Consider the following 72,089-nt stretch of genomic DNA (forward strand, 5'->3'; position numbering starts at 1 on the left):
GGAAGTTCAGAATCCTAGCCCAAGGAAAACCTCCATCTGTCAAGAGAGGCCTATTTATTTAGTACCGGGAAAGGCAAGGATTAACAGCCTACAGATAGCCTGCAACATTAACTCAACTTTTTTTTACAGCCTACTTTAAATTATTTATCAAAAGTTAATTTGATTCCTTTTTTTAACATTAGCAAAGTGATTTTTTTCCCCTTATATAAATCTATGAACTTGGCATAAATTGAAGTTTTGGAAGTTTTAAAGGTCTATTTTGCAGATTAAAACAACTATATTTGACAGGAAAAATAAAGGGGTCAAGGAATTTCCAACATGATTGATTTTTTTGTTTCACCATCTTTCTCTGGCATTTGAACATACGGTGATTGCGGTGTAACACAGAATCATAAATTCAGCGAAATATTGTTGATGAAACAGGAAAAATTGGGAGTGCAAAGAATATCCAACCCAGTTTAGAAGCCCAACCCAGAGTTCTATAATTGGTCAAGTCCAAGTGACTCTCCTACGAGGATGATTCTGATTCAATACCTCAAAAAAAATACTTCCATTTTCTCAGGGGTTGCTGAAGTTACTGAACTTTACAAGCTAGAAAGAACACAATGAAATCTGTAAATAAGCTAGATGTCAACTCTGCTAACACCGGATGTTTTTGCATCTCTAAAAGATAGAAATGTAGCCATTTTTTCCCTTTTTCACTTTTGGAGTTAGATGATGCTGGGAGGGGGGATGTGAATGAGAGTCCAGCTAGACATAACAATGCTGAAACTTAGTGTGAGAATCAAGGTTGTTGAACTCAGAGCTGATAAAGAATTGGCGGGCTGGAGAGCTGGAGAGGAAGCTCCAGCTTCAAGCTAATTGGGGAATGTGATTTATGATGTTAATTGGAGGAGGGAATTGTGCTTTGATACTATGTGCCCAGGGGAGGGGAATTCAGTTTTTGGCTACGATTATGTAAGTGCCGATATTCTGCTACTCAAATAAAGATCCTTTAAGGTAAGCAATGCCTCGAAATTCTTTTGAAGAGTTTCATCTGTCAGAACCATGACACTAGACTAGAGCTTTTACAAGGGACGAAGCATGCCAAGTCCATAGAAAGAAATACAGAGATTTTGAAACTACGTGACTTTAAAATACTCTTCTTAATGGAAGTAGAATCATTTTGGGAAAGACGGTGGATCTAGAGAGCCTTGTGTTCAATTGCTCTCCTGGCACCCTAAAAAGTATCTATTACTCTGGCAAATTTTCTTTGATTGACATAAACAGTATAAGATGTCTGTCTGTCTGTCTGTCTGTCTGTCTGTCTGTCTGTCTGTCTGTCTCTCTCTCTCTCTCTCTCTCATACACACACACACACACACACATACACACAAGTTACAGATGAATAACTGTTACCAACATGACTCAGCAGGACTGAGGAAATAATCAAAGATAACTACAGGTTCAGCCAGACCATGAGTAAGCTCCTTCACCGCCCCAGGATGCAATTAAAATGATCCTGGAGATTTAGAATATTTAGAGTAAGTAGATATTCCCTGACCATATTATATCCCAACCAAATTTTATTATTCTCAAGCTTAAAGCCTGCAATTTGCTCTTTTTTTCATAGTTACCATACCCTTTCCTCAAAGTAATTTGAACCAAAATAGAAATAAAGTAGCCCTGTCTTCTCTTCATTGCTTGCAGTGGCACCTGCAGCACACCACAAAGGAATATCATATACATAGGCACATAATGATGTCATCCTCCTATTGACTGATGCAAGTACATGTCATGGCATATGCATGATGTTGTCATTTATTTGTCATCGCTTCCCCCTCTTGCCTTACTCCAGGCACCCCAAAAACCTTTGGTCTCTTCTTTTTAAATATAAATTATCCGATTTCTTACTTGCCCATCTTTCTGCAACATGGAAAGCTATAAATCTAAACAACTTTACAGCACAGATATGAAAATCAGTGAGAAGACAGCTTTTTAAATAGTCATATTTATTCTCTCAGATGTGAAGCAGAAAACCAACATTTTTCTTCTTTTCATCCCATTTGAATCCATATTCGTGATGTATTAAAGGTCAAACAAATAGAATGCTGTAGTTCAGCCAGGATTTTAAAAATACTCTCTCATAATGATATTGTTGGGATGGCAGCAAAGCCAGAGCTTACAACAGTTCCAACACAGATAGCTTAGGGATTAGAATAGAATAGAATAGAATAGAATAGAATAGAATAGAATAGAATAGAATGGAATGGAATGGAATGGAATGGAATGGAATGGAATGGAATGGAATGGAACGGAACGGAACGGAACAGAACAGAACGGAACAGAACAGAACAGAATAGATGGGAGGGACCTTGGAGATCATCTAGTCCAACCCCCTGCTCAGGCAGGAAACCCTTTACTATTTCAGACAAATGTTCAATGTTCTTCTTAAAAACTTCCAGGGTTGGAGCATTCACAACTTCTGGAGGCAAGTTGTTCCACTGATTAACTGTACTCACTATTAGGAAATTTCTCCTTAGTTCTAGGTTGCTTCTCTCCTTGATCAGTTTCCATCCGTTGTTTCGTGTCCTGCCTCCAGGTGCTTTGGAGAATAGCTTGACTCCCTCTTCTTTGTGGCGGCCCCTGAGATATTGGAACACTGCTATCATGTCACCCCTCACCCTTCTCTTCATTAAACTAGACATACCCAATTCCAGCAACCGTTCTTTATATGTTTTAGCCTCCAATCCCCTGATCATCTTTGTTGCTCTTCTCTGCACTCTTTTCTCAACATCTTTTTTGTTTTACATCATGGTGACCAAAAGTAGGTACAGCCAATGTCATACCAGCTGTGTTTTTTGTTGACTTAAGAAGGGAGGACCGGAAAGGCCCTGCGGAGCGTAGCAGGAATGAAGACTGTTAATGACTGGCCCTTTTTCCCCCTAGTATTTTATTTCGTAAGGGTCACTTGGCAACACAGTAGGGCAGCCAACGCCTCCTTCCTGTCTTCTATTTTTCTATAGTTGCAGTAGGGAATCTTTTAACGGCCAAATGGCATGCTTTTTCTTTTTCAGCTTTGAGAGTTGCAGTACCTGGCAGTGACATAGTGATACTTCTGGAGAAGGAGGGGCCAATTGTATTTCATTCATTTGTCCGTTCGTTCATTTTTGTATTTTGGAGATGGTGAAGGCAAAATATATTTAGCAGAGCAAAAGCTAAACGGACCTACTACCTTAACTTTCTTCCATCTTGTTTTAAAAGACGGAAATGTAAAGCTGTCCAAAATCAATAGTTCATCTATCAGTGACAAGCAGGGTGGGCTCTGGAAGGCACCAAAATAGAGGGCCTGTGTCAGACAACAGAACTGCGGAATGGAATGGCTTTGGCTCTGATGCGGTGGGTGGACTTAATGACTCTTCAGTGCTAAACTGAATAGTGCATAATGAAGAAGAAGAAGAAGAAGAAGAAGAAGAAGAAGAAGAAGAAGAAGAAGAAGAAGAAGAAGAAGAAGAAGAAGAATCACAAACTGTACATTATGGGCACTCTTATCGTATCAAGAAAGGGACGCGGTGGCTCAGTGGGTTGGGACGCTGAGCTTGTCGATCAGAAGGTCGGCAGTTTGGCGGGTTGAATCCCGAGTGCCGCGTAACAGAGTGAGCGCCTGTTACTCGTCCCAGCTTCTGTCAACCTAGCAGTTCGAAAGCACATAAAAATGCAAGTAGAAAAATAGGGACCACTACGGTGGGAAGGTAACAGCGTTCCGTGCGCCTTTGGCGTCTAGTCATGCCGGCCACATGACCACGGAGACGTCCTCGGACAAACGGAGATGAAACGGAGATGAGCACCGGCCCCTAGAGTCGGAAACGACTAGCACGCATGTGCGGGGGAACCTTTAGCTTTACCTATCATATATCAAAAGGGACGCGGTGGCTCAGTGGGTTAGGACGCTGAGCTTGTCGATCAGAAGGTCGGCAGTTTGGTGGGTCGAATCCCGAGTGCCGCGTAACAGAGTGAGCGCCTGTTACTCGTCCCAGCTTCTGCCAACCTAGCAGTTCGAAAGCATGTAAAAATGCAAGTAGAAAAATAGGGACCACTACGGTGGGAAGGTAACAGCGTTCCGTGCGCCTTTGGTGTCTAGTCATGCCGGCCACATGACCACGGAGACGTCTTCGGACAAGCGCTGGCTCTTCGGCCTTGAAACGGATTCCCCTAGAGTCGGAAACGACTAGCACGCATGTGCGGGGGAACCTTTACCTTTACCTTTATCATATATCAAGAGGTCTCCAATCCATTCACCCTGACAGTGCAGCTGTAAATAAAAGGGAGGAGGAACAGCGCTTAGTCACGTCTTGACCATTCTAGCCTTCTCAGCTATCTACTTAAACTAAATACAACTGTTACCAAACATTAAGTCAGGCAGCATAGCAGGATAGCCAGCTATCCACTCCTTTCCTTGGCGTATGTTTCCACAGCAGCTAACCATGTAGGTTATGCTGCTTTCCATTCTGGATAAAAAGATAGCTGGCAATGTTTGTGTGGAATTCTGCTAAACAGAAACCACAACCTGAAGTCTCTTATTTAATTCGGAATTTCTCAACCTCAGCAACTTTAAGCGGTTTTTGGACTTCACGCTGGCTGAGGAATTCTGGGAGCTGAAGTCCACAACCGCTTAAAGTTGCTGAGTTTGAAAAGCACTTCTCTTACTTATGGAAGCGAACGTGCAGTTTTCATTCAATGAAAACTCTTCTACAGAATTCCTTCTACGGATTCCTTTCTGTTGTGTAAGTGTGCAGTGGGACAAGAAGGGATGCTGACCATCTGGTTGGTTGGCTCTTGGCCATGAACGGCTGAGATGCTTGCTCCCCAGCCTCCCGCCTCAGTACCCCACGAGCTTGAGCAGCCTCAGAATCTGAAACTGATACAGCCATGTGGCTATATCGGGTCGAAGCTCGAGATCCCGAATTTAAAAGCCACGGAATAACCCAAGAGGCAGACGGATGAATGGGAGAACCTCTCCTCTTTTGCCCGATTCCAGGAAATCATTCGTGGATTTTATTTTATTTATTTATTTTCCTCCCGCCCTTGCCTCCTCGCGCTTTCTTCTTCTTCTTCTTCTTCTTCTTCTTCTTCCCTTTTCCTCGTTTGGTTAGCAAGCTCCCCGCTGGAACCAGTTCAGCAGCTTCTGGTGACGCGCGTCCCGTTGCCGGTTACCTGAGCTGGCCACGTGAGCGCCACATCATCGGAGCTTTTTGCTACGGAAAGTCACCGAAAGTGGAACCAGGAAAAGAGCCTGGTCCGAAACGGCGGAGAGAGGGGGACCTCTGCTTCGGGGCTGAGAGCGCGGCGGGTCAGCAAGCCGCGACAGCCTGCGGGGCCACCCTCCGTGGGTTGCTTCCCAACCTCCCACCCACCCACCCATCCTCCTGCTGCTCCGGCGCGCCTCGAGGCTCCAGGCTCCTGCGCTGAGCCTCCCGGGTCACTCAGGGACACTCGGGTCTTCCGCGGGCTCCGGGCAACGCAGCAGCGGTGGCGGGCTGGCGCTCGGAAGGAGTGCGCGGCGCTGGCGGGGGAAGATGCTGCAGTCGCTGGCGGGCAGCTCGTGCGTGCGGCTGGTGGAGAGGCACCGCTCCGCCTGGTACTTCGGCTTGCTGGTGCTGGGCTACCTGCTCTACCTGCTCTTCGGCGCCGTGGTCTTCTCGTCGGTCGAGCTGCCCTACGAAGACCTCCTGCGCCAGGAGCTGCGCAAGCTGAAGCAGCGCTTCGTGGAGGAGCACCAGTGCCTCTCGGAGCAGCAGCTCGAGAGCTTCTTGGCGCGCGTCCTGCAGGCCAGCAACTACGGCGTCTCGGTGCTGAGCAACGCTTCGGGCAGCTGGAACTGGGACTTCACCTCGGCGCTTTTCTTCGCCAGCACCGTGCTCTCCACCACAGGTAAGCAGGTGGCGGAGGCGGCGGAGGCGGCGGCGGCGCGCGGGCCTTAGCCCGGGCCTGGCGTTTGCATTGGGAGCCTGCTTCCTTCCTCCTTCCTAGGCCAGCCACGGGCCTGCCAAGCCGCTACGGCGGGAGAAAGTGGCGGCTTCTCCCCTCCGCGCACCCCTTTCCAACCGGAAAAAAGCTGGTGGCTCCGTTGGGAAAATTTAGAAGGCAGAGGCCGAGCGAGGAGTGTTTCTTCTAGGGTTGCATTGCGGCTGTTTGGTTTGCAAAGAAAGCGTCCGCCTTCCCACAACGCGCTTAACACGGTTACTGAAATGATACCCGTCTGGAGTCGTTCGTCGCATTGAACCATAAAATAGCACGACGGGCTGTGTTAGCAAAATGTCCCACAAAGAAACCGTAACTAGGGCTGATGCTTTTGTTAGCCAAGAATAGCTGGCGGGGTGGGGTACACGTGCGAAATCTTGACTTGACTTGGTTAAGCGAGGTCTTGTGATCGCAGTCAGGGTCTTTCCCTCTTATAAAGGAGAATATTTGTAGCTCAGGGTTGAAACGAGGGGTCCTTGGTGCTCTCTGAGTTTGGTTGTTTTCTTGCAGACGTTTCATTACCCAAACTAGGTAACATGGCTAACAGTGATGATGTTACCTAGTTTGGGTAATGAAATGTCTGCAAGAAAACAACCAAGCTCAGAGAGCACCAAGGACCCCTTTCCCTCTTGTCCCTCTATCCCCTTCAGGCGTTTCCATTTTTGCCCCCAGTCCTCTGCTCCATCTTGGTTTCTGCGCATGGAGCTAACACTTTGAGAACAGGGCACTACAGAACAGAGGACTTGGAGACAAGGTACTCCTATCTTTTGTGAAGCGGTGATCAAACTGCAAAGTTTTATTTCTTTTTCCCATCATCATGTCATCCTGAGCTGCCATCCCTTCCCCCCAGTTAATAGGGCCAGTACCTCTTCTTTTAGTAATAAAATGCTGGGACAGGTTCCTGCTTGCAATATAAGAAAGAAGCCAGCACAAAAAGAAAGAATCCTAGCTGGGTTCATACATTACGTTTCAGTTGGATTTTATTTATTTATCAGTCTAAGTACTATGCCTGTCAAAATGGGCCATCTAGTTTTAAAAACAGTAAATGTATACAGGTGCACAGTTTGAGAACATGCCTTTTCGCCAATGCTATTACAATGGGTTTTTGCTTAACTGTGCTTGTAGGATCATAAACAGTCTTAAATATTCCCAGTGAGAACTTATTTCTAAATGAATATGCTTTCACTTTTAGACTGAAGTCACGTATGGCACTAAATCATGTAAATTGCTCAGCTTTCACTGCTTTAGTTTGTTGTTTGATTCCAAATACATATATACACGTGTGTGTGTGTGTGTGTGTGTGTGTGTATTTGTGTGTGTGTGTATTAGGTACACATTTATGTATTTATTAGATTTATATCCCACTTTTCATACAGGATACACAGCCTTCCTACTTTTTTCCACATCAACATTCTTGTGAAGTAGACTAGACCTGGCTGAAGATATATTAAAACCTGGGTGTCTCTGCTTCTGCTGAAAAATGTATTATATGTCAACCAAGTTTATGACTTTGGCCATAATAGTTTTTCTCAAGCCAGGCCATTCTGCCTTGTTTAACAGTCTGAGATTAAAACAAGCCATGGCTTAATGTATATGATATCTTTTTTGCATTCATGAAAATCTTGCACGGCCAGCATTGTAAATTATTACTCTATGCATGTCCTGCAATAGTTATTTTTTTTAAAAATGAAATCCTAATTAGTGAGAATGTCATTTTGTTGCTTTGATAATGAATCATATCTGTAATAGCATGTCTGGTAAATGTGACCTTATGGAATGCAGCCATCCATCATTAATATTATTATCATCGACCAGTTCAATAGCCATCAGATTTATCACTCATTATGGTTTGCCTAGAGAAATGTGGCAAACATTTCATGTAGCAACAGAGAAGCCATTGGGGTATCTCTAGCTATAACGCCCTTTTAAGCCAGTAGAACTTGAAAATGAAGATGTTGTTCATGTATTCTCAAATGCAAGAAGTACATCCCACTGATAAAGAGAAGCTTGAGAGGATGCAACTTTGTTACTGTGTTTCTCTTTCCTTTTTGAATAAGGTGACCTGGTGAGGACAAGATGGTATTGTATTTCCTGACGTAATGGAAAAACGATTGCTCATCGCATAAGTCTTAGGAAGGGAAAGCACACCCATAACTAATTCATCATTTAGCTTGTGTCTCTGCAGCTAATTTATTGTGTGCCCAAATGTATATTATCCTAAACCATCCAGTTAAGTATCAATCCTTTAATGCATTTTTTTCCTTAGTTCTAAATAAAGATCCTTTTATGGATAGGATATATTGCCCTTAAATTGTTTAGAGGTCTTGCTGATTCAGCAGTTAAAATTGCATAAAGGTGGTATGAGGTACTATCAATGTGATATTCAGTATCATGTGCCATTTTCTGATCAATTTGGATGACATGGATGGTAATGAAACTTTTGTATTAACCATTAATATTAATGGTTAATACAAAAGTTTCATTACCATCCATGTCATCCAAATTGATCAGAAAATGGCACATGATACTGAATATCACATTGACATTATATATATATATATATATATATATATATATATATATATATATATATATTAACAAACAAATGAACACTGGGATAGAATTAAAAACTAAAACAGTTTTTATTGCTGAAAAATCAAGCTTTCGTTGGCCAACTGCCAACGTCATCAGGATGGAGATGCTGGGGTGGGGAGATTCCGTTTATACTGTTGGTGTCTGCACTCTGCTCATGGAGCATGCTCAGATCTGTTTGTTGAGGTCTGCCGTATTTCTTTGAGTTGTCGCGCATCCGTTTTTGGGATGTATTTGTCTCTGGGTATCTGTTGTTAAAAGTGAATTGTTTATAGCTCCATGTGTTGTAGCCATAACCCTGGTCATTGTCCGTGTTCTCATGCCAGGGATCTTAAATGGTTGTTGCTCTTCTTCCTTGTGTTCGACATTGCAGAGTGGTTGTGTGCTGGTGCAACCTTGGATTTGATGCAATGAGATAATTTGTGAATTCTTGCGCTGTTTGTCTTCATGTCGCGCACGTCGTTGCTCTTCCCAATTTTTTAGTGCCTGGTATGCAGGGGGGAGGTCTATATGCCGGTTGATGGAGGAATGGTTTGAAAACCAGGCTTCCTTAAACAGGCGGCCGCCTTTAGTGTTGTCACTGGCAATAGCCTCAGTCCCTGCTAGATTAAAGGCATGGTTGTGTGTAGCCATGTGCGTCCACACCTGTGAACGTTGTTCTTGTCTTCTAATAGCAAGCTTGTGTTCATGCACCCTAGTCCTCAGTCGTTTTGCTGTCTCCCCAATGTAATTGCAATTGCAATTCTGGCATGATATCTTGTATACGACCGAGGCTTTTTCTTCATTGGGGAGTGGATCTTTAGGGCGCATGACGCAAGCTCGTAAGGTCCGATCAGGTCTGTGGGCAACACCGACTTTGTGAGGGGTTAGTATGCGCGCTGTGGCCTCGGATACACCGTGGATATAAGGCAGTGTTATCCGTGATGTTAAGGCGTTGTTACATTCATGGCGGGTAGGTTCACTTGGCCTGCTGTATTGTCTGATGAAGTTAGACGGGTACCCGTTGTTTTTGCAGACACGATAAAGGTGGCGTCTTTCTTCCCTTTTTGCCTTATTCGTGCTGCAATGCGTATCTATACGTCTAAAGAGGGTTCTGATACAGCTGGCCTTATGGGTTGTGGGGTGATTACTTTCGTAATGAAGTATCCTGTCCGTATGGGTGGATTTACGGTAGACCGATGTGTGTAACGAGCCATCAGGTTGACGCCTAACTAACACATCTAAGAAGGGCAAAGCCCCATTGGTCTCTTCTTCTATATATATATATATATATATATATATATATATATATATATATATATATGTGTGTGTGTGTGTGTGTGTGTGTGTGTGTGTGTGTGTGTGTGTGTGTGTGTGTGTTTGGGGCCTAGCAAGGTAATCTAAATAGTTAACAAGCACTTAACACATATCTCCCTTGCTTCTCAGCTAACAAAGTGAGATAGAGCTTGTGGCCTAGAGGTTAAAATAACTGCCTAATGTGCAATCAGCCCAGGTTCGAATCTCAGAAGGGTATGGCTGACTGATGAAAACAAATAAGTTTGAAATGCATATCAGTCTCCCTTTAATTCTTTGTTAGCAATCTAAAATTTACACAAATATGAGCTGTCACTGTTGTGACTACTGCCTGTCGATGGCCTTCGGTTAGGCTTGCTAACTTTTAATTCTGAAAATTGCCACGGTATTATGTGTCCTTTTGGAAGGTAATATTTTTGATGGACAGATTTTATGTTTTTATTAGGATTGTGTGTGCTCCAAAAAAGTCATAAGATGCAGACTTGGCATAAACCATTAAAGCAGCCACAAGCTTGAAAATATATATAAACAACGTATATCCTGAAAGATCTAATATGCTTTTTCCCAATCATTTTTGAATTTTAACTATGACAATCATAGCTAATAGTCATTGGTGAGATGCTTGAAGCACCAGGCTAGAAACTGGGAAACCCTAAGTTGTAGACCTGCCTTGGGCACAAAACCAACTGGGTGACCTTGGGTTAGGCACACAGCCCAAGAAACAGGCAATGGGACACTGCTTCTGAAACCTTGTCAAGATAACTACAGGGATTTGTCCAAGTGTTGAATTAATGTTGAGATAGTCAACACTAACTGGGCATTGAACACTAAAAAGGGCATTGAACCACCTGAATTTGCTATTGCTGTATGATGATGACAATGACAGAATAATTTGTTGAACTGTTCAGCAAACTCAAAATTGTGAATCAAGAGCATAGGCTTCTTGTAGTCCAAAATGATTTAAGTTAATCAAAGAACAAGTCCACATCAGTTTTTGATGGTTTCACATCATTGTGATGCTATATAGTCCATCAGCATCAGAGATTTGTGGCTGGATAGAACTATAAATTATTTGTGTAGAAAGCCTCTAAATCTTAAGTGAAGTGAGTGAACTTTTCTCATGCATCCCACCCCAGTCTCTGCTTTTGCCCTTCAGAGTCCCTCAACATTAAAAGACACATCACAGGGAAGTCTGCAAGGAATCTTATCTGCCTGCATTGGTACCCATCTTGTGATGGAGTCATCCTGATCTATACAACCCTGTCCATTGCTATTGGAAAGACAACCTTTATGCCATGGCAACAGCCCTCTGCTGAAGCAGTTTTTCATTAGGGGCTTTTCATGGCAGGGCATTTTAGTGGGACGTGAAACAGAACGGATTTCAGCATTAAGGATAAGAATCACCAAGCTATGATGATTTCCAGGTGGAATTAACATGTAACGTATACAACAGGGTTAGATTCTAACAAACTAAGTAAACAAGGAAATCAGTGGTTTTTCTTGAAGTAGACAAGTGAAGGATGATAGTTTTGTTCCATTTTGCCTACCTATGATGCTTTTTTTGTACATAGTTTTCCAACTATCATTGATTGGTAGTTTCACAGCTTTATGTTCTTTTAAATACTGTCTATTTAATATAGGTTTGGTGTAGTGGTTAAGGCATCAGGCTAGAAGCTGAGAGACAGTGAGTTCTAGTCCCACCTTGTCACAAAATCAGCCAGGTGATCTTGTGCCAATCACTTTCTCTCTGCCCTAGAAAGGAGGCAATGGCAAATCACTTCTGAGAAACCTTGACAAAAAAACTGCAGGACTTGTCCAGGCAGTCTCCTAGAATCAGACACAGTTAAACGGAAGGGGGAAAAAACAATAATAAAAATTGTCAAAGTTTAAAATGGTAAAAGAAAAACATGAAATTAAGAATCAACCTAGTAAAATTATTATATGGAACACCTTGATCAGTTATTTAAAAAGAAAAATGTTTGTACAAAACAGGAATGTTGGCAATACTGTTTAAAAAGAAGGAGTGAGGGAAGTTGTAATCAGAACATTAATTAAATGTGCAGAAAAGGGAGTCTTTGAAATATTGTAACAGGCTTTCTTTTCATGAACATGAGAGAGATTAAAAAAAGAAACCATGATACAACTGAGAATAATTGACTTTCAAATTGCACTTAGCAAGCCTTTTGATGTTCTAAAAGGAACAATCTTAAAAAGAAACTCCATTGCATTTCTACTGATAATAGGAATTATAGTTTATAAATGTGAGGATTAGAAATAATTCTTCAAATCCTATAATTAAATGTAATGAATAACTACTTTTTTATTACATTGGAATATAGTTGTACAGGCTGTAGTTGTAAGTAAATTCTAAAAGCAAAGCTTAGTCTGGTAGCTCTTTTTAATTAAAAATAATAAATATTCAGCAATGGACTAGATCATGGGTAGGCAACCTTGGTTCTTTTATGACTCATGGACTTCAATTTCCAGAATTCCTGAGCCAGATATGCTGGCTCAGGAATTCTGGGAGTTGAAGTCCATGAGTCATAAAAGAGCCAAGGTTGCCTACCCCTGGACTAGATAGAGGCTAATGAGCTGAAGTAATGTTATAGATAGGTAACTCCCAAGGAAGTTTCTTTGATGACTGTGAGAATCCATCCATCCATGGATGATTTTCCAACCATAACTTTTCTCTTACAAGAAAAGCTGAGCTATAATGATTTCCAGGTGGGATTAGCATCTGTAACGTGTCATATTACGGTATGCCAATAGAGGTGATCCAAAGTATTATATAGTGCTAAATCCACAGCTGGACTTCTGACTGGCATTGCCCATCAATTTACATCATATCACATTGAACTTGGAATGCACAAATTGTGATCCTTCAGGTTGTGAAGCGCTGTGTATTTCTCAAGGCATTCAGGTGAAGACACTTTGAAGAAAGCGGATTCTGCTTGTGCATTCCACACGGTACAGAAGCCACTTCTCCTGTTGAGACCATACAGTGTAGCTCGGTGATGGCGAACCTTTTAGAGACCGAGGGCCCAAACTGCAACCCAAAACCCACTTATGAATCGTCGGGTGCTGGGTGGGTGTGGCCCATTGGGTGGGTGTGGCCCATTGGGTGGGCGTGGCTGCAGTGGTAATGGCAGGCTGGGTGGGGCTAAAAAGTTCAATCAATCAATTCCAACTTTGCAAGATCTTTTTTTTTCCCCGCGAGAAGTTGAAATTGATTAATGGAATCTTCTTTTTTGCACACAGCGGCGGAGGCCTAAAGCGAAACAGTTTTATAAAACCCAGCTGAAGGCCTAGGACTGGGGCGACGGTGCGCGTGCCTACAGAGAGGGCTCTGCGTGCCACCTGTGGCACGCGTGGCATAAGTTCGCCACCATGGGTATAGCTATTCCATTCTGCTGCTCACTAAGGGGAGGCAAGGTTTTGAAGTTTTGCCTCTGTTTCATTCACATAAAGTGTCCCTTCAAAGCGGTGCACATCTCTCAGCCCAATTTAGGGAACTGCTGTTAGGTTTAAATCGCTTACTAGTTTGAGACTCAAATATAAGAAGGAGCGCCTCTTCCCATATTAGTGTAGCCATGAATTAGGTGAAGCATCAGAAGAAATTTGATAAGAAAGACATAGAGAACAGAATATTTTCAGCTCCAGAATGTCTAACAGAACTTGATCAACATTACATTCGTTTATTGCCAGACTAAAACATTTTATGCTTATGCATTTACAGCTTAATACTGTTTTTATGGATTCTGGCTAGTTGGTTTAGTTTAGTTCATTCACTTCATGGGCTGATATTCTGTAATGTCCAATTGTACTTGCAAATGTGTTTTCATTATTTTTTTATTACACTTATAGCCCTCTGCTGTTAAACAACTCTTGGCAATTACTGTTAAATAATATAAGAATTTAGAAATGTTTAAGGAAAAGACATACCCAATTCTTTCACTGTAGTCAAAAGAATCCACAGGGTCTTCTTTTGGGTGCTTGCATGTGCATTTTACAACTCTATGAAATATTCAGTGCCAGTGTGTTTAGAAAGGCTTTTCACATAACATAGTAAATATTTCACACGCAGGCAACTTACATTCATTTTTGACAGAGGCTAATTATTGTTTTTGTTTAAGGTTTCATTTGAAATGATAAAAGATAACTTGACTGATTGAGTGTGTTTAGCTTATTGTCCTCATGGAACTCCAAAAGTGGAAAAACCCTTTTGAGTCAATTGCTCTGTTCAAGGAATCCCAGGGCATGGCTGCCTAACCTCAGTTTCCCAATGAAAGAAACCCCATCACCTATCTCAGTAATTTCTTCTATTGTCAAAAAGCTCTGTTCATTAGAAATTTGTCCTTAATGTTTTACAAGAATTCACCTTCCTGTAACTGAATCCCTCAATCGGTATCTAGTGCTATAAAATTATAGAGCATGGGCTTTAATTTCTGTGCCGATGTTTAATTCATGGGCTATTCTAATGTAGGAAATGGTGCTCCATATCATTTCAAATGTTTGAAAAATGCTAGCATATTCACCATCAGTATTTTGTCTCATACTGAACATTTTCAGTTCTTCCAGGCTTTTTAAATAGCATATAGCTTGTAGTCTCCTGGTTATTGTCACATCCTCTTTTTGAAATTGTTCCAGTTTGTCTCTGGGTGTGGTGCCCAGACTTTACAGCTTTTTGTGAAATGTAATGGCAGTGAGACAAACATCACATGAATTGCAGTTGTTGTTAACCCCACCCCAAGCACTTTATTTAATTGAGTCAACTTGTAGCATGTTTTAAAGTTTGGGGATCTCTAGTTGAGGAGGCATGTAACTCAAGATGATAAAAATCTTTTGGAACAATGCAGCATGTCTTAAGTTACTGCAATTTCCTGGTGGCCTCTCATAAAAATGCTAATTAGGTTAGAGCCTAATCTTTGTTGAGATTAGCCGTAGTTGCCAGCCCTGCCATCTGTTGTAGGATAAAGTCAAATACGCAAACTTTAATTCACGGTTATAACACCATGTGTGAAGATTACATGTCAGTTAACTTATCCAGCCGTCTGCTGTTTTAAGTCAGGAGTCTTCAAACTTGGCCCTTTTATGACTTGTGGACTTCAACTCCCAGAATTCCACAAGTCATAAAAGGGCCAAGTTTGAAGACCCCTGTTTTAAGTCAATAGCTTTGCAAGTCCTAGCAGCTGTAAGTATAGATCAACTTAAGCAGCTTTTCTCATGCTCATATATAAAGAAGCTGCAGAAATTTAATTATTAAGCTTACTGATTTTTTTTTCATCTACTTCTATTCAGTTTCTCATTGTATGGTGGTTTGATACCTGCCATCTGCCTCATGTTTTTTGTATGACACATAATTCGAAGAGTATTTTTCCTGTTTGTATTACCTCTGTCCAGGAAGTCTGAGTCATATGAATTCCTAAATATGAGCATAATATTTCTTGCTGTGTAAGAGTGTTACTCAACAAAGTACACACTGATGCAACTGGAGGCATCAGATATGCCGTTGTCTCAAACTCTTCATGGCAAGGATGAAATAAGTAAGGAGAATAAATACATCAAGTTATGATAAAATAAGATAAAAAATAACATAATGTCGACATATCTTGGAACTCATGCAAAACATGAGTTGTGAATGTTTCCTCAGAAATAATGGTCTGGCTCCCAACTAAGTGTTCTGAGTATTATAACCTTAATGTATCTAGCCAGCCTTACAAATTAAAAAGGCTATTTTGCAGAGGGATTAGCTAGATTCAAGTAAATGTTCTTCTGTAAAAAAATGAAATTCAGAAGACCTGAATCCAGATATTGTAGGTGAGAGCTGTTGACTGTTAACCAATATGTAAGCCATTTTAAAAATCTGTATTTATTCTTTCGCCGTAGTTCTGAAACCTAACGGCAATATTGTAATACCGTATACATTAATATTATAATATAAATTAAAAATGTAGAGTGAGGGATTCCTCACTGATAACATTACTGCCAACAAGAAAATCATGTTGGCTGCTGGATGGATTAAGAAAACTACGTAATTAGAGTCTTAATAACTCAGGTAATCAACATAACAGGAGCTGTATTTAAAATTTAAAGAGTGAAGGATCTGCAATATCAATTTCAAGCACAGATTCATTCATAAACCTGCTGATCAGAGGGCAAAAATTGAAGTTTCTGCAATAACTATGGCTATGCAGTGCTTTGGATCTGAAGGGGAAAAAATCCTTTGGTTTATGCACAAGCATGCACATACTGTAACTCTCCCAGAATCACACTGAAGCTGCAGAGGACAGTCACAGGATCCTGGGAAAAGATGTGGTTGATTTAAAGAGTTACAAATTGAGGCCACATGAGCATTTTTTTTTGTTATATAGGGTGGGAAATGGGGATTGGCTCCTTTTCTTGTACACTCTCCAGAGCCATATTGTTTGAGTTGGACAGCCAAATAAATGAGATGGATTAATCCTGTGAATTGCATTATCATTAATATTATAAATATTAAATAATTACCAGATAACTTTACTGGTGTTTATTTTCAGTTTCTGGCAACCCCTGCCCCTTCTTATTAGGTAAAAATGGATTCATTTCACGACTGCAATATTCTCTTAAGACCACTGCAAAAAATGTTGGAAAAACAGGTCCAGTCACATAATGTCTTGACTTAAGCTGTAACTCCAGGCTCTCTTACAATTGTAAGTCAAGGAACTACCTTTTTTCGCAGAAGAACTCAGGCACTGAGGTTATCCTTTGGCAGCCTCTGCACTCACAGTAGTGGCTCCCGCAAAAGTCCCCACTGGTTTTTGAACAAATTGAGGCCCTCTTGTCTCGTTGCACCTTCCCTCTGTTTTGTCTTAAGGCACTACAGCTTTGACATTATTATTTTTTTCATACAGTAAATCAAAGCACTCCTGACTACAGGAGAAAATATGTAACCCATTTTGTTTGTTTTATTCCCCTCTTACTTTTCTACACATTGGACTCGTTTTATTTCCAGCGGGATTTCTGCTGCTCATTGTACAGGAAGAAATAACTTTCCCAGATTATAGAACTTCTTTCTGACTTGTTAGACATTTGATTTATTAAATATACCAGTGGTTATCAATGTATTTTACTGTCAAGCTGTAGTGAAAATTCTACTACTCGTGCTACTGACAAGTGCCATATACTACTTTTAGAAGCCTGGGCTGGATTAATTGCTCCTGACATTGGTTCCTCCTAGGCTGAGTCACGATTCTGCACAGGTACATCACGCAGCAGGCATTTCTTGTGCTACTAGCCGGCCAGGGAGCAAAAAACCTTACTTTTCTCACCACTGAATTGAGGTCCAGTGTTTGAGTCTGTCAAGATCTTTCTGGAACTTGAGCCTTAGTGTTAGCTGTTTCCCCACCACCACCACCCCCAGCTTGTTGTCATCTGCAAATCTAATGAGTTCCCCTTCTATTCCCTCATCTAAATCATTTATGAAGATGTTGAAGAACATTGGGCCTAAGACAGAACCTTGGAAGTACCCCACTGCATGCTCCCTTCCCTGTAGATCTAGTTCCATTGAGGACTACACACTGAAGGCGGTTGGTCATCCAGCTGTGAATTAATTTAATTTAATTTAATTTATTAATATTTGTATACCGCCCTTCTCCCGAAGGACTCAGGGCGGTGTACAGGGCAAGAATAAAACACAAAGCTACAAAAATTAAAAAGTAATTAAATACATGCCCAACAATAAATACATTAATAAAACCCCAATAAAGTGATAGTAAAAACCCCACCAATCCCCCCTCAGGCCAGGCCGGCTTGTTCGAACAGGTATGTTTTCAGATTGCGGCGAAAGGAGCGAAGATCGGGCGCCGTCCGGAGCTCAACCGGTAACTGGTTCCATAGCTCCGGGGCGCCCACAGAGAAAGACCTCCCCCTGGGGGCCACCAATCTACATTCTCTGACCGGTGGCACCCTGAGGAGGCCCTCTCTGTGGGAACGCACAGGGCGGAGGGAAGTTGACGCCGGCAGCAGGTGTTCCCTGAGGTACTCCGGACCCCTGCCATGTAGGGCTTTAAACACCATGACTAGTACCTTGAATCTCACCCGGAAGACAACTGGCAACCAATGCAGCTCACGGAGCAGAGGTGTAACATGGGAGTATCGGGAAACTCCCAACACAACTCTCGCGGCTGCATTCTGTGCCAGTTGGAGCTTCCGGGTGGTCCTCAAGGGCAGCCCCATGTAGAGAGCGTTGCAGTAGTCTAGTCGAGAGGTCACGAGCGCGTGAGTGACTGTGCATAGATCATCCCGGCTTAGATAGGGCCGCAACTGGCGCACCAGGCGAACCTGGGCGAAAGCCCCCCTAGTCACAGCTCCTATGTGGTCTTCCAGAGTGAGCCGTGAATCCAGGAGGACTCCCAAGTTGCGAGCCCTATCTACGGGGGGTAATAATTCGCCCCCCATAGAAAGAGATGGAATGTCCGAATAAACCCGGGATGAAGGTATGCAAAGCCACTCGGTCTTGTCGGGGTTGAGTTGAAGTCTGTTCCTCCCCATCCAGACCCGAACCGCCTCCAGGCAACGGGACATCACGGTGAGGGCATCACTGGGGTGGTTTGGGGTCGAAAAGAAAAGCTGGGTATCATCAGCATACTGATGATACCCAACTCCAAAACCACGAATGATCTCACCCAGCGGTTTCATATAGATGTTGAACAGGAGAGGCGAGAGGACCGACCCCTGAGGAACTCCACAAATGAGAGACCTCGCGGTCGACCTCTGCCCTCCTGCCAACACCGACTGCGAGCGTCCCTGGAGATAGGAGGAGAACCACTGTAAAACCGTGCCTCCCACTCCCAATCCCCTAAGACGCCGCAGCAAGATACCATGGTCGATGGTATCGAAAGCCGCTGAGAGGTCTAATAGGACCAGAACAGAGGAATGCCCCCTGTCCCGGGCCCTCCAGAGATCATTCACCAGTGCGACCAATGCCGTCTCCGTGCTGTACCCGGGCCTGAAACCCGATTGGTACGGGTCTAGATAATCCGCTTCATCCAGGACCAGAGGGAGCTGATGTGCCACCACACTCTCAACAACCTTCGCAAGAAAGCGAAGGTTGGAGACAGGACGAAAGTTGTTCAATACAGCTGGGTCCAAGGCAGGCTTCTTGAGGAGAGGCCTCACCACCGCCTCTTTCAAGACGGCGGGGAAGCTACCCTCACTCAAAGAAGCCGATATAACTGCCTGGAACCAGCTGCGTGTCCTCTCCCGGGCTGCATAGACCAGCCAGGAAGGGCACGGGTCCAATAAACATGTGGTGGTGCTCAGCCTCCCCATGATCCTGTCCACTTCCTCCGGAGTCACAGAATCAAACTCCTCCCAGGTGATATCGACAAGACCACCCGTGTCCTGCTCGACAGACTCTGCCCAGTCAGAGTCCAGACCGATCCGAATCCGAGCGATTTTGTCCGACAGATGCTGGCACGACCCTGCAAGGGATCCTCCCTCACCTCCTGATTCAGGAGGGAGCGAGTCACCCTAAACAGGGCGGCCGGGCGATTATCTGCGGACGCGATAAGGGTGGCGAAGTGGTTAGACCTCGCCTCCCTTATCGCAGCGAGATAAGACCTAGTGTAGGTTCTTAGTCGCAATCGATCGGATTCGGATCGGCTGGATCTCCAACCGCTCTCTAGGCCCCATCTCCGACGCTTCATCTCCCGGAGCTCCACGGAGAACCATGGGGCTCGACGGGATCTGCACCGGGTCAGGGGCCGCAGGGGTACAACTCGGTCAAGAGCCTCAGTGGCCGCCCTTTCCCAGGCTTCCACTAAGGCGTCTGCCGAGCTGTGAGCAAGGGAGGCAGGTGGGGACCCCAGCGCCGCCTGGAACCTCTGGGGATCCATTAAGCGTCTGGGGCGGTACCATTTGATAGGTTCCACACACCCACGGCGGGGGGTGGCAAAACGGAAGACCAGCCGCAGGAGATGATGATCGGTCCATGACAGGGGCATAACAATTGGGGAGCCCCCACCAAGATCATCTAACCACCGTCCAGATAAGAAAACTAGGTCAAGGGTGTGGCCTCCCTCATGAGTCGGTCCCGAAATTACTTGCGTCAGGTCCATGGCCGTCATGGAAGCCATGAACTCCCGAGCCAACTCAGATGATCCTCCCAGAGATGGTAGATTGAAGTCCCCCAAAACTATAAGTTTCGGGAACTCAATCACCAACCCAGAGAGGGCATCGAGAAGCTCAGGCAGGGCTGCTGCTGCGTGACTAGGCGAAAGGTACACCAGCAGCAAGCCCAACTGCGCACCAGGGCCGCATCTCAAGAAGAGAGACTCACACCCGACTATCTGGGGAACGGTGGCCTCCCGTGGACACAAGGTCTCCCTCATAACAACAGCCACTCCCCCACCCCTACCCTGAGCCCGAGGCCGGTGTAGCACCCGGAAACCTGGTGGGCAAAGATCAACCAGAGGAATACCGCCCTCTGGGCCCAACCAAGTTTCCGTGATGCAAGCCAGGTCCGCCTGCTCACCCTCGACCAAGTCACGGACGAGAGGAGCTTTATTAACGACAGACCTGGCATTCAAGTACACCAGCCGGAGCTCAGGAGGCTGCACATCCTCACTCCCGGGACCTGCAGCTGATGGTGATGTTTTTTGTTGTTTTCACCCTTGTGCTAAGAGACAGCCCTAGTTTGCAAATAGTTGCCTCACCCTGTTAATATTTATTGATAATTCATTGCACGGCAGGTTAAACAAGTGACCTGTGAGTTTTCTACCAAGAGATCTTAAAGTAGCCTTCAAACCTGACTACTTCTTCTGTGTTATTTATTAGTTTTTACTGGGCAGAAACATTTTGGTTGTTTCTGTCTAACTGATCTGTAATGCTAGAAAGTCAACTTGACTTGCAAAGATCTTGCAAATAACTTACATCAGTTTTCAATTTTGTTATTCAGTATTTGGATACTCTGTAACAAGTTTTTATTTATTTTATTTATTATTGGGACTTACATGCCGCCCTATCTCCCGAAGGACTCAGGGCGGCTAACAACAATAACATACAATAAATACAGAAGTTAAGATAAAATTAAAATTAAAGGCCTCTGTACAATAAATTAAAATTAAAATTAAAATAAATTAAAAATTAGAGTTAAAAAATTAAAAACATAATTAAAATCCCTGTCAGTCCAGGTCAGCCAGGTGGAAAAGGAGTGTTTTGAGGCCGCGGCAAAAGGACTGGAGATCTTGGGCCATCCGAAGCTCATGGGGGAGCTGGTTCCACAGGGCTGGCGTTCCCACAGAGAAGGCCCTTCCCCTGGGGGTCACCAGCCGACATTGTCTAGCCAACGGTACCCTGAGGAGGCCTTCTCTGTGTGAGCGTACTGGGCGATGAGAATTCATTCCCGGCAGCAGATGGTCCTGCAAGTATCCTGGGCCTAAGCCATGTAGGGCTTTAAAGGTAAGTACCAGCACCTTAAATCTCACCCGGCGGGCAACCGGTAACCAATGCAGCTCACGCAGGAGGGGTGTAATATGGGAGTATCGGGGTGCTCCCATCACTACCCGTGCAGCCGCACTCTGCACCAGCTGAAGCCTCCGGGTGATCTTTAAGGGCAGCCCCATGTTGAGAGCATTGCAGTAATCTATACGGGAGGTAACGAGTGCGTGGGTGACTGTGCGTAGGGCATCTCGGTCCAGAAAGGGGCGCAACTGGCGTACCAGGCGTACTTATATTGTGGTTGCATACAATTAATTCTGAATTGATTGTATTTGAACAGTTTTATTTCAAAGATCTATATGATCACCCAACTCAGAAATTGATACTGCATGATAGTTTATAAATTATATATTATAAGCTGAACAAGAAATATAAGTCTGGAATTGCATTTTAGGAGGTGGGCCAATATTGCCCTGTCATAATTTGTGATTTGTAATTTGGATAAAAGAAGCTATTAATGTCTCTCTAGTACATTAGCATGTCAGAGGTAAGGGAGAAAACAGGGACCCTGTTGGTTTGGAAAAATAGCCCCAAGGACTGTGGGGAACCCAATGGTGGGAGGCAGAACATGGGATGTCTCAAGGGGTGGGGGAGGCCCGGGGCAGAGGGCCTGGTCCTGTGCTAGACCTCCCCACCCCTGACCCACATGGTCAGAGAAAGCAGAAGATGGGGTCATTAAGCAAGGTGATCTTGCTTCATCACCATTATAACATGTGACCATAATAGGCAGACACCATTATAAGTCTACTTATATAAAGATACTTTGAATCTGTGTTGGAAATGTGAACGATATAAAGGGACGTTCAATCATGTTTAGTGGATATGTTAAAGAGCTATAAAGATTGAACACAAATACATCAATTCAGGACATTTTGAAGACTAAAGTACAATTAAAACAAGAGGCTTTTCTTTGGGAACTGATGAACAGTTAGGAAAAAAAATGACATAAACTTTTATTTTTATTTTTGACATGTGCAGCAGGATTGCTAAGTAGTCAAAAATGGAAAGGTTCCACACTGCCCACAAGATAGGAATGGCTGGTTAAGATGATGGAACTTGCAGAGCTGGTTAAATTAACTTCTTTACTTAAAGAAAAAGACAATATCTACATTTATTTTATTTATTTATTTATTTATTTATTTATTTGATTTGTATACCGCCCTTCTCCCTAAGGACTCAGGGCGGTGAACAGTGACATAAATAACAGAATGCACAAATACAGATATTGAAAACAAATTAAACCCTAGTTTTGCCTAAATGCAGAAGATAGTTACCTTAAAACAATAATTACAACAGAACCTGTCAGACCAGACCAGATATGTTTTTAGGTCGCGTCGGAAGGAGCGAAGGTCGGGAGCCATCCGGAGCTCAACCGGTAAACGGTTCCATAGGTCAGGCACGCCCACAGAGAACGCCCTCCCTCTGGGAGCCACCAGACGGCATTCTCCGAACGGTGGAACCCTTAGGAGGCCCTCTCTGTGGGAGCGCACTGGACGGAGGGACGTTGACGCTGGCAGCAGGTGATTCCCAAGGTACTCCGGACCCATGCCATGTAGGGCTTTGAAAACCATTACTAGCACCTTGAATCTTACCCGGAGGACAACTGGGAGCCAATGCAGCTCACGGAGTAGAGGTGTAACATGGGAGTATCGGGAGACTCCCAACACAACTCTCGCGGCTGCATTCTGTACCAGTTGGAGCCTCCGAGTGGTCCTCAAGGGCAGCCCCATGTAAAGAGCATTGCAGTAGTCTAAACGAGAGGTCACGAGTGCATGAGTGACCGTACGTAGGGTATCTCGGTCTAGATAGGGCCGTAATTGGCGCACCAGGCGAACCTGGGCAAAGGCTCCCCTAGTCACAGCTGTTATGTGGTCTTCCAAGGAAAGCTGTGAATCTAGGAGGACTCCCAAGTTGCGAGCCCTATCTGTGGGGGGTAATAACTTACCCCCTATAGAAAGAGATGGAATGTTCTGAATATCCCGAGATGCCGGTACGTACAGCCACTCAGTCTTGTCAGGGTTGAGTTGAAGCCTGTTCTTCCCCATCCAGACCCGAACTGCTTCCAGGCAACGGGACATCACATCAAGGGCATCACTGAGGTGGTTTGGGGTCGAAATAAAAAGCTGGGTATCATCAGCATACTGGTGATACCCGACTCCAAAACCACGAATGATCTCACCTAGCGGTTTCATGTAGATGTTGAATAGGAGAGGCTAGAGGACCGATCCTTGAGGGACTCCACAAGTGAGAGGCCTCGATCTCGATCTCTGCCCTCCTGTTAATACCGACTGCGAACGTCCCATGAGATAGGAGGAGAACCACTGGAGAACCGTGCCTCCCACTCCCAATCCCCTGAGACGCTGCAGCAAGATACCATGGTTGATGGTATCAAAAGCCGCTGAGAGATCTAGAAGAACTAGGACAGAGGAACAGCCTCTGTCCCGAGCTCTCCAGAGATCATTTATTAGTGCGACCAATGCCGTTTCTGTGCTGTGTCCGGGCCTGAAACCCGATTGGTACGGGTCCAGATAGTCAGTTTCCTCCAGAACCGAAGGGAGCTGATGTGCCACCACACTCTCAACAACCTTAGCAAGAAAGCGAAGGTTGGAGACCAGACGAAAGTTGTTTAATATAGTTGGGTCCAAGGTAGGTTTCTTGAGGAGGGGTCTCACTACCACTTCTTTCAAGACGGAGGGGAAACAACCCTCACTCAGGGAGGCAGATATCACCGCCTGGAGCCAGATTCGTGTTCCCTCTCGAGCTGAATAAACCAGCCAAGAAGGGCACGGATCTAATAAACAAGTGGTGGAGCTCAGCTTTATGACTGTCTGGAAACCTTTTACAGACTTTTTTCATGAAACAGAAAAAAACATACTTATGGCTTGTGGTTTAGATGATTAGGGAAAACAAATAGATAATAGAAAAAAGTGAGCTTTTTGTATTGTAATCACAGAGTAAGCAATGAGTAACCAGTGGTGGGATTCAAATATGTGAACAAGCGGTTCTCTTTTTTCATGAAACAGAAAAAAACATACTTATGGCTTGTGGTTTAGATGATTAGGGGGGAAAAATAGATAATAGAAAAAAGTGAGCTTTTTGTATTGTAATCACAGAGTAAGCAATGAGTAACCAGTGGTGGGATTCAAATATGTGAACAAGCGGTTCTCTGTGTGGATGCCGCTTCCGGAAGTCCATTCTGGGCCTGGGCAACAAAAGATTAGCTACTGGTTCTGCCGAAAGTGGTGCGAACTGGCTGAATCCCACCACTGTGAGTAACCAAGCAAATATACACATTGTATTTCCTGCAAAAGGAAATTGGCAGCTTCTTTCTATACCTATTCTTTTCTCTCTACATTTTTCTCTTTCCTTTTTCCTCCCATTTTTTGTAGAATGAAGGTTTGCTTAGAAACTCCAGATTTTTTTTATTTTATTTTTTTATTTATTTTAATTCCATTTATATCCCGCCCTTCTCCGAAGACTCAGGGCGGCTTACAAGCTTAGCAGTAGCCTTCATTCTATGTATATGCCTGCTTATTAGGGCTTTCACACACACCCCCAAGCGGCATTATTACAAAGTCAGCTTAATTGCCCCCAACAATCTGGGTCCTCATTTTACCTACCTCGGAAGGATGGAAGGCTGAGTCAACCTTGAGCCTGGTGGGATGCGAACCTGCACTAATTGCAGGCAGCTGGTGTTACTTAAGGAGGCATTAGCCCACTGCTCCACCAAGGCTCAGATGAGTTCGCTCTCACTTTTCTCGCACCAAAACACTGCGGTTAGGAGTTTTACGAACAATTACGAGGTGGCTTTCCAAATTTCAAAATGCAGCTTTTCTTTCTCTTTGCTTTTTGTTCTGTGGTAGACATGAACGATCTTTAACGAAGTACAGCCAATGATTAAAAAGTAAACCTCTGCATTTCAGCCACAGGTTGAGGTAGCTACTCTACCATCTTAAGTCCGCTCTGTGACAGTGCATTCAAACTTGATAGTTTTCCTCCATCACATAATCCTCTAAATCTCGCTCCTGTCCTTCCGCTTGTGTTACAGGTTATGGCCACACTGTGCCTTTGTCAGATGGAGGAAAAGCCTTTTGCATCATCTATTCGGTTATTGGGATCCCCTTCACCCTCCTCTTCCTGACAGCTGTGGTCCAGCGCATCATTGTCTATGTCACCAGGAGGCCTGTATTATATTTCCACATCCACTGGGGCTTTTCAAAGCAAATTGTGGCCATCGTCCACGCGGTGATTTTGGGCTTTATGACTGTCTCGTGCTTTTTCTTTATCCCAGCAGTAATATTTTCTGTCCTAGAAGATGATTGGAACTTTCTGGAATCTTTTTATTTTTGCTTCATTTCCCTCAGCACCATCGGCCTTGGCGACTATGTTCCAGGAGAAGGTTATGACCAAAAATTCAGAGAGCTGTATAAAATAGGAATTACATGTGAGTAGCAAACTAGCACACTAATAAGGAAAAGGCATATTTCTCCCTAATAACCTTTTATATTATATAACTACAGATAACAAAAAAGTCAATAGGGTTTTTGAAATTCTTACTGAAGTTTTACTTTTTGTTTAATGTGTAATTTACAATTTTTGACTCATTGCCATAGAAGATGTACAGGTAGTCCTTGACTTGTAACCATTTATTAAGTGACCGTTCAAAGTTGCAACGGCACTAAAAAATGACTTAAAATTGTTTTTCACACTTTGCAGCATCCCCATGGTCGGTCACATGATCAAAATTCAGATGCTTGGCAACTGGCATGTATTTATGACAGTTGTAGTGCCCCAGACCATATGACCATCTTCTGGGACCTAACAAGACAAGTCAATGGGGAAGCCAGATTCACTTAACAACCATGTTAATAACTGCAAGGATTCACTTAACAACGGTGGCAAGAAAGGTTGCAAAATGCAATAAAGCTCATTTAACAACTGTCTTGCTCAGCAATTTAAATTTTGGGCTGAATTGTGATCATAACTTGAGGACTACCTATATATTCTCATTCTGACAAGCAAAGTTAATCAGTTATATATTACTATGGAGCCACTATATTTTAAAAAATTACGTAAAGTATATCAGAACCTTATTTTCTAGTACAGGAGGACACAAGCTGCAATCACCTCAAAGTTAGATGTATCATCGGAGTTCCTCCAATGACTTCTGTCAAGTTCTGATTCTTAACTTGACAAAAAGCACCTGGATATTCAGCTCTTTGGTTTTTATTCCTTATCTTAAAGTAAATTTTCTTAAATGTGCTAATATTCTTAATATTTACAATGTTAATAGAGTCTAGCACAGAGCAGAGTAGATCACTCCAAATACTTCTGATTTCCTTTCACTCTTGGTAATGTAATCTGATCACATTTTAAAATATTTTATTACATGTGATTATGTAGCTTCTATATCTTAGTTTTCAGCAGATGTTGTATACATAGGATAATGGGGTATTTCAGTGGTGGGATTCAAATATGTGAACAACCGGTTCTCTGTGTGAATGCTGCTTCCGGAAGTCCATTCTGGACCTGGGCAACAAAAAATTAGCTACCAGTTCCAAAGTGGTGCAAACTGGCTGAATCCCACCACCGGGGTATTTACATTGAAAGTATGCAGATAATATGACCGTGAAACCCAGACTTTTGTTGATTGCAATGATTAGAATGATATTTTCAGACATGGATAAATTTAGTTCCAAATTTATGTTTAATTAGCAAGAATATTATTGTTGATTGTATAACTCTTGTATTATACTCTGAATGTATAACTAATACTTTAGAACTCCATGTTAATCTACTTGTGGAAGAGATAGAGATAAAGAGAGAGAGAAAGAGAGAGATTTTTGCTGGATTTGAATAAGCATTTTTGACTGGAGATAGATGATAGATAGATAGATAGATAGATAGATAGATAGATAGATAGATAGATAGATAGATAGATAGATAGATAGATAGATGATAGATAGATAGATAGATATAGATGATATAAATATAGATGATATATAGATATAGATATAGATATATATGCAGTTTTACAAAATTACATGGTTAGACAAATCACACTATATATGAGAGCTATTCAAGCCTTTTTTATATGTTTGATAATTATGTTAGTCAGTACACAAGATGGTGTGCAATTCTGCTTAAGAGTCCTAGTGTTTTGATTTAAGTCTTTCAGAATGTGGCAGATTTAATGGGGACATGCAGAAGGATTGCATGGCATAGACACTGAGAGTTTCAGGATTAGCAATTAATAGTTTTTCACTGTGGAGATTTGCACCACCTCGAATGGTATGACATACATTCAATCAATTCATAGTTCATCAACTGTGATAATTCTTTCCTAGGTTACCTGTTGCTGGGCCTCATTGCAATGCTGGTTGTTCTGGAGACTTTCTGTGAGCTTCATGAACTAAAAAAATTTAGGAAAATATTCTATGTGAAGAAAAACAAGGAAGAAGACCAAGTGCACATTACAGAACATGACCAACTGTCCTTCTCTTCAATTTCAGACCAGGCAGCATCCATGAAGGAAGACCAGAAAGTAGATGAGCCTTTTGTGACTCCTCAACCTGCACTTAACTGTGATGGCTTTATAAACGATTAACCAAGGGCTTCCATTCCAGTATCAACAACAGTGCACTTAACATTCTTGCAGTTAGAACTAATACTGTTAATGTAATTATAGAAGCAGGAATGCTATGCTCTACTACTCATATATTCATAATGCTTTGGGATCTTTTCCAATTTATGGGCGGTATTTTTGTTGCTGGTTCTACTTACTGGGAATGTTTAGCGTGCAGTTGAGAACCTCAGGTTCTTCTCCTTTCCCACCCAAGAGTCAACAAGGTAATTTCCTTTTTAACAAAGATCACTCTTTCGTAGGCCAATTTCATGCATGGCAACAAATCTTTGGAAAGCACTGAATTAATAAATCTTCATGCTTTACCCGTAAGGAAATATGGTAGCCACAGCAGCACTTGGAAAATAGGAATAATCTTCCAGATGGCAGTCACTGAGCTATGTGGCAGTCCATTTATCACTACAGAATCGAAAAGTGAGAACCAAGTTTATTCAATCTGTTATGTGCTGTCTCAGTCATTCTAAGTTCTGAAAACATTTAGGGTTTGTCTCAGTATGAATAAGGCAAACAACAGCTATTCTGAGATATCTCTCCACGGTCTAATGTCCTACTCTGATCTATCACCTCTATCCTGTGTACAACCTGGAGAGGGGAGTTTGGAAAAAGGGGTTTTATGTGTGGCAGGAAGTTGCTTTTACACTTGCTACACATTTAGCCTTCATCAAGTAATTTTACCCTAAAATATTTTCTGCATGTAGACTTTACTAAGCCTGAATGTGATCTCTGGGTGTTTTCCTTCTAGCCTTAAATACCACAAAAGGATGCTATGCGACAGATTTGAGCGGATTGTAGGAACAGGGACCTGCGAACACCAGCATACAGAACTGAAGGCATATTACAGTGGAAAGCCATCTTTCTTAGCATTTTCACTTCACATTGGGTTCCAGTTTTAGTAGACTGCCTGTGAGTTTTCAAACTATTCATAGCCAGACAGTTGTAGAGCTATGATCTTATTTATTCAGTGAAATAATAATCAAGCTGAATGATGAAAAGAGAAAAAATACTTGAAAGCTGTTATCACCTAAAAGCACTGTACATGAATTTAATGTTTATTAATAGATTTTGTATCTTTACTAGGGAACTTGACTTTCTTGATAAATCTGCTTCAAAATCTATGTGAACTGAAATTTATTTTTAAGAAACCACAACTCAGAGATGCTTCTTTAATTTGATTTGAAGCTTGGTGTAGTGCATGCTCATGAAAGCTGATATTTTTGTACCATTTATGTTTGTTTTGATTGTATAGTTCAACTTTTATTTATGTACATAAATATATTTATATATTGTGCATATCATGTAGATTGCTAGAAATGAAGTGTCAGATTTGAAATTTTAAAGGTTCTTTTCCTCATAGCTTTTTTTTAATTAAGGAAAAAATCATTCAAACTATGGCACTGAAAATAATGACTTAAATTCTGACCAAGTGAATGTGGAAGGGTAAGTCATTATACCTGCAATGGTGACATTCCTGCTTTGTTTTGTTCTGTTTTAATATGACAGCCTACTCATATTGATGACAGTATTTCCAAGTAGCTTGAATGCTGCAGCATCCTTCATACTGTATTGTACTACAGACTTCAGATTTTATTGACAATTGTTGCCTGGAAACAGGTGAAGCTGCATAATTGCACAAAGTTGCTTTGTTTTATTTTTTAAGTAAGAACATAATAAAGCTTAGTTAGAATAAGGGTACTGTAAAAAAAACTGTAGAGATAAGGAATTATTATTCTAACAATTAGTATTTCAGACTTTTAAAATAAATCATGTATGGTTCCAATTTTCTCTCTTTTTTTGACATTCTACTATTTAACCGTGAATTTATTTGTTGCATGAGACAAGATATATATTACCGCCGCTGTTACCACTACCACTAGCTTCTTCAGTATACATCCACCACATCCCATCTGGACTTAGTGACAGGTGTTCAGTGCCTTATGTTCAATAGAGTGGAATGCCAAATGGTATATTATTATTATTATCATTATACACATAACAGTGTAAAATCACAGATGCCACTTCTTTAGCTAGCGTTGGCCTTTGTTCATTGAGTATAAATCACCGGGACCTGACGGATTGTACCCTAGAGTTCTAAAGGAACTTGCAAATGTCACCTCAGAACCACTGTACCATATCTTTTAAAAATCTGGAAAAGATAATCAAAAAACAGATCTGAGAACATCTTGTTGTTGTTAGTTGCGAAGTTGTGTCCGACCCATCGCGACCCTATGGGCTATGTTCCTCCAGGCCTTCCTGTCTTCTACCATCTTCTGGAGTCCATCTAAGCTCACGCCTACTGCTTCAGTGACTTCATTCAGCCACCTCATTCTCTGTCGTCCCCTTCTTCTCTTGCCCTCAATCTTTCCCAGCATTAGGCTCTTCTCCAGTGAGTCCTTCCTTCTCATTAGGTGGCCAAAGTGTTTGAGTTTTAGCTTCATGATCTGGCCTTCTAAAGAGCAGTCAGGGTTGATCTCCTCTAGGACTGACCGGTTTGATCGCCTTGCAGTCCAAGGGACTCGCAGGAGTTTTCTCCAGCACCATAGTTCAAAGGCTTCAATTCTTTGGCGCTCAGCCTTTCTTATGGTCCAGCTTTCACTGCCATACATTGCAACTGGGAAGACCATAGCCTTGACTATACGCACTTTTGTTGACAGGGTGATGTCTCTGCTTTTTAGTGTGCTGTCTAGATTTGCCATGGCTTTCCTCCCAAGGAAGGAGGAAAGCCATGATAACATCTAGAAACAAGTAAAGTGATAACGTCAGCACAGATCTGTTAAAAACAGATCATGCCAAACCAATCTTATTTCATTCTTTGACAAAGTGACTAAATTAGTAGACCAGCAAAATGCTGTGTACATAGTATACTTAGACTTCAGCAAGGCATTCAACAAAGTAGATCACAACCTACTTCTTGGTAAGCTAGAAAATAGTGGGATAGATAGCATCACCATCAGATGGATTTGTAACTGGCAGACAAACCGTACTCAACAAGTAGTCCTTAATGGTACTATGCTTACATGGAGGGAACTAAGAAGTGGGATACTACAAAGCTGCGTCTTAGGCCCAGGACTCTTCAATATCTTCATAAATGAAGGGAATAGAAAGGGAACTTATCAAATTTGCATATGATACTAAGCTAGATGGAACAGCCAATACCCTAGATTCGGTCCCCAAACCCTGGTCCATGGATTGGCCCTGGTCTGGAGCATGCCAGAAACTGGTCTGCAGAAACAAGTAAAGCCCCATCCATGGGATGCAGGCATCCTTTGAAACCACACCCACTCCCGGTCCATGGAAAAACCTCTCTCCACGGAACTAGTCCCTGGTGCCCAAAAGGTTGGGGGCCTAATACACTGTAAAGCTATATCTTTTATCTTAACTACTCCTAGTTAATCATTTGGATATATCATTCTTAACCAATTGAAGTCTTTCAAAAACTTTTCATAGGCAGCCCCACTTAGCCTGCATTAAGATAATCAAAACAGGAATTTCAACCTGCCAACACTCCAGAAGACATGCTTAAGATACAGAAGGATCTTGACAGACTTGAACACTGGGCTCTAACAAAATGAAATTCAATGGTGAAAAAAGTAAGGTTCTTCATTTAGGCAAAAAAACCCAAATGCACAGGTATAGAGGTACCTATAGTAGTAATTGTGAGAGGGTTCTCGGAGTCCTAGTGGAAAATCACGTAAATATGAGCCAGCAGTGTGCTGCAGCTGCCAAAAAAGCCAACACAGTGCTAGGCTGCATTAACAGATCACGTGAAGTGTTAATACCACTTTACAATGTCTTGGTAAGGCCACACTTGGAATACTGCATCCAGTTTTGGTCACCACAATGTAGAAAAGATCTTGAGACTCTAGAAAGAGTACATAGAAGAGCAACAAAGATGATCAGGGGAGTGAAAGCTAAAACATTGAGGAACGGTTGCTGGAATTGGGTATGTCTAGTTTAATGAAGAGAAGGACCGGGGGGGACATGATAACAGTGTTCCAATATCTCAGGGGTTGCCACAAAGAAGAGCAAGGCAAGCTATTCTCCAAAGCACCTGGACAAGAAACAATGGATGGAAACTAACCAAAGAGAGAAGCAACCTAGAACTAAGGAGAAACCTCCTGACAGTTAGAACAATTAATCAGTGGAACAACCTGCCTCCAGAAGCTGTGAACGCTCCAACACTGGAAGTCTTTAAGAAGAGACTGGACAGCCATTTGTCTGAATGGTGTAGGGTTTCCTGCCTGAGCAGGGGGTTGGACTCAATGACCTCCAAGGTCCCTTCCAACTTTATTGTTGTTGTTGTTGTTGTTGTTGTTGTTGTTAATCTTATGATCAAGTCTGACATGGGAACAGTTAACATGCTAGCCTGAGCTGGGCAAATGCACTGCTGACTACAGGCAATTCTCAATTAATGATGGTAATTGACATCCAATTTTCCATTGCTAACTGATGTGGTCATAAAATGCAATGTCAGATGACTGCATTGCTTAGTGACAGCAATCCCTGCAGTCCCTGTTGCTATCGTTAAGCAAGGTTTGCAGGTCATTAAGTGATTCTGCTGGCCTCCAACAATCAAAGATAGTAGGAAAGCCAGCAAGAAGTTGCAAGCAAGCCAGTAGGATGGTTAGTGGCTTATGTCTGGCAGGGGAGATGTCAAATGTGAAGAATCAAGACCACATGTTAAGTTCTAGTTAAGCTGATTTATTGCTCATGTCTAGTCAACTAACAGTCAGCATTAGATAAGCATTAACAGAATACAAAGTGGTGGTGGGAGGGCTGAACTTGGATTACTTGTGGGAATGTAACAACTCTATGCTGATTCCTCTCTTGACTCTGCCCCAAGGCTATGCCTAGTCTTCACCTACAGGAGAGTATATGAGGGTGTGCAGGTGGCCAGGGAACTGCAGCAGGAATATAGCAAAATTCAGGGATGGTGAGAAAATGGCAGTGAGGCATGAATGGGTGGGGAGCCATGACAGTAAGGCTGGGGAGAAATAGGGTGAGTGCAGCAAGCAGCAAGGCTTGAGGTTGCTGCTGCTGGGTGCAGGAGGGTGTTCAAAGATGTGGCGTAGTGTGATCATGAGGCTTGGGGTGGCTGCTGGGCACAGAATCACCTGAGTAATTTGCAACCTTCCCTGCTGGCTTCCCGATTTTGCTGTGGGAAGCCATCAGCGAAGGCCGCAAATGGTTGTTATATGACTGTGGAATGCTGTAAACATCATAAGTGTGAGATGGTTGCCAAGCGCCCAGATCACAATCATGTGAATTCAAGGATGCTGGGATGGATGGAACTTTGAGAACCAATCCTAAGTTATCCCTTGTTCAGTGCCTCTGTAACTTTGAATGGTTGCTGAATGGTCATTAAGTAAGGACTACTTATACCACTAATTTCTGAGTATCAGACTGAAGCTCTCAGTCTGGAAGTTATTGTGAATCTGATTCTTCAAGGAGAAGGGGGACATAATTTGCTTTTTTTTGCACAAATACAAATGTATATAGTTTGGATTTATTTACAACCAGGATCAAACTGGTTAGAAACTGATATTTTTCTAAGATTTAAATGGAGAAGTGAAATTAGAGTTACTCAGCCCACAGGTGATAATTGCCCCAAATGTAATGCCTGGCCACGTTCACTAGTTTTGTATCTATTAGGGATAGGTGAGGTAAAAGGGTGACACATTTGTTTTATTAAAAGCAATTTAGATTACAACCTTATGGGTGTTTCTATTAGCTGACTATCTAATCTAAACTATCTACTGGAACTGTTGAAGCAGCTTGGAACTACATAAAGTCAAACTGTTTTTATTTCTTCACTTTTAGAAGCGTTGTGTACTGCTTTGTATGCACCTTTGAAGCTTTGCAAAGCCATAGTGTATATATTAAATAGGATGGAGGCATTGGATAGAGGCCTTCCCTCAAGCATTATCTTTTGAAATCATCCTTCCAAAAGAATTGGAGTCAGCCATGAACCAGCCACATTCCAGCTACTGAAAAACTACATACTATTCATAATAATTCAGAGCTACCTGTTAGCAGCAAATGTTATATAATCACATTGAGTTCCCCACGCCCAAATAGAACAAGAGGAGTGTTTTTATTAGTCCTTTCAGTGTAGATCTATTCATATATTTTAACGAAACATCCATATCGGATTACAGAAAAAAGAAGAAAAGGTAAGTTAAAATATCTATGAGAAGTAGGTGTGAAGAGTGCATCATTCAAAGCAAAATTAATTATGCTTAGACAATTGACTTAGTGTTTTTCAAGCAACTATATATCAGTAATATATTTTTGCCAGGAAAAGTGAAGCCAACAGAAAATAACCATGCTCTTCAAAGAGCATTTTTATGTTGTTGTTGTTAGCTGCGAAGTCGTGACCGACCCATTGCGACCGCATGGACAGCGTTCCTCCAGGCCTTCCTGTCCTCTACCATCTTCTGGAGTCTTTTTAAGCTCACGCCTACTGCTTCAGTGACTCCATCCAGCCACCTCATTCTCCGTCGTCTCTTTCTTCTCTTGCCCTCAACCTTTCCCAGCATTAGGCTCTTCTCCAGTGAGTCCTTCCTTCTCATTAGGTGGCCAAAGTATTTGAGTTTCAACTTTAGGATCTGGCCTTCTAAAGAGCACTCAGGGTTGATCTCCTCTAGGACTGACCAATTTGATTACCTTGCAGTCCAAGGGACTCGCAGGAGTCTTCTCCAGCACCATAAGCATTTTTATAGTTCTTGCTAAATTGGAAAAATATATTTAATTTCATTCACTTTTTTTAAAAAAATCTATCTCATGATCCCCACTACTCAGCAGATTATCAATGTTTGCCCTCTGGTGGCTAGTTGGATGGTGCAGTTAAATACAGCATAGCTTCTGTGTTAACTCTGGTGAATTTTTCCCCGCCTCGGGAATGCTTTGAGGTCTCCATATATCTGCCAGCATCTAGGCCAGGGGTAGGCAACCGTGGCTCTTTTATGACTCATGGACTTCAACTCCCAGAATTCCTGAGCCAGGCTGGCTCAGGAATTCTGGGAGTTGAAGTCCATGAATCATAAAAGAGCCATGGTTGCCTACCCCTGATCTAGGCCATCATGTCTATTACGTGCTCTTTGGTTCCTTTAGAAAGATTATTGTAGAGCTAGTCAGAGAGTTGGATCAATTATTTCTTTTGATTATACTGGGTCTCCTGCATTTGGACCAGAGAATATACAGCCCGCCCTTTTCACTTTGTGGAAGACAAAATCATCTGCTTTCCATCATAAAGTCCTAAATTTCCTTTCAGCACTTTCTTACGACCTTTTTAAAAGCCAATTTGGTATAATGGTTAAGGCACCCATAAACCGGAAGTCCATGAATTCTAGTCCCACCTTAGATATTAAGACAGCAGGGTGATCTTGGGCCAGTCACTCTCTCTCAGAGGCAAGGGAAAACCAGTTCTGAAACCTTGCTAAGAAAACTGCAAGGACTTGTCCAGCAGCCTCTAGGACAGAGGTAGACAACCTTGGCTCTTTTATGACTTGTGGACTTCAATACCCAAAATTCCTGAACCAGCCATGCTGACCCAGGAATTCTGGGAGTTGAAGTCCACAAGTCATAAAAGAGTCAAGGTTGCCTACCTCTGCTATAGGACTCAATGGCATGAGCACACACAGATGTACAGGAACAGTTCTAAGCCTTCACCATGGTCTTAAATAGTAGCTGACCATATTCATTTATTTAATCAAATTTATTATGGCCTGTTGAAAGAAAGATCTTCATCAGGGTCCAGTCCAAGCTGGGAATAATGAAAATGGAGACTGCTTTAGAAAGACGGTTGTAGTTTATTGAAGAGGAGAGCCAGACAGAAAGATGGCTCTGGAAGAACTGACCACATGGAGCAGAATGGTGACCTTTTAAACCTTCTGGAGCTCTTGAGGTTGTTTCCTGTTCCTGTTTGAGGCTTTGTATTTCCTGTGTCATGTACTTTGACTTGAGTCTGAGTGCACCCTTTTGGTATTGGTGGATTAATCCTATTATGTCTCCTGTCCTTAGAATTTGGGTAGGGGTATGTAGATTTTAGGTGTCTTTGTCTTCCTAATTTCTAGCTTCCTGGCTCCAACCTTCCTGAATGGATTGTTGAATTTGTATTTCTAAAAGCTGGCCTCTGCCTAGGGGCTGGGGCTGGTTTCTGTCTCTTTTTTTTAAGATCTTCTCCATGATTCCTTGGGGAAATATATTCTGCCTTTTTAATATTTCCCAAAATATTTCTTTCTCTGGATTCTTCCCACAGGCCGTGTTATGTATCCAGGTGAAGAGTACACATACACACTTACATAGCAGTCACCACCAGGGGGCATTGAACTGTAACTGTTTTGGCAGAAAACAGAGGTTCAAACCCATTGGCTGGCTGCTCACCTGGCCAGGTATAAAAGGAGGGCAGGTAACCCATATTCCCCAGTACAGTCACTTCCACCTAATAAAGATCTGCCATGCTGTACTCATTGTTTCGGCGACCTTCCTGCTCTCCAGAACCCACTACGCAACAGTGGCAATGAGGATGGGATCCTGCTTCACCTTAAGAGCTGAAAGTCACTAGGGGATGGCATCGGTTGCTGGAAGAAAGAGGCATCTTCCCCCCCCTCGATGACCGGCTAGTCACCACGCTAGCGGCCACATCGATGGAGCAGGATTCTCGGAAGCTGGACACAGAAGAAGGCACAGATCGGCCAGCCCCGAGAATTCGATATCCGTAACCCTGAACGGTGGGACTCTCACCCGGGACAGGTTGAAAATTTCCTCTGGGCAAACCAGATCACCGAAGATGGCCTGAAAGTGGTGACCCTGCTTTGCATAAGCGAGCCCGCCATTTACGATTTGGCCACAAGCCTGTGCTTGCCGACACCGATCGAGACCATCTCATTCCGAGACCTCACCGAGAAGCTGAGCGGGCATTTCAAGCCACGAATGTCCGAGCTGGCCTGGCAGTTCCAGTTCATCCAGAGGGTCCAACTGCCAGGTGAATCGGCATCGGAGTTCATCGTGGCCTTGCACCAGGCCGCCCGCCTCTGCAAGTTCTCCGATTTGGATGAGAGGCTGTGCGACCGGCTCATGTTTGGCCTACGTGACAAACTCTCCTGCAACAGAGGCTGTTCGCAAGGCCCAACTTAACCCTCCAAGATGCTCAGGACAAGATCTTGTCCAACGAGGTGGCCGGCAGCATGGGGCAAGTGGTCCAGACCCCCCAACCCAGCAGCCCAGGAGGATCCATCCACCTCGAAGACACTGCGTACGGCAGGAGTGGAGAAGCAGGGGAGACTGGCATCGACCAGGTTTGGAGGAGGCCAAAACAATGGGAGCGACAACAAGGAAGCCGGGAGAACCAGCGGAAGGCAATTCCCTTCCCGAAATGTGCAGGCTGCGGCGGAGACCACGCATGGACAAACTGCAAGTTCCGGTCGGCCATGTGTCGGGCCTGCAGAAAACCAGGCCACATCGCAGTGGTCTGCCGTAGCTGTTTCCGAGAGGGCGTCCATGAGCTACAGCCGGAGGACACGTCGTGGAAAGGTACCGGGGCCCAGAAACCGACCAGCATAGGGTTTTTCGAAAGCCAGAGCGCCATCTGCCGAACCGGGGCCCGATGGCCACTTAAACCCAAAATTAAATTGGACGTCCATTTACAGGGCATTCCCTGTAAAATGGAGCTTGACTCCAGCTCTGCAGTCTCAGTCATCTTGGATGAGACCTTCAAACTTATTTGCGGCTGAAGCAAGTGGTGGGTCAAATTGAGGCCCTCAAACATTATCCTCATCGATTTCCAAAACGCCCCAGTAAAAATCAAGGGGGAGGCCACCCTTTCAGTGCGGTTTAAGAAGTTCCAAGGGCACTTGGATATTATCGTAGTTGAGGGCCGGAGAACTAGTCTAGTCGGGCTAGACTGGTTTGAGGCACTAGGCATAGGGATCTCAGGCATCTATAGGACCCAGGGAAGCAGCATCAAATCCGTCTGCAAAGAATTTGCAGATGTATTCGATAACAAGCTAGGCAGGTACACCAGGCCCCCCCATCTCTTTTAAACTAAACCCCAGCGTCCTTCCCATTAGGATTAAACCCCAGAGAGTCCCCTTCATGCTTAAACACAAGATAGAAGGGGAGTTAGACAAATTAATCGAACAGGGACTCCTACAGCCAGTAGAGGGGGGAGAGTGGGAGACCCCCATAGTCACCCCTCTCAAAGCTAACGGGGAGGTCAGGATCTGCGCCTACTATAAATGTACGTTAAATCGGGCCCTTAACCAGCATGCTTACCCAGTCCCAATGGTCAGCCACATTCTCGCTTCCCTCCAAGGCGGCGCCATCTTTGCTAAGCTAGATCTCGCACAGGTGCACCAGTAGCTTGGACCAGGGTGTGTGTGTGGCCTCCCATTTGTAGACAGGCACTTAGGGCATCTCAGGTCTGGACCTTTGTCAATTGTAACACCCATGTACCTGCTCTTCTATTGCCTTATCTAGCCCTGGCCACCATAGGTAACTCCTAGCTAACGCCTTCATTCGCACTATACCAGGATGCCCCTCGTGTAAGGATTTCAAGACTCTATCCCTCAGTGTGTCTGGTATGATGACCCTACTACCCCACAACAGGCATCCCTTATGGGCAGACAATTCATGTCTTCTTATGAAGTAAGCCTGGAATTCCGGGCCTGGACTCTTATCTTGCCACCCTGTGAATACCCATGACTGGACCCTGCTCAGGATTTTACCTGATGCAGTCTCAGTTGCTATGTCCCTTGCATGGAGAGGGCATTCCGGTAGCTCTTGGATTGCCAGTATCTATGCAGCAGGCACCGAATCAGGTTCTGTGTTAGTCAGGGGTAGCCTACTTAACCCATCTGCATGGCCCATTTCTTTCCCTGGTTTGTGAACCAGCTTAAAGTTGTACGCTGATAAGAATATTTGTGGATTCCGGGGGTGGTGGTTGACAAAACCGGGCCCTTATCCTACATAGACCAGGTCAGGAAACGGGTTCCTGAATGGTCACAGAGTGACCGCCCGGAAGACTACCCATCATCAAGCTCAAATCATCACTACCAACCCCACCGACAAACAATAGAACTTGAGCCCGAGGAGGACCTCACGGACCCAGTACTGTTGCCAGAAAGCCCTGTTCGACTGGGACAACAACATGACCAGGACCGCAGCGATAACCCGGCCACAGGGCCAGACTCTGGGGTGTGTCAACCGGAAACAGTCAATCAGGACTCAAACACTGACCCTGCAGTCCAAGACATGGGGGAAGTTCCTCTAAGACGTTCATCCCGGGTTCATTGGCCACCTGCATACCTATCGGACTATGTGCGTCAATAGGGACTGTTTGTTTGAGGGGATTGTTTTGTCTTTTAAGGGGGAAGGGGTGTTATGTATCCAGGTGAAGAGTACACATACACACTTACATAGCAGTCACCACCAGGGGGCGATGAACTGTAACTGTTTTGGCGGGAACCCAGTTTCGGCGGGAAACACAGGTTCAAACCCATTGGCCGGCTGCTCACCTGGCCAGGTATAAAAGGAGGGCAGGTAACCCCTATTCCCCAGTACAGTCACTTCCACCTAATAAAGATCTGCCATGCTGTACTTATCACTTCGGCGTCCTTCCTGCTCTCCAGAACTCACTATGCAACAGGCCACTTGCTCCAGAAGACTCTGAGTGGCTTATGATGTCAAATAATCAATTAAAAACTGGAAACACATGAAACAAACATGGCAGCCCAAACTAAAAACAACCATACCAACAAAAGCATAATACAAAAGATGACAGGAACTTTTCAGGCACACTATTCCTAGACCTAGACAGAGTCATACACAAGGCATTTTGTAGATCACATCCACGGTACCCCATCCCCATATAACCATGCCTGCTGATTATAGACATAGGGAGTCCTTTCAAAATGGGCCATAAACTGATCAGAATCTTTGCCTGTCTGTATTGTGGACAATTTTGCTTTTCCTTTGCTGGAAGTGTTGGACTGGGTACATAAGAAGGCATTCTGCTATTCAATCTCTCATTCTGCTGTTCAACCTCTCCTTCATTTTCCGCCTTTTATTTCTTTCTCCTAAAGTTGAAGCTCCACTTTTTTAAAATAAAAAAATATGGCTTGAAATTCCAATTTCATAACCTCGCATGGATTGATTAGTCCCATCAGGGTGACTGGACTGCTATTCTAGTGCCCAGATGTATGAACCTTGAATCAAAAATTGAGGGAAGATGTTCAGCCTTACTCTCTTCTAGCCTTGGGCCAGCTACTTCTTGACCATTCATTTTTCCCATTCTTGTTTTCTTTAATACCCCTTCTTTCTATTTATAGGGCCAATCTTTTCCCATCTCTAGAAGAGAGAGAGGGATGGGACATTTGATTGTACATATATATGACATCTCACCCTCATGGCATTGTATATTCTGTAATTGACCATCAGCCTACAGGATTGCAGACATGAAAGAAGGACAAAAACCTTCTTTCTTAGGAAAAATTAAATGCCCAAAAAGATGGAAGTGTTTCAACAACTCCCTTCCCCTAAATATTGTCATCTGATGGGAGCTAGGGAGCATGCATTTGCCGTGGCAGTGCCTGCCCTATGGAACACCTTGCTCCATGAAATTCAGCAGGCCTCCCTCCTTTTAGTCTTCCATAAGGCTTTAAAGACCCAGGTTTCCCGCCCACTCCCCCAGGCATTAAGATTAGATGATCACATATTAGAACTGATTGGCTTTTGTCCTTTTTATTGTTTTAATTGGTTGAATTTTTATAGTCTTAAAATGACTTTATATGTCATTTAATTTTTGATTGGGAGCCACCCAGAGCTGACTGAAAGAAGGGCAGCTATATAAATGTTTTAAATAAATAAATAAGTAGCTTCTGTAGTGCTCTTCAGGCTAGAAAAAAAATATCTTTAATTTTATTTACTTTTAAAAAATATGTGAATTGGTCCCACTATTATTCAGCAAAACAACAATATTTATGTGAAATTTAGACCACTAACAGTCTCTAAATGTATGCTATTAGTCCCTTCATACGGTAGTGTGTTGTTGTTAGTTGCGAAGTCGTGTCCGACCCATCGCGACCCTATGGACAATGTTCTTCCAGGCCTTCCTGTCCTCTACCATCTTCTGGAGTCCATCTAGGCTCACACATACTGCTTCAGTGACTCCATCCAGCCACCTCATTCTCTGTCGTCCCCTTCTTCTATTGCCCTCAATCTTTCCCAGCATTAGGCTCTTCTCCAGTGAGTCCTTCCTTCTCATTAAGTGGCCAAAGTATTTGAGTTTTAGCTTCAGGATCTGGCCTTCTAAAGAGCAGTCAGGGTTGATCTCCTCTAGGACTGACCGGTTTGATCGCCTTGCAGTCCAAGGGACTCGCAGGAGTCTTCTCCAGCACCATAGTTCAAAGGCCTCAATTCTTTGGCGCTCAGCCTTTCTGATGGTCCAACTTTCACTGCCATACATTGCAACTGGGAAGACCATAGCCTTGACTATACGCACTTTTGTTGGCAGGGTGATGTCTCTGCTTTTTAGTGTGCTGTCTAGATTTGCCATGGCTTTCCTCCCCAGGAGCAAGCGTCTTTTAATTTCTTGGCTACAGTCCCCATCTGCAGTGATCTTGGAGCCCAGGAAAATAAAATCTGTCACTACCTCCATTTCTTCCCCATCTATTTGCCAGGAGTTGAGAGGGCCGGATGCCATGATCTTGGTTTTCTTAATGTTTAGTTTCAACCCAAGTTTTGCACTCTCCTTCTTCACCTGCAACAAGAGGCTCTTTAGTTCTTCTTCACTTTCTGCCATTAGAGTGGTATCATCTGCATATCTTAGGTTGTTGATGTTTCTTCCGGCAATCTTAATTCCAACTTTTGATTCATCTAGCCCTGCCTTTCTCACGGTAGTGTAAGAGTTCTTTATTTGTCTCTTCGAAAAGAAATTATTGCTACCTTAGAGCAAAGGTGTAATGGTAATTATAGGGGCCGGCTGCCTCAGTTGTATATTTTAGGGAGTTAATTAGTTAAAACCTGTGATGAAATACTGGTCCAAGAAATGTTGCCAATTTGTGCTGGAACCATCAGCAAAAAAATGTTAAAACAATACCCCTGAGAAATTACTCTAGATAAGTAGGCAATAATTTTTAAGACTGCCATAACTGCTTCCTTTAATCAATAGCCTTTTCTTGTGGAGCTTCACCCCCTGATTTTCTATGCTAATTTGTTTTCAGGAAACCACATGTACACCATTTGTTTATTGTTTTAACTTAAGCAATCAACACAGCAATTCTACTATAGTCTCCTGCAGTTGCGGCAACTATTAATGGGTTCCTGGATAATGTAACATGAAAGAACTTTCTTCATAGTCAACAAGAGGAGAGATATTTATGAAGGAAATGCATGACCTTTTTTTGCAGCCAAAATACATATGTATAATATAGTTAGTGATTGGATTTTGTGGGTGGTGAATGCATGACTTGAAATTCATAAAGCGTACATTTGTTACGGCAGAAATTCAGAATGGAGAATTTATCTAGAATAGATAAGCATTGCTCAGTCTAATCCTTTATTTACTGACCTTGCTAAGGTTCTCAAACATACTGTAGATAAATGAGATTAGGCACTCAGATAATATTTTGTATATTTCTTCAAAGCAGACCTGAAATTCTTAATTTTCATTTTCATTATTAACTTATGCTAATAAGTTCCAAGTTTTTGAAGTCAGAGGTGCAATAATGCATGACATCAACATATTGATGCTAGTCTCAAGATTATAGGAAAAGGGAGAGATTACTCTGCAGCAAATTGGCGTGTCTAAATAGGAATGGTATCATCTGTGGCTGAAACTAATCTGAAGTTAAGGTGACAGCTATAAATTGAAATGGTGGCCGAAGGCATCACAACCAAGAAGGGGGAAACTGTTGGAAACTGAACTCATTTACTCAGGCTTTTTGCAGACAACTCCAAGTGATAGCTTTACATAACCATATGTTCCAACTCTGCCATCTTTTTTTTTCCTCCTCAGATAGCTGGAAGGTGCACAAGGAACTAACCAAAGAGAGAAGCAACCTAGAAATAAGGAGAAATTTTCTGACAGTTAGAACAATTAACCAGTGGAACAACCTGCCTCCAGAAGCTGTGAATGCTCCAACACTGGAAGTTTTTAAGAAGAGACTGGACAGCCATTTGTCTGAAATGGTATAGGGTTTCCTGCCTGAGTGGAGGGTTGGACTAGATGACCTCCAAGGTCCCTTCCAACTTTATTATTATTATTGTTGTTGTTGTTGTTGTTGTTGTTGTTGAGTAGCTAGCTCTTCTAATATCTGCTTCATCTAACCAGTGACTATTTCAAGAAAAGGCTATGCCTGTCAGTAGCCAGGAGAGAGTTCAAAAGTACTGCAAATTTATTTCATGCTACTTATAGACAAGAATCTGTTCTACTAATGGTCAAAGGAATTTGGCACTAGATAAAAGTTAATGGAATCCATGGTGGTTTGGACTTAAGTCTCTTGTGGGAACGCAGAGAATTCCAAGTGATGACATGTTTGACCCTTGGGCTCAGCCTGATCATCTCCTACAATGCCCCAAGAGTCATTAATAATTTCTTACATAAAGGTAAAGGTAAAGGTTCCCCCGCACATGTATGCTAGTCATTTCCAACTCTAGGGGCCGGTGCTCATCTCTGTTTCAAAGCCGAAGAGCCAGCGTTTGTCCGAGGACATCTCCGTGGTCATGTGGCCGGCATGACTAGACGCCAAAGGTGCACAGAATGCTGTTACCTTCCCACCGTAGTGGTCCCTATTTTTCTACTTGCATTTTTACATGCTTTCGAACTGCTAGGTTGGCAGAAGCTAGGACGAGTAACAGGCGCTCACTCTGTTACGCAGCACTAGGGATTCGACCCGCCAAACTGCCAACCTTCTCATTGACAAGCTCAGCTGAGCCTAAGCCACTGAGCCACAGCATCCCTCAATTTATTATATAGGCTACATATTTTAGTATGATAGGCATTTTATCTTGACTATTAATCTCAATTGTTAAATAGTAGTGGTTGTTTAAAGAAAAAAATGCTAGGTATTGTGCTAAAAATAAGCAATATGCTCTTGAAATCGAAAAACATGTTCTGGATTGATCAAAAAGAGTTAATATTCACGAAGACAACATACCAGTGAGTTTAAATGTATTAAATTCCTTGTAGATTTTGGCTACAGTATGTTCTTTCTTTTCACCTCCATTTACAGATAAGAATTTCTTAGAACATTTTAAAAAGAATTCCATCAGGGTGATGCAAACATAAGCATTTGAACAGCTTGAAGAAGATCAATTTTTTAATAGCTGGAAGCCATAATTAACTAGAGGAGAAAAGGTCAAAGATGAGTGGCATGATGATGAATAATAAATGAAGCCAATGAGAAATTCCATTTTTCTATTTTTTTTTACCAGTGGGACTAGGATTGTCAACATTTTATAAACCATAGTAAACCTTTTTTAGAGTTTAACATACCTTACGTGCCTCAAAAACATTTGGTTTCTTTTGTGCTACAATTATAATGAGTACACATTACTACAAATACATTGAACAATCAAACAATCTTTGCTTTATTTATAATGTATTATATACATGCGTATCATTTATTCTTAAAATAAGAAGGAAACATTATTTCATCAAATGATTAACTGGTTATTTTTAAAATATTTTAAATTGTAGAAGCATCATTTAATAAAAAGTTTCCAGTCATAGTAAAGAGACCTTAATTCATTATTGTGTTTGATGCTAATAGACAAATAATCTCCCCAAACGTATTGAGCTACCAATTTTACTTAATAAGAATACTATTTTATAAACAAAGACTGAACAAAACAAATGAGTTTCTTAAATTGTTTTTAAATTTAAAAACCTTAAACTTCTTTTAAAAATGAAGGTGAATATATACATGTCCCAGGATACCAATCTGGGTTGGTCATCGGACCAGAGTTTTGTTTTCTAGAAGACTAAACCCAGATTAGATCCTAAACTACTTTTTACAATAATTCATTCAGATATTCTGTCCCATAAAGAGCAGAGTTTTTGCCAAGGACATCATTTGAGATGCTTCATTGACAATACAGTTAATGATGCAATTACACAGGGATTTGCCCAGCTCTTAGGAACCACTTGAGACACATGCCTTCTCCGCTCCAGTGGCTGGGAGCTCTTTTCTGGGGAGACTAACAAAGAATGAAGTTAAACTAAAAATTAAACTTAAAATAGTTAAAAATAAAAATAATTCAGTAAGCAAATTCTTTTTTATTGCTTTTTATTTGTAAAGTTCTATGTTTTCACCACACCTGGCGTTTCCTAATGGCCTCTGGATATCTTCTCCAAGGTCCTTTCTCTGGTTATCTACACAGTATAGGAAAGCCTCAACTTAAGATGGCAACCGAGACCAGGATTTTCATTACTAAACTATGCAGTTGTAAAACACAATCTCATCGCTTAGCAACAGCAATCCTTGTTGCCATCATTAATTAAATCTCACAGTTGTTAGGCGAGGCAACTTTCTGCTGGCTTCCCACAACCAAAGTCAGTGGGGAAGCTGGTAGGAAGTTGCAAGTCCCAGGTCAGCAGGCAGGTAAGTGACTGCTGCTGGGTGACGAAGGGAGCAAGGGGTTGAATGGAGGGTTGTGAGGCAAGAGTGGGGAAGCAATGGGGTGTGTGTGACAGAGGTGTGGCAAGGATGAGAGGAGGATTGGAGAGGGTGAGAGGATGTATGGGATACAGTGAGGCTCAGGAAAGTTATGCAATGGTACAGGTCAGAGAGGGAATATAAGGGTGTATGAGTGGCTGGAATGGTGCAAGTGCAGAGGAGTTGGGAGAAGATACAAAGGTGGAGGAGACTTACTCCAGTGACTCACAAAGTTCCCGGCCAGCTTCCCCACTGACTTTCTGGGGAAACCAGCAGGGAAGGTTGCAAATGGTGACCATGTGATTGCAGGGCACTACAACTGGTCATAGGTGTGAACTGGTTTAAAATTACCTAGATTAGGATCAAGTGATGCTGGGATGGCCAGAATTTCAAGGACTGGCCATAACCACTATTCATTCGACACCATCCTAATTTTGAACAATCATGACCAAATGATCATGGATCAAGAACTAGCATTACATTACAGCAGTATTCTCCAATCCAATTTCCCTTCAGATATGTTAAACTGCAGTTCCCATGGTTCCCAAAGAGCAAGAATGATGGCTGAGAATTACAAAGCTGAAAGCTGGCACACCTGGAAGTATCTGATTGACAAAGATTTCAGTAATTGCTCTAATGACAGGATGGAACTATCTTAACTGCTGTTGACAGTCCATCTGGCCATGTGCCATTATGGAAAGGGTCCATGTGAAGAGGTTGTAAGTTGAGTTAATAATGAAAGAATGAATGTGTCTCTTGGAAGTCTTGCTGACAATTTAAATATTGCAGGCTCTAAGGCTTTTCTATGAAAAAACAAAGGAAAATAAGTTCATGAAATAAAAAGCTCTTCAGATGCCAGTTCTGCATAGTAATAGAATAGAATATAACTATGCATAGTAACATTCTATAAGGGTTGGAAATCCTTGAAGATTCTAGTCCAATTCTTTGTTGAGAGTATCCCCAACAGAAAGCCATATGGCCTCAACATCTGGCCACCCAACTTTTGTTTAATCTCCTGCAGTGAAGGAGATTCTACTACTTCTTGAGGCATTTGTTCTTAGACATTTTTTCCTGATAGTCAACCAAAATTTATTTCCTTGTAATTTTACCCCATTAATTCTTGTCCTGGAAACAATTCTCCCAATTTTCTACATGACAGATCTCTTCAGATACTTGATAACCATGATCCTGTTTCTCCACCACTTTGTCTTCATTAGGTAAATCTTACCTAGTGCCTCCAACTGTTCCTCATAAGCCTTTCCCTTTAAGAATTTTCCCAGGCTCTGTTCTAGAGCTATTTTGAAATGTCATGCCCAGAATTTTGTCCAATATTCTAGATGTAGTCTGAATAATGCAGAACAGAGGGAAACAACAACTCTTGAACTTGAGCTTGATATATTTTTGTCTATGCCATAGTGGTACAGTGTTAGAATGCAGTATTGCAGGCTAATTCTGCTGCCTGCTGCCTGCTGCCTGCTGCCTGCCAGCTGTTCGGCAGTTCAATTCTCACCAACTCAGGGTTAACCCAGCCTTCTATCCTTCTGAGGTCAGTAAAATGAGGACCCAGATTGTTGGGGGCAATATGCTGACTCTATAAACTGCTTAGATAAGGATGTAAAGCACTGTGAAGTGGTATATAAGTCTAAGTGCTATTGCTAATGCTATGTAGGCTACATTTCTTTACAACTGCCTCGTGCTGTTGACTCATGTCGAGTTTGTGATCCATCAAGACACCTAGATTTATATTTCATATACTGCCCAGTATACTTAAGCTCTGAATATTGGTATCAAATGTTTGCATTCATTCTTAGTATTCTTTGATATAACCCAGTTGTGGAAGTAGCCTTGTATTCTATTGGTATCAAATGTTTGCATTTGTTCCTGTTCAAATCTATCTTGGCAGATGATTTTTCTGAACTTTGATAATGTTCCCTAAACTATTTGCTATTTCCCCTAGCTTATGTTATCTGTACCTTTAATAATATTATTTTCTAAACCTTGGTCCAAGTCACTTATAAGTATCCAAATTCCAAATCTGAAACAGCACAGGCCTGTTTCAGATTTGGAATTGTTGACAATTGTTGGCCCTAATCAACTCTGAACTGTATCTGTCTAATGGTAGCATTGTCTAGCTCACATTCTATCATTCTCTAGTAGACTGTCACGGGAGCCCTTGTCAAATGGTTTAGGAACTGGAATATTCTTTGACCATCGTGATCCCATGGTCACATAAATTGGTCACTCTATCACAAAAAAAAATCAGATTGGTTTGGTGTGATTTATTTTTCATAAACATAGGCTGAACTGTGCCATTCTTATCCAATTGCTTACATATTGACTGCCCAATAACCCTAGAATTGTACACAGTATTCGTATCAATGGAAATGAAATGGGAAACCCAGTAGATCTCACTACCCTTATGTGAAACCTATTTGCAAGTCAGGAAGCTGCTGTCTGGATAAAACATGGCAAAAAAAAAAAGAATGGCTCCAGGTTGGCAAAAGGATGAGCCGTGGCTGCATACTTTCCCCTTGTTTATTCAACCTGTAGGTATTGAGTGAAGCTGGATGGGAAGAAGATGAGCATGGATTTAAACTTAGAGGAAGAAACATCAATAACCTGTGCTGTGCTGATGAAAATACTCTGGTAGATGGAAATGCAAAGTTCTTGGAAGGATCACAGCGAAAAAAATAGAACTAAGATTAAATATAAAAAAATGATTAAATTCATGACAGGTATAGCAACCAGTTTTAGTAATTACAATGAAGATACTGAAGTAGAGGATAGCTTTTGCTTTTTAGGATCAACTATTAACCATAAAGGGACTTGGTGGCTCAGTGGGTTAAGATGCTGAGCTTGTCGATCAGAAGGTTGGCAGTTTGGCGGGTCGAATCCCGAGTGCTGCATAACAGAGTGAGCGCCTGTTAGTCGTCCCAGCTTCTGCCAACCTAGCAGTTGAAAAGCACATAAAAATGCAAGTAGAAAAATAGGGACCACTACGGTGGGAAGGTAACAGCATTCTGTGCGCCTTTGGCGTCTAGTCATGCCGGCTACATGACCACGGAGACGTCCTTGGACAAGCACTGGTTCTTCGGCTTTGAAACGGAGATGAGCACCGGCCCGTAGAGTTGGAAATGACTAGCACGCATGTGCGGGGGAACCTTTACCTTTACCTTTATTAACCATAAAGGATGCAATAGTCAAGAAATAAACCATAGACTAGCACTTGACACAATAGCAATAAATAAGCTTGGAAAATATATTCAGATGCCGTAATATGTCTACACTTAGAAAGATCAGAATGGTGAGTCTCTGTGAAACTAAAAGCCAGATTCTGAAGAAGTTGGAGAGAAAGATTTTCAAACTTGATATTGGTGGACATCATTTTACAATGGTTCTGCTTCTATCTAAGTGGATAGGTCCAGTTGGAGATGGTGGGGGATAGAGAGAGAAGGTACCTTAAGTTACTTTCATATATGGTACTTAAGGTCTCACTTCTCTTATTTTTCTGTTCAATATCATCTTTCTATTCTGCTCAACATTTATATAAAGCCATTGGAAGAAGTTATCCATTATTTGGGGGCAAGGAATCATCAATATACCAGTTGTAAAAATCCAAGGGCTTCCAGAAAAAAACCAGGTCTTTACAACTTTCCAGAAGGCCCTGAAGGTGGAACCATTGTTATCTCAGAGAGTAAGAGTTCACAGGAGGGAAGTCCCTATAAGTAATAGCCACCTTTGGACTCCTTCTTGCCTTATCTCCTGGAGTTGGAGACCCTGATCAGACATTATCAGTGCTGGCAACCAATTGATCTTCTACAACAGTATAATATGATAGTGTTAAGACTGACTGGAAAGCAAATGGATTGCTGCAGTATGGGCAGTTTCTGAGTGATCTTCATGGCCCCCTATGACAAACTGCAGTAATCTAAGTGAGAGATGGCAAAAGCATCAGTGATTACCCTCAGGACATCCTGTTCCAGGCAAGGCTGCTTTTGTTGCATGAGGTAAAGCTGAGCAAAAGTCTTCCTAGCTATAGCCACCACTTCCTTCTCTAAGCAGAAAGACCTTCTAGAAAAAGAATAGGATGCATTTCAAACCAGGCATTTTTGATGGTAATAAATGTATTTTTATCTCTTTTAGACAGTCTAGACCTAGCAACGACCTAATGCAGGAGCAAGATATTTGCACCATGTCCAACAGATATGCCTTTTGACTGCTGGTGCATTGCTAGTAGAATTGTTTTCCACAGCAGGTTTTATAAAGGTCAGAAGGGGGTCAGCTTGTTAATCCAGGTCCCACTCCAGGAGAACAAGTAAGACAGGAATGGATGAAGCATCCCTCAATGTGCTGATCTTTGGTATATAAATAATTAAGTCCAGGGGTCTGACCTTTGTTCAGGAGTCTAACTTGGTATTCAATATCTTGGAGAAGGCCAGAGTTATTTTATTTTCTATGCTTTTTAAAAAAAAACAACAACTTGTAATCTCAATTTTTGTTTCTTTTTGAAATTGCCTTATAATCTTATTTTTATGCTATTTTTTTGTACTCATTATAACACAAAAGGCCTTTTCAACTTTTGCAGTTTCCTGGATGCCGTGGCTGAGCTCTTGAAACTCAGCACATCTAGAATGTGTAAGATTGCTGCCTGAATATTTTAACAGCCCTTTTGAGCAAGATGAAAGCGAGGAAGGATGGATTTGGTCAGATAAGAAGTGGATTAATTCTTTGCAGTCTCCAAAGGAATTAAGGAACTTTTGAGGGACAAATTACATAAAGTGAACAAATGAGAAGTGTATTTTGAAACACGATCATTAATTTAAATTCCTTTCATCCTTGCTTAGATCTGATTAGTAATAAAGCCTACTCATACGTGAGCCAAGTTTTCCAGCCCCATGTGTATTCAGTGTAAATATAAACTTGGCTTTATCCATACTCATTCCTTAGTGCAAAATACATGGACCCATAAAACCTCTACCAAAGGGACTATAAGGAAGTGTTTTGGAGGAGTTGTAACTGGAACAAGCCAGCACAAAAACTAATAATAATAAGCTTGGGTATTTAAGCATGGAAAAGAGGTTTCTAAATATCACTTTTGAAGTTCCAAGACTTTAAAATAGGTTGCAATTTTTATACAAATATTGGACTCTAGAGATAGTTGGTTGACAAATTAGAGACATAGTACAGTAGCAAACTATAATCCTATTATAGTTCATCACAGACTTTTAATTGCTGTACTGTAATAGCAGATAGGAAGGACTTCCTGGAGAAAATGCCCTCGCTAAAGATTGTGATGACAAATGTATGAGAGGAAAAAAAGCCTTGCCTGTGCACAATACATTTTGACATAAAGTTGCATATTACATACATGCAGTGGTGCTGCTTTGCTATTCAGCACATACCATAGATATCATTCTAACAGACTGATGTGCTCCAGCTGCCATTGGTGCAAAAAGACAGGATTATTAGCCAATAGACTGAATATCTATATTGCTCATCTAGTAGGAACTGTGAGTCTAGGAAGACCCCTAAATTGTGCATCACCCTTTAATGGGGAAGTGCCATCTTGTCCAAGATTAAAGTTGGAATATCTCTAGATTTGGGTGGTCCAAACACCCACAGCCCCTCAGTCTTGGTAGGGTTGAGTTGGAGACAGTTCCTCCCCCATCCAAATGCACACAGCCTCCAGGCACCAGGACAGAACCTTGGTAGCCTTACTTGACTACCCTCAAGTGATATAATTGGGTATTATTAGCATATAGATGGTGTGAAACCTCAAACTGGTGGACGATCTCACCCAGCAGGTTTATGTACATGTTGAAAAGGAATGAAAAGAGAGTAGAATTCTGTAGCACTCCACAGAGGGATCTAAGGAACAATCTCTGCAAGTCCGAGAGAACAGAAGAGAACCATTATAAAATGATGTCCCATTCCCCACCCACGGACCCAGGCTCAGAAGGATACCATGATCAACAGTATTGAAAACTGCTGAAAGTTCAAGGAGCACAAGGATAAATATATCACTGCCATCCCAGCTCTTCCATGGTCATCAACAGGCATGACTGAAGCTATCTAAGTATGAAATCCCAGCCTGAACCCCCTACTGAAAAAGGGTCCAGATAATACTTTTATGATCACCTGAAGATTGAACACCTCAGCAGCCTTTCCATGAAAGAGATGTTTGGAGATTGGTCAAAAGTTATCAAAGCCTGTTGGATTCAGGGATGGCCTCTTGAGGAAGGGGTGCACCACCACTTCTTCCAAGGCTGGTCATCAAATACCAAGCATGGGCCAAACCATGGGTCTTCCCCAGCCATTTTCATAACCCAGAATGAACCTGGATCCAGTAAGGGGCTCTCCCTTATCAACAGGGATCAGGTCAAACAGAGTTGCTGGATGGCTATCAGTGGGCATAATAAGAGCAGAGAAACTGCCCTTATCATCAAGAGTAATCCCAAATATGGGCTCTTACCTATGTCTAGTCAGATTTGCTTCACATTTTCCTCCAACAGGACTCCACTTCATCTTCTGGAGCTGCTCAGTAAACTGAGGTGCAGCCTGGGTTTGGTGCAAAGCTGCATAGGAGCAATTCAGTCCAAGACCTCAGCACCATGGCAGCAACCAGGACCACAGCTGAACCACCCATCGCACATGTAGGCAAAAACCCCAGGCTCTCTCTGGAACCCAACTCGGTCCCTCAATTCCTTGAGGCAGACCCATTGAACTACCCCATCTCCCTGCAGAGAGGAGTGACTCCAATGAGGTGGAAGGTAATTAGCAAGTGATCTGTTGAGGGCAATAGATTGGTGTTAATGCCCTCCAGTGTCAGAGCACATCTCAGCTGCCCGAGACAAAAAACATATGTGTTGGGTCATCAATTAGATCCATGGTTGCTAGGGAGAATACAGTCATACCTGTCCACAACATTACTGAATGGCAGATTGAAAACCCCAAAGGATCAACAGCAGCGGAGACTCTATCAGCAACCCAACAACAGAATCCAACAATTCAGGCAGGGAAGTACACCAATAGAAATCCCAATGATTCCCTTATGCCCAATATCAGTCAAAGCCCCTCACATCCAATTATCTGCAGAGAGGAGCTTCACAGATGACAATATCCCTCCCCTCACCTGAGCTCTTCCTGCTACAGAACCCAAAACCTCAGATTAGCACATTTCCAAGAGGAGAATCCCTCTTGCAAATGTATCGAATAGTTGATACTCTGCATCTTTCTGGCTGGAGGTCATTCTTGGGTGGAGTTTTCCAACCTGAGGATAAGTATACTTTGCAACCTCAATCTTCCTGTGGAAAAATAAATTTGCCCTGGCATTGGCAAGTTTTAAATGCACTTAAAAGCCAATTCTTGGCTGAGATCTGTTATTGCTTTTCCAACTCTTTTTGATCTGCAATAAAAGAATGCCATTTTTCTTTGATAACAAGCATACTTTGTTTTAGAGTGACCTGGTCTTTAAATTTATTTAAATACAACTAATTGGGCATGACTGAATGGAAGGGAAAATACAGATACTCTGACAATACCTTTTCTGTTCTATCAAATTAAAACAACAATTCAACATTAATCTTTGAAGGGACTTTGGAAGCCACATCTAAGTTTTGGGGAGGTGGGTTATGTAGTCTTATGACTACAGGAATAAGCAGGAATTGTTTGTTTGTAGGGTGTGAAAAGCTGTTGAATTAAAAGAAGAGAGTAGGCTGTTGCCATTTGTCTTGCCAGCTGGCAATTCAAGAGAGTAAAAATAGCTGTACACTTTGTGTAATTTCTTATTCAGAAGAAATATTGAAACTGATACTATTTATAATTTAAATTGATACACCTTTTTAAACAAACATTATTTATGTTTTGTTTTATTTGAATAATTTATATGGCCACCCAACTCACAGCAGTGACTCTGGGCATCATAGAAAGATTAAAAACCCAACAGTTAGAAATAACAGTTTATGATGGCTAAGGTAAATAATACATTCCAGTCATAAAATTATATCCACAACAAATCTTGCCTAATCTCCTGGCCAAAATGCCTACCATTTCTAATGGAAGAAGTGAACCCCCAGACAGAGTTACACATTAAAATCTCCACAACAAAGAATCCTTAAAACTCATAGCCACCCAACGTTGCCACGGTTAAACTGAAACTTGTTTTCCCCTTTCAGATCTTCAAAGCCTCCAGGCATTGGTCAGATCTCCACTGTATACTAAATTAGAAAATCAAAGTAATGCATGCTTATTCTACATGTGACATAAGGTTATAGTAACAAAATCTTGAATGTCTGAATGTCCTTCCCTCCCCCACTTCCCTTTATCTTTTTGAGAAATGGAAAAGTTCTTGTCTGAGATGTGTCAAGCTCTGGAAATCAGGAGATCAGGCTGTTCAAATGAATATATAGGTTTAGTATATGCTAAAAGAATCTGAACTACCAACAGTCAAAGCAAATTGGCAGTAGATGTTCTGTACCAGCCTGCTACCGGCCCTGCAGAAAAGGCAACCCCTTTATAAACGGCAAGAGGCTGGAATGACGTCTGCCAAATTTATTACTACAAAAAACAAACAAGACACGAACCAAGATTCAGGAGCTTTGAAACACTATCTGAGTGGTTGCTTTCAGCAAACCAGCCCTCCCCAAACATTCCCTTTATAAAGAGTTCAGGGCGTGGCCTCTCTCTGCCTCCTTCCGAGAAGCCCCACAGCCTTCCTCTGTTTACTCCTACTTGACTGCCTCCTGCGTCGGGCGTCCTTGAACAGGGCCAGCTGTGGGTCATCTTCATCCACACTGTCAGGCTCACACAGCTGGGTCTCCATGGTGGGAGACCATGGAGGGGCCTGCCTGTGGGAGGGGCCTGCCTGAGGGCTATCATCAGCAAGATCTTCAACCCCCTCAGCAAGGTCTTCAACACCCCCCTCCTCCTCTGATTTGTCTGACCCAACTGCCGAACCCACAGGCTGACCCTGAATCACAACACTAGATAAGAGTTTGGGCTGAATTCAGTGGTGGGATTCAAATATTTGAACAACCGGTTCTCTGTGTGGATGCTGCTTCCAGAAGTCCATTCTGGGCCTGGGCAACAAAAAATTAGCTACCGGTTCTGCCAAAGTGTTGCAAACTGGCTGAATCCCACCACTGGCTGAATTGTGGTTGTAAGTTGAGGATTACCTGTCCTCAAAATCACAGCTTTTATATAGTTTTGTTTACCAGTTTTCCTTCTGCCTTTCATGCAGATATTTGTTGTCTTGAGGTGCTTAAAATGTATCTAATCCGTGGTGGTATAGTAATTCTCTTTAGCCTTTGATGGTCTTGTTCCTGACTTGCCAGATTCATTCTGCACCCTTTTCACTTCTGCGTAAAATACAAAACCTCTGGGAGATTCTTCACCTAGCAGATATCTCTCCCAGCAGGATGGATAAAAGGAAAACTGTTTAGATGTGAATCCATTTTCATTACTGATTCGTTCAGTGCTGCCTCAGTGCATCATTGGGGTATTCGAGGCAGCCAATAAATTTCACCAAACAGAATTCAAAAGTTTAAAAACATATACTAAAATTTAAAAAAAAACCTTAAAAGTCTGTGAAAGAAGTGCATCTCTACAAACTTCCAAAGGGGAAAGAGAGACAGAGTCGGTTGAGAGAGCCGTAGAAGCCTCATAGGAGAAAGTCCTCCCCTTTCTGATACTGGAAGCATTTTCAACAAAAAAAATTACATAGTTTAAAGCTGTCAATGTCCCCATTAAACAACTGATCACCACCGCAGATACTTCATTATGGGAATGATCTCTGGAGCTTGCTCCAGTTGAATGCAATAGATGTGCACATTAAGAGTCACAAATAACAGACTTGGTAAAGCTAATCATTCAGGCTATGCTGCCTCCTGGTAAATTTATTGACATTTATTTGTTTGTTTAATATGCTGCCCGTCTCATTCCCACCCCCTTCCAAAATCTCACTCTGCTATTAGATTATAAGGGGGTCATTTACTTTATTACTATGTAATTACAGATGGTCATCGCTCTTGCGATCAGCTGGGTGTCAAACATACATAAAATCACATATAAAGACTATAGGAAAACAGGAAAAACAGTAAAAAAAAAGGCCACCATAAAAAAACCCTCCTTAACCAAGCAAACTAGAAATAAAATTGGCTCCATTTTCCTCCCTTCCTTTTCCTTGTTTACTTATCGCATGGGAAGCTCTCAGCTCAAGCAAACATTACGGCTGACCCAGGCTGCACAAATGAAGGTGTCTAATGCTCATAAACATTACAGTGAAACAAGATGTAGTAACTCCTGGGGGTTTAACAGATAGAAGTGTCCTTTTGCAACAGCAGAGTTTCACTTCCAGGGAAACTGATTGCTAAAAGAGGGATTGCTAAAAGAAGGTCTCTAGTGGCAGCAGCCTCTTTTAATTTGTCACCAGTCTTGACTTTGACATGTCTGTGTACAGTGTGTATGTGTGTGTGATATACACCAGGAGCCTTTGCCGCTACTTCATGAAAATTCATTTTGTTACGACTTCCTCAGCAATGCGGTGGATTGAAGATGGCTCTGTGAAAAGCGAAGCTGATGACTACCTATGGCTAAGAAATAGGAGTCGGCAAGTAGATCGGTTCCTTGGACCCTCTCTGGAGAAAGAGAAGATGAGAGATCGCCCATGTTGTGCTCCATGTGGTTGCTCTTCATGAGGAGATTGCAAGGCAGTGGTCTCCAGAGGACAGGTGAACTGGATGATATTCTTGTTGCAGCCCCAACCGGAGCCTTAAAGAACTGTGGAGATTCCAACTTATGATGATGATAATGATGATGGTGATGATGATGATGATGATGATGATGATGATGATTGTATTTCTTTGCAGTCATCTGGTCTGTTAGCATTCTCTGGAAGAGTTCTTGAGACCACTTGGGGATTTATCAATCAGGGTCCTTTAAAGGACACATTTGCACTTCCTTTACTAGCTCCTTGCAGAAACTGCCTAGTATCACACATAACAAGGACCTTCCCTTTTCTGTCATCTTCACATGAAGGTGTTTATTGAAACAGAGGCTGACTTCACTTTGCCAGTGTGAAACCATCACCACCATTTTTTTAATCTCTCCTTTAATTTTACCTACATCATCTTAAGCTCCTTGGAAAAAAGTGACATCAATGGAAGAGGAGGAGGGGAAGGAGTGGGAGGAGGATAATTATATTATAGTCAATCCTTCATTGTTTGAAAGGTCCCATTTGCCCACCACCACACTACAAAGCACCAGTGTAACTTGCTGCAGTGTATGCCTCCCAGCATACACAAAGGACAGCACAGCAGGAGGCTGATGGTGCAGATCAGCAGAGGGGTTGAACAGCTCCGGGCGATAACTGCTCACTCAGGATAAGCCTAATGAGTTAAGATGTTGACAGCCCCAGGCATGGTCAGCCTGGTGGGAAGCCAGGATCTACACCCATTGTCACCTGCACTGGCAGGAAGCCCAGGTTTGAACTGATTGGATGCCATCCACCTGGGCAGGTACAAATAGACGCCAGGCTTTCCCTGTTTCCCCAGTTCATTCTGTTCAGAATAAACTCATCTTTACCCCAGCTCTGTGTCCGTCTCTATGTGAAACACGTGACTTTACACTTGCTGTAGACTTTGCAGATGCCCTTAGTCTTTTTGGACTAAGGGTTTGCAATTTTTGTGATATGCAGCAGTATAGAAAAGAATGTGGAGGTTCTTGGAGAATCCTCAAGGAAAACATATTGTTTGCAGCAGCTGTCACTACCTGTTTCTAGAAACTGAAGAACATTTGGGCTCACTAATACAAGTCTCCCAATTCTCTAACTAAATTAGCTTTGGAACTGTCTAATTAAAGATAAAATAGCCTTCGCCCTGAAGTCTACATGGCCTCAACCCTGTTCCATTTTCAAAAATGCATGGTAACCTGGCTTGCTCAGCAGGCCCCAGGAAAGAGTAATTTGTGATCCTGCTTTTTGACCTATGTTTTATGTGGTGTGTAATTGGTTATAATGTGGATCTCAGCAATATTATTTGTCTGATCTGTTGTTCTTGTGTTGTTGCTTTAATTTTAATTATCTATACTCTGTAAGCGGCTTAGAGTTGCAACTATGATTGAAGCAGCCTGAATAATAACCCTATCTGAAAAAAATATCTCCAAACGAAGCACGTGGGCTCTAATGTTCGCAACCAAATGTATTGTGGCTGTGCTCAAATACTTCTTTAATCTCACCTACACCTAGAGAAGCATAGGAGATACTGTATAAGCTGCATTTCTGCAATACATTTTGTTTAGCTCTTCACAGGTTTTTTTTACTGAAGAATTATATGGGGATTTTTCTACCTTGTTTTCTAAAATATAAAAGAACAACATAGCCCTGGGCACTATCTCTGTTGAACCTAATATAGGAGCTACTGGTGTTGTTATCTGATCATCACTCAACAGATACTGGAGAAAACTAATGTTCTCTGCTCAGACCCAATGACTTTAAGTACATGAATGACATCCTCCGCTATTTCTCTTTGAAAGGTCAACTAGATGCTGGTTAATGGAGAAATCTTCTGCAAATTCTTCCATTTTGATACTCAAAATGTGTTCTACATTTTCTGGTTTGATTTCTGGCGGGATACATTAATTTCTTCTGCATTTCAATAGTTTTTTTCTCTTTTTTTCTCTTTTGCAGTAGGCTCTTCCCAAAGCTTTCTGCTTGCTTCTTCTCTGTTGCCAGCTTGTTGTTTAGCTTAGAATAAAAAAAAACTTATGTTAACTGTTATATAATTAGCCAATGATTTGCTGATTTGCTTTGGCTCTACTATCCGTTTACATTTTATTCTGTTGTTATCAGCTCATGCTCTTATTTTCTTTCTCTTCATTTGGAATTCAGTGTTGCTCCATTCAGTTGTTTTCTCTCCTCGTTACATGCCATCCCCATCATAAAACAGAACTGAGTTGAAAGGAATGAAAGCTAATTATTTCAACATTTTCAGCAGTACCAAAGCATCCCCTGATAGTGATTTTGGGGGAAAGATTAGATTTGGGGAAATGAAATTACACAACCACATGAGAGCAGTTTGAGATCTGACCAGCTGGAATTATCCATGTGGCTGATTGAAGGAGCACTGCTCTTACTCTCAGATTGGCTTTCTTTTCCTTCCTGATTCAACTACAAATCCAAAGCTTACACACTGTCATAACATCAAATTGATTTATGATCAGAGAGTGGATGGATGGCTTCATTCTAAGAAAGACAAAAGAGACATAGCTAATAATATGGCACCACTGAGCACAATGACTCATTGGTTAAGACACTGGGCTTGTCAGCTAGAAAACTGACAGCCCAGGTTCGAGACTCGAGCACCAGGCGACAGAGTGAGCTCCTGTTACTCGCTCCAGCTCCTGCCAACCTAGCAGTTCGAAAGCACGCAAATGCAAGTAGATAAATAGGTGCCGCTTCAGCAGGAAAGGTTATTGCATTCCACATTTTCATGCTGGCCACATGGTGATGAAAATGTCTCTCAGACAACACCAGCTCCTTAGGCTAAGAATCCTAGATGAGCACTGGATTCTTGAGTCACGACTGGACAGGGGGAGTCTTTAAAACTTTAATCACAATCAACAGACTCCATTAGAGGTAAACAAAATGGGTCTTGGGTTGCAAAATATTTACTCTCTACCAATTCTAGTTTTCCCTCATAACTAAAAATGGATGAATATTGGGTGACTCAACAAATGCTGTTTTTTCCATGTCAAATATAATGGGTGACTTAGGGTAGATCCAAAGTATCTTTCCACCAATGAAATAGATGACACTGGCAAAATGAATGGCTCTTCATGCTATAGTTGAACCATTTTTTCCTCCTCACATAATCTTTATTTCTACCCTTATAGTCGTCAGCAATCTTCATTTCCACATTTGTGCAAAGAATAAAGATTTTAATTTAGGCCTATTGAAGCCTAAAGTAACAAACATTCATTAAGCTTTCATGTCATCACATGCTCCCAGTTGGCAATCTCATTGCTTCAGGCATAATCCACCCCTGTTAGAGACGAATTAAAGAATACAAACCCAATAACACAAGCAGATATGCATGTTTTTATAATGCATACGTATCATCATAGTGGGACAGAGGATTCTAAAGTATATACAGTACAATACTGTATATAAGTTGTATAAGAAGGCAGCAAACAGGTCAAAGAGTGCAACAATTAAAGCTACATACAACCAGACATCATATAAATACAATGCAAAGAATAGTGTGAGTCTCCCATGGATGACTCCCCAGATACCTCTTCAGAGGTCAGCTCAGGGGAGGATGAGCCCATCGCTGGCACATCAGGAACTGAGTTAATTGATGGCTCTGAATGGCTGTCCGGAAGCAATTTGGAGGAAGCTTCTGCTGGGGAAAGCTTGTAGAGGCAGACGGCCAGTGAAAAGAAGGGGGAATTGCTTTCTGCACTTGATCCAAGAACAAGTAGGGCAGAGAAAAGGCAGAAACAGCAGAGGTCAGACAGACTACTTGAGAGGAGAAAGCCCTGCCTGTCTTGATGGGCTGCACTGGAAGCTAGCTATTTATCACAGTAGACAGATAACGGAGTTGTTGGGAACAACATGTTTGTTTTCTACTTTTGTGGGTTTGGCCATCGTGTTTCCTGCTTCACTCTGGATTGACACAGTGTTTGGAATTGATTTGTGCCTTGTAAACTCTGGAATTTTCTTGCCTCATTAGCTCTCTTGTGTGCAGATTTAAGTTTGTCTGGTATAGTTATTTTCTTTGAGCAACTTTCAATTGCTTTGTGGACTATTAGGCCATTGGTCTGAGGACTAATCTTGGCCTCCTTGTGCCTGGACTTAATTGGAACAGTTCTGAGTTTTGGTGAAGCGAATTGCTGGGGGATATTAATAAGCTCACTAAACCACAGTTACATTTGTATATGAGTGAGTGGGGCAGCACTAACAGCTCAGTGCACACATTCTAGAGACTAGAGGATTTCCCTGATGATAGGCTCCTGCATAAGCCCCAAAACTTGGAAGAATAAACCTTTGGTCCTGGTGACCAACTCAGATCGAATCCTGCAACATTTTCTTGGGACACGAATATTTGCTTTCATTCGCAGTTGCATCATATGCCCCAGGCATAGCTATGGGATACTAAAGCACTAAGTTTTTTTTATTTTATTTTATTTTAATTCCATTTATATCCCGCCCTTCTCCGAAGACTCAGGGTGGCTTACAAGCTTAGCAGTAGCCTTCATTCTATGTATATGCCTGCTTATTAGGGCTTTCACACACACACACACCCAAGCGGCATTATTACAAAGTCAGCTTATTGCCCCCAACAATCTGGGTCCTCATTTTACCTACCTCGGAAGGATGGAAGGCTGAGTCAACCTTGAGTATTATACTTCCCTGAGTATTAGCCAATTAATACTTCCCTGAGTATTAGCCATGGCATTGCACTAGTTTATCATGAAGCACCTGGTTCTTCAGGTGAAGCACCTCCATTTTTCAACCAGGCTGCCCAGCATTTGTGTGCAAGAATGCAATTGAAGCAAGTGTTTTTGTCATGACTTCAGCGCTGAGGAGAAATACTGAAGCACCCGACAAGCAGGGTGCTCTTGTTGAAGAGATAAGTATGCACCAAGAGAGTGACTGATTGGAAAATTAATGGTATGGAGGTAAATAATTTGCATGAAGAGGATGTGGTCATGCCTGCTGCCCAATATAAAGTAGGTGTCTACTTGCTTTAGCTGCCCAGCTAGGGTGACCTTTGTACCTTAGAGAACCCAACTGTCATATGTACTCTTGGCATATTCTAATTTTATTTGCCCACCTCTTCCAGGGATACCTCCCTTAAGGAAGCAGCATAGTGGGAATTGGGGGAAGCATTTTCTTTAGGGGAAAAAAATGCAAACGACTCTTGTGCTTTCTGATGTAAAGGGATTGGGAAAAAATTCCAGAGCCCTTTGTCTGTCTCTTTTCCCAATTTGCTCTTTTCAATTTAAATAATTTTAGAGACATCTTTTTGCACCCCCTTGTAATTTCTTTTTTCCATTGCTCCAAATAATGCAGCAAGGTAAACCAGCCTGACCTCACTGCTTTTCCATGTTTTCAAACGATTCATGAACAAGTTGAACAGCACCAATCCCTATACAGATCCTCCGAAGATTTAGGATTAGGATTTAGGATTTATTAAATTTATATGCCGCCCTTCTCCCTAAGGACTCAGGGCGGCTCACAACAATAAAAATTAAGAGACATAAAATACAAAAATTAAAAAAGAATTAAACAATGAATATAAGAAATACGGGACAATTTACACAATAAAAACCAAATTAAAAAACCATGGTCAGTCCAGGCCCGCTTGTTGAAACAACCATGTCTTCAGGTCACTGCGGAAGGATCGAAGGTTGGGCCGTCCGCAGCTCTGGAGGCAGTCCATTCCAGAGGGTCAGCGCACCCACAGAGAAGGCTCTCCCCTTGGGGGTCGCCAGCTGGCATTGCCTGGCCGACGGAACCCTGAGGAAGCCGACTCTGGGAGCGAACCGGCCGATGGAAGGTTGACATTGGCAGCAGGTGGTCTCACAAGTACCCTGGGCCTAAGCCATGTAGGGCTTTAAAGGTAATTACCAGCACCTTGAATCGCACCCAGAGGGCAACCGGAAGCCAATGCAGTTCGCACAGGAGAGGTATAACATGGGAGTATCGAGATACTCCCATAAGCACCCGTGCAGCTGCATTTTGCACCAGCTGAAGCCTCCGGGTGCACTTCAAGGGCAGCCCCATGTAGAGACCATTGCAGTAATCCAGGCGAGAAGTGACAAGGGCATGGGTGACCGTGCATAGGGCATCTCGGTCCAAAAAGGGGCGCAACTGGTGCACCAGGCAAACCTGTGCAAAGGCCCCCCTGGTCACAGCAGTTAGATGATCCTCCAAATTAAGCCATGAATCCAGGAGGACACCCAAGTTGCGAGCCCTTTCTGAGGAGGGCAATAGCTCCCCCCCATCAAAAGAGATGGAACATGTTGGACAATGCGAGATGCCAGTATCCACAGCCACTCAGTCTTGGAGGGGTTCAGCCTGAGCCTGTTCCTTCCCATCCAGACCTGCACCACCTCCAGGCACCGGGACATCACGTCAAGGGCATCACTGGGTTGGCTCAGGGTGGAGATAAACAACTGGGTATCATCTGCATATTGGAGATACCTCACCCCAAAGCCACAGATGATCTCACCCAGCGGCTTCATATAGATGTTAAACAGGAGGGGGGAGAGAACCGACCCCTGAGGTACCCCACAGGAAAGGGGCCTCGGGGTAGATCTCTGCCCGCCTGCCACTACAAACTGCGAACGGCCCGAGAGGTAGGAGGAGAACCACCGTAAAACAGTGCCTCCCACTCCCAACCCCTCGAGCCGTCGCAGCAGGATACCATGGTCGATGGTATCAAAAGCCACTGAGAGGTCAAGTAGGACCAGGACAGAGGAGCAAACCCTGTCCCGGGCCCGCCAGAGATCATCTACCAGTGCAACTAATGCCGTTTCTGTGCTGTAACTTCATTGATTACATTATTCTGTTTTGAAAACTGGCTGTTTTTCTTCTGGAAGAAGAAACTTCTTTGTCAAGAGGATGTGGCTAGCTGGTAGCTGACAAGGGATTCTCCTACTTTCTACATTTCAAAGGCATTGAAAGCCTTTGTGGGATAAAACCTAAACTTTTGTGACAGTCATAACACACTTGCAAAAACGTGCCACAGTCATTTCTATTGTTAAAAGGGAATATTGCATAGGCTTAGAAGCAGGCCACATGCAAAGTAGAAGTAAGCTATGTCCTGCATTGATCAGGAAATAGCAACACTGCATTGTGTTAGAAGCAAGAGGCCTGGTTTTTTTAAGGAAGTCCATCTGGAAAAGAGTCTTCTAAAGCACAAAACTGTTGCACAGGTAATCCATGACGTACAACTACCAGTACTCATTTAGTAGCCATTCTAAGTTACAATAGCATTGACTTATGATCATTTTTCACGCTTATGACCATTCCAGCATCCCCACAGTCATGTGATCAAAATTCAGATGCTTGGCAATTGACTCATATTTATGACAGTTGCGGTGTCCCAGGATCATGTGATCACCTTTTGCAACCTTCTGACAAGCAAAGTCAGTGGGGAAAGCCAGATTCACTTAACAACTGTTTTACGAACTTAACAACTGTAGTGATTCATTTAACAATGCTGGCAAGAAAGGTTAGTAAAATGGGGCAAAACTCACTTAACAACAGTCTTGCTTAGCAACAGAAATTTTGGGCACGATTGTGTAAGAAAAGTTGGAGGAGCATTTATGTTATCGCTTTATGTTAAATTTTGCAGGAAAGCTAGGAGAAAACGGGAGAACCTAGAACAAAGATAGCAGTTATATCTACACATTACAGAAGCAGAGAAAGAATGAAATGACTATAACATTGCAATGATGTTACTGTACATTATATCAGAGAAAAACCTTTTGAAACCATAAACCATTCCCTTAATATCCAAGTCAGTCGTCTCAAATTCAAATTGTCACGAGTGCCACACGAGGCCTAGTTTGTTAGCATGAGGATTGCAACACTGAAGCCTTTTGATACATGGATACAAAAGTCTGCAGTGAGTTTAAAATGAAGGGATCACGCTGAACCGTTAAACATCCATTTACATGATACCTAAAGCCCTTTACAGTGAAATAGAGACTCTTGTAAAAAAGCCATTTCATTTTAGCCACTCAACTGGCAGCATTTTTCATTAATCAAAAGTGATATTTGGTTTTACAGAATTACCAAGCTGAGATGTAATGCTTCAAGATCATATCTAGAGTAATGTAATCTAGGAAAACATCCTGCTAAGAGCTATCCAAATCCTTTTTTTTTTATTCCCTGGCTTTGCTAAGGAGAGAAAGCTTTCTTCTCTTCGAACTTCTCCTTGTTTGCTTTCCCTTCTGAAACAGAATTTTGGGTTTAAGCTACATGCCCCTAATCCAAATACATCTTCCCAGGGAAAACAAAATGCCAGCTCAACTATGTAGCATCAAATTAGGCACCTTCCCTTCCCCAAATACTCTTCTCAAAAACAAAATTGTGAACTGGGCTATAAAGCATTTAGAATATTTAGAGAGCCAACAAATGCTGGAAAAGATAGCAGGAGAACACAGATTCTGGGAACCAGGGTTAGTTTGATAAATCCTACTTTATAACAGCAACTCTAAAAAGAAACTGTATTCATGCAATATTGCCTCATTGTTCTTTCAAAGCTCCCACTGTGTTTGTATTCCTATTTCACTACCTAGCAATAAAAGTCAAGGAATATGGTGATGTCTTGGGTTATTTGTGAGCTACCTCTAGGAATGAAATTGGCCATTGTGAAATAGCATGCTGGATTAAAATAAGATTGTTAGATCTTGTTAGATCCCACAGTTATCTTTTGTCTTCATCAAATAGACAAAAGCTAAATAGTGGATAGGCATGTTTTTTCACAGGAAAAACGATTTGTGTTTCTAGCATGCAAGCCTACTTCATAAAGCCCTTTAATTGTTTTATAGCAATAGTTGTTTAGTGTGTAAAACAATGAATTGGTCAGAAATGTATGCTACCCTCAGGATTAATTTTATGTTGTCCATTTTTCCAAGATGGTCCTTCTATCTGTAAAAACTATTAATCTTCAGAGGTGATGATGATAGCACCTGGTTAATTTTTCATTTCCTCACCAATTCATGGGAATTAGAAGTTGGATACAAATATTTTATATCTTTCTTACTAGAGGAAATGCCATTATTTTCAGTACAATCTCTGTAATGGTTTTATGATGATCTAAACCACGGGTGTCAAACTCGCCACGTCACATGACATGTCATGATGTATCACGACTCTTTTTGCATTGCCAGCAATGGGGTGGGTGCAGCGAGTTTGACACCCCTGATCCAAACACATCACCCAGCACAAAAGCCATTGTTGTTTTAATGTCCTATTCCAACTCTCTCTTCAGATAAGGATTTCATTTCATAAAAATGCAGCCTATGCTGGCACATCCACAATAGATCTGCTGCACTATGAAATACATTTGGTCTGCACTCTGGCCAAACATAGTTTGTCCAGACAAGAAAATGGATTATGAAATCTGCTGTTCTAGACTTAGTGTTTTGAAAAAGCTTGCACTTCCTCTGAAGTGTATCAAATTCACAGCTTCATTTCATAATGTCTGTGGAAATAGCAAGCAGGAAACACTTCCCCCCCCCTAATATCAGTTAGAAATTCAATTATAACCCTGTCTAGAAAGAGCAGCATTGGGAGCACTATAGGCATTACCAGATAAAATGTCAAATCTGTTCAGGATTTGCTCATCCATCAATAGCACCACTGAGTTTTTTTCCATAATTCCTTGGTTATATTTTATCAGTCATTAATTCAGTAGTTGCACCTTATCTAAACTACTGAATTGAATTGCTTGTAACTTGACCTAGAAGTAACAGTATCAGAATCAGAATAGAGCTGGAAGGGACCTCGGAGGTCTTCTAGTCCACCCCCCCCCCATTCAAGCAGGAGAACCTACGGTATATCATTTCAGACTGGTGGCTGTCCAGTCTCTTTTTAAAAACTTCCACTGATGAAGCACCCACAACATCTGAAGGCAAGCTATTACAATGGTTAATTGTCCTCACTGTTAGGAGGTTTCTCCTTAATTCCAGGTTGCTTCTCTCCTTGATTAGTTTCCATCCATTGTTTCTTTTTTTTTTTTGCCTTCTGGTACTTTGGAAAATAAATTGACCCCCTTCCTCTTTGTGGTAGCCTCTCAAATCCAGGAACACTGCTATCATGTCCTCTCTAGTTCTTCTTTTCCCTAGACAGGCCATTCCCAAATCCTGCAACCATTCTTCATATGTTTTAGTCTCCAGGCCTTTAATCATCTTTGTTGCTTTTCTTTGCACTTTTCCCATCTTTTTTGTAATATGGTGACCAAAACTGGATGCAGTATTGGAGGTGTGGCCTTACTTAAGGCTTTATAAAGCAGTCCTAATACTTCATGTGATGTTGATGTACTAGTCCTTGCCTAAAGTATATAGCCAGGTTATATTACTTCACTTCATCTTATTGAAAAGCCTATTTTTATTCTTAGGTTTCATCTTTGTTTCTGATTGACCTTCCTGTCTTATCAATGCTCGCCTGTGATACCTTTGTGATCTTGCCATAGTGATGATCAATGCAGAATTTCCTGAACAATGGCATTTCTCACTCAGCTCATCACAGGACACAACTCACATGATATGTGCACCCTCACACTGAGCTTTTGCAAATGCCGTGGCTGTTCTTGCAATCTTCTGGAGGTAATTTGGCTCCATAGCTTGCAGTAGATCAATGAAAGATGAAGTTCATGGTAATCGACTATACTATGACATAGGAATAAGTAATGTTATACAGCTGGTGTTTTGTGACACAAAACCATTCAAAAAAATGTGATCAGTTTTGACAAGTGGTGACCATACTGCTTTTCAAGTACATAGTAGGACATCATTCTGAAGATCTCCATTACAGACATGAGGATGACAGTACATAACAGACTTGCTCAAAACACAGTTATTCTGAATATAATTAGAGTTCCAATTACATCAATTGACAGAATTGGGAGGGGTATTTGGTTAACCTCTTGCTCAATGAAAGCATCCCAGACAGATGTCTGTCTAGCCCTCACTTGAACATATATAGGGAATGACAGACCCTCATTTCTGTGGGTAATTGGTTCTGTGTTAGGCTGCTCTTACTGTTAAGAAAGGGTTTTCCTTTACCTTGCCCTCAGAATCTGCTTGTTAGCATGTCAGGACACATTTGTGGGTAACAGCAGAACAGCTGGGAAATGATACAAATAAGAGGGAGGACAGTTACATAGGCTTCATAGCCTAGAGTTGTATTGAACAGGTAAGTCTGATAAACAGGACGCTGGACACAACCAGCCTTTAGACTGACTGAACAGGATATTTTTATTTTTAAAAAATAAGTCACATATACAGACGTATTTTCATTTTCAGTATTATACTGGCATCTCTGTTCTCCTTCTACTTCAGAAAAGTATTGGTTTTCTGATCTCAGCTTTGCTAGTGGCAATATGTTGTGTTCATTTTTTAAAACAGAAACACCCCATCTTGCGTGTATTTATCACCTTTTATTTCTTATAAGTTTTGTCAAGTATTTTTTCCCCTCAAGTAATCAAATGACACAAGGTTATTATCCAATTTATGGATTTGAAAAATGTTTGGATCTATTGGGATAATTGCAAATTCATCTTAAGACATACATGCATGATTGGTAAGCCCAAGGGAATTCTATATTTACACCATAGTAATTCATCTTCCTTATCCCTTCTGGAGTTGGTTAGCCTGTTTGGATTATGACGAAAACATTCTCTGGTAATCAGTTGGGGAAAAATAGTCATTGATTAAATTTGTTTTCTATTTTAGATAGAGTGATATAGTCAATGTTTCTCCTTCCTTCTTTTTTTCCTTCCTGACAAGAAAAGGACATTGTGTTGCTCCCATCAGTATTTTCCACACACACCTCAAAGTAAAATTTGATTATGTTGCAGCTAACACTAATATACGATAACAGAACAATGTCACAATGACTGGTGAAATAGGTGCTACCTAGTCTGCAACAGCTAGTATTTTTTATTGTTTATAATATTTCACTGAAGATGGGATAATATTGTTCTAAATCATAGAAGAGAGTCCTGTGGCTCCTTAATTAATTCAACACATGTTATGTTTTACAAGGAACTGGAAGAAAGGGAAGGGAAAGGGAGTGACTGGGAATAGTGAGGTTCTGCTTTAGCAGCTGGGAGTTGTAGAAGGCAAAATATTCAGAGTTACAACGAAGAAGGAAGAGGCATGTTTCTTTAGGAACTCTAGGCAGCAAAATCAACAAGGCACTTTGTGATCCCCTCAAAGACCAGCAGTTCCTTTATCATGTTGGATTTATAGTCCTAACAAGGTTTATATACTGTTTGTGGCAACGGTATAGTTTGGAATAAGAGAAAACCGGAGAGGAAAAACAATCAAATGAGAGGTGAAATATAGGAAACAACCTTAAATTTGACACATTTTAGCACTGAATGACTAGCAAATAGTGTACTAAAATGTATATGCAAAGCATCTGAAAAAGACATTTTATGAAGCTTATTGCATGAGCAAAACAATTCCCTTCCTGAAGCATGAAAAGAGCTGTATTCTTTGGAAGGCTATGAAAGCTTTCCTTTTCTGCAAATATGACACAGTTAGCTCTTTAGCTGGATATGCCTTCAATGCAAAACAGTTGTTCTTCTATATATAAGCAAGAGGAAGCCTACCTGGATGCTTTCTGCAAGCACTTATTCAATGCATCTCTTTCAGTGTATTTAAATGCCTCGTGGCACTACGGATCATGCTTAAAATCAAGTTAATCTATGAATATGAATGATGGAATCTGCCCAATTATATAGGCCAGACAGAAACCAGAGAAGACTGGCTGACATTGGATAACAAGGCTCTATGCCATGAAAAGATTGATAGGTGATAACCAATGCTTTGCATTGCATTCAGAAGCCTACTGGTAACCTATTGGTATTATATTTTGTCATACCCATCATTGCCCGTGCCACTACATTCTGGATTACCTGCAGCTTCTAAGTAGTTTCTAAGGCCATTTTTTAAAAGATAAGACATATAGAACAGGGCTTTTCAACCAGTGGTACGGGTACCACCTGTGGTACATTGGCACCTGGCAGGTGGTCGTGGCCATCCTAGAAAAGTGGTAGCAGGGGAGGGGAATGAGCTGAACCGATGGCAGCACCGCACAAGCCTGAGATGGCTGGAGCTGCAGGGCTGTCAGGGCTCAGCAGAAGCACCAGGATCAGCGCTTCTTCGGGGCTGTCAGGGCTCAGTGGAAACTCCAGGATCAGTGCCAGGCTCCAGCTGGAGCTCAGCGCTGATCCCAGTGCTTTTGCTGAGCCCAGAAGAAGCGCCAATCAGCTGGAATGTTGCAGCATCTCCAGGGTCTTGTGATTTACATTCAGATGCTTGGCAACTGATTCATATTTATGATGGTCACAGTGCCCCAGGGTCATGTGAAGTGACCAAAACCTGCTGCAACCACCCAGCAGACAGGGGGAATAAAAACCAAACACCCCCCACCCCACCCCATTGCCAAGCCTCAACAGAAATGCTCACAACAATGGAAACCTCAGACAGGAGGAAGAGCACCGCCGGGCAGGCAGGCAGGTGTCTTGCTCGGCTGTTGCTTGGGGGGCACTTTTTCAGTACCATTGTAACTTCAGTCACTAAGTGAACTGTTGTAAGTCAAGGACTATCTGTACTTCATCACTTTTTTCCCTTTTTTTTTTTGGTCATCACGTTTTTGACACCTTGCTAGGCAACTGATGGTACTCGGATGTTGCCATATCCTAAAAGTGGTACAATGGGTGAAAAGATTGAAAAGCCCTGATATCGAATACATGGCAGTAATCAATGGACAAGGTAGCCAAAGCAGGAGTTACTGGAAAAACCCTCCTCACAACCCCCTCATCACACTTGTGCTATGTCAGGTTGTTTTGGCAGCTGGTCTCAGACTAAAAGTGATTCTTTTTCAAGCACATTCTAACAGTCTCTTTGGTAACATTTATTGAGATGAAAGGCATAGGGTTAAAAGCATCCTAGTCACAGAACTGTTTTCAATTTAGTACCAGCCATATACATTTAGCCAGAGGCTTTCTGACTTTCTTTGTAATCACTTTCCTATAAAAGGAGGCAGGTCTCTTCATTAACAACAGGAAAACTTGCAGCTGACCAACTTACTTACAAGACAGCCTCCTGAACCTTCAGCTGCCTAAGAGTAATCTGTTAAGGCTATATTTGAACACATATCTAGTGCTCGCTGTAAACAGAACTCGACCTGTATAAAAATTAACCCAGCTAACGGGTTTCAAGGATGTGTGGAGTGAAAAAGGAACTCTTCTGATGTACCAGAAGGTCCTCTGTGCCTTTGTCCTGTCAATCAGGAAACTTGACAAATGGTTAAACCTGCAGTTCAAAACAACTGCCTGTATTTGACCAGCCCCATCTTATCACTTATTAAGAAGATCTGTTGATGGTTGTTTTTCCTCTAGGTAGATGATGGTCAATGGGAGGAGAAATGGAGCCATAAGAAACCACCAATCACTTGTCTTAAGGGTCCTACACTAAAACTGTAAGGTGGTATCTCATTACAGAATAGAGTTGGGTTGTTGGATCAGCAGATTTCAAGCCAGCATACTTTTATGCCACTCAAACACTTTGCAGTAGAGTTAAACACAGCCATCTAGATGTGCCCTAGGTGGCAGCAAAGTCATCCAGATTTTTACAACCCAGATTTGCTTGCTGTAATAATTGCTTGGTCCTACTTACAGAAGAATCCTATGTATGTGCATTGAAAGGGAAGTCACCAACTGAGTAGTGAAATTTATTCCCAGATGTATACACCTGCAGATAATGGGTGAAATATTGGGGAGTTTCTTCTTGACACTCATTATCACAATTTATGAAATTTAGAGACCACCCACCTTCACAGAGCAACCTACATCACTATGCTAGCCTAGTTCAGAGAAGAAGAGAGACATTTCTAAAAAGCAACTGTAATGTTAGTTAGCATACTACAATATTCCTTCATCTGTGCTATTCAGATTTATCTGAACTATAACTATAACCAGCAAGACCAAAATGAGTTGCTGTCTTCAATGCATCTGGAAGTCATCAGATTAGGGAAGGCATTCTACTTGTTTGTCCCTTGACATAAGAAAACACAGGGAGTGCCATCTAGGCTGGAGTGAATAACCAGTTGCTTGTTAGCCACATAGCTTCAGAACTGCAACCAGGGTTTACTGTAGCCAGAAAGGAAAAGGGAGGACTTAAGAGAGGTGTAGGCAAGAGAGACAACCTGAAGAATAGCATATAACCTGTTAAAACTGTTATGTCATGATGAGTTTTAAGTTATGAGTTTCTCTGGAATTTACATTAAGAATTCTGTTAAAAAAACGAGACTTCTGGTTTTGCACTGTAGCGCATGGCCGTGGGATTGCAGAGCTCTGTACCCCATGGCTGATTTTGCCCTGCCAGGGGACCCTAAATGGGTCTGAAGTCACCCCAGAGAGGTGATGAAGAAAGAGGGGTGCCCCGATGATCACGGAACAACAGCAGTCATTCCATTCAATCTGGGGGAAGCTCTCTAACCCGACAGGAGAAAGACTAGCTGCACACCAGCATCTAGCCCAAGGATGTGTGGAGCCCAAGCTACCTGCAGCCGAAGTCCAAGAGCACAAACCAAAACAATGGTGAACAGCATGCTTGGAACTGGTGAGAGTATCGATCTTCTCTCCTTTACTCAGTAACTAAGTCCTTGGGAAAGATCCCCAAGT

At 42.2% G+C, this 72,089-nt stretch overlaps 1 protein-coding gene across 2 annotated transcripts; it reads left to right on the forward strand.

Moving 5' to 3' along the window:
* The first annotated feature begins 5,243 nt into the window (after positions 1–5,243).
* KCNK1 (potassium two pore domain channel subfamily K member 1) lies at positions 5,244–29,774 on the forward strand. 2 transcript variants are annotated; one of them, XM_081312498.1, is made up of 3 exons: positions 5,244–5,910; positions 25,412–25,807; positions 27,711–29,774. In XM_081312498.1, the coding sequence occupies exons 1-3, from the start codon at positions 5,556–5,558 to the stop codon at positions 27,968–27,970; spliced, it is 1,011 nt and encodes a 336-aa protein (XP_081168624.1). In that variant the 5' UTR covers positions 5,244–5,555; the 3' UTR covers positions 27,971–29,774. The 2 variants fall into 2 exon arrangements, with proteins under 2 accessions (XP_081168624.1, XP_081168625.1); XM_081312499.1 differs by having other exon boundaries at positions 27,876–29,774.
* Positions 29,775–72,089: the final 42,315 nt, after the last annotated feature.

Source organism: Vipera berus (genome assembly GCF_964194415.1).
Source record: "Vipera berus genome assembly, chromosome: 1".
Lineage (NCBI taxonomy): Eukaryota > Metazoa > Chordata > Lepidosauria > Squamata > Viperidae > Vipera > Vipera berus.

Bases quoted from the DNA above. Each gene is read 5' to 3' on its own strand.
- KCNK1 (XM_081312498.1), top strand. From the start codon at position 5,556: ATGCTGCAGTCGCTGGCGGGCAGCTCGTGCGTGCGGCTGGTGGAGAGG. The intron at 5,911-25,411 runs GTAAGCAGGTGG...CTTGTGTTACAG, and splicing joins CACCGTGCTCTCCACCACAG to GTTATGGCCACACTGTGCCT. The intron at 25,808-27,710 runs GTGAGTAGCAAA...ATTCTTTCCTAG, and splicing joins GTATAAAATAGGAATTACAT to GTTACCTGTTGCTGGGCCTC.